This window comes from Pleurodeles waltl, chromosome 1_2, assembly GCF_031143425.1.
Source record: "Pleurodeles waltl isolate 20211129_DDA chromosome 1_2, aPleWal1.hap1.20221129, whole genome shotgun sequence".
Taxonomy (NCBI): domain Eukaryota; kingdom Metazoa; phylum Chordata; class Amphibia; order Caudata; family Salamandridae; genus Pleurodeles; species Pleurodeles waltl.
This window is the reverse complement of record NC_090437.1, coordinates 30,925,151-30,997,239: the sequence shown is the minus strand read 5'-3', so window position 1 is coordinate 30,997,239 and position 72,089 is coordinate 30,925,151.

Below are 72,089 nucleotides of genomic sequence, written 5' to 3'. Positions count from 1 at the left end.
AGATGCATATGTATAAGGGGCACTTAGTCAATTAATTGATGACAAGCGCTATGAGCGTTTGCAAAGTACCAACTACACACACATTATAAAAGAATATTCTTTGAAGTTGGATGAATGGTTATGTATGGGACTTCTATAATACGACAAAGTTTATTTTTTTGAAACTGAAATATCCTACTGTACCAAACATTTACATTCCATCGAAAACGCATAAACAAAGAACTTAATCACCCGGGAGCCCTACTCTTTCTTCTAATGACAGTCTTCTGGAATCAACATCTCAGTATGGTGAATTTTTCATAGCACTCATTTTTTTTATTAAGCTGTCCTATTATGTTAGAGATATTATTATTCTTAGATACAGACGTTCCGACAGGAAAGAGAAGTCCTCATGCTCACTATTGACGTAACATCATTACATACAAGCATTTGGCGTGTGTGTAAGCCTCAAGACCTGTTTCCACTTTTTTAGATTTAGCTCAATGCTATTGAAGAAAAGTATTGGGCCATACTAACATGGTAATGAAAATAATAAAGTAATGCTTGAGGAGGATCACATTTGTATTTCAGGACCCTCATTTGTGTGGTCCTTCCCCTGCAGTGCTGCAAGATTTTTTTGGTTCAGGAAAGTGTTCCAGGTAGGATAGGACTGTAGGGCCTCCATATTCTTTGCTCTCCATGTCTCCTTCTTTGCTGGCTATGTGGGTGACCACCATTTTGTGGTCGCTGTGTGCCTGTGCATATGTGTGTTTGTGAGTGTGTGTGAGAAATAGATGCCCATTGTGTTTTTGTTTTCCAGTCCATGCCACTTTCTTTGCTGGTATGTGGGGCACAACTGTTTTATTTAGTTTCACCATGGCTCCATCCTTGCTGGCCATGCAACACAGCCATTTGGTCTTTGATCTCTGTGCCTCCTTCCTTGTAGAGGTGAGCACAACCCTTTTATGTCCGTGTAGCATAATCACACAGACTGACCTAAAAATCAGCAGGATTACGCAGATTTATGTTAGAAGAGTAATTCTGCATTCAATGCTATTTTCTAAGTGTGGGTGGAACTCGCAGAGTTTCACTCTGAGAAATTCAATGGAGTTACATGAAAATTCCACAAGATTCTGTGGAGTTCCGTGAATGGGTGGAAATTGGCACGCTGTGCTGGTCGTGCTGATTTTTTGCACCAGAAGCTCGTTCCTTGCTCAAAAATCAGCATGAACGGCACCACATGGCGTGGACGAGGGTAATGTTGCTTGAGATGATTTTGCTGCTGCTCAAGTAGATTCTCTACTCGAGCTAAAGCTTTCTCACTGTGAATGGTCATGACTGCCTACAACCATTCACAGTGAGGAAGTCTCGCCGGGTGCCTCCCTAGTGCCCGAAAATAACTCTGGGTTTTCAAACTTTTTAATGCCCCCCCAAGCTGAAAAAAAACATTGACCCCACTCAGAATTCTTCACAATTGCTCTATTAATTTGGCAATGTTTAAATATGTCTAGAACTATTTAAAAAGTGCAAGAAATTATTTTCTGCTTAAAACAAAGCCATATGGCAAAAATTCAGCCAACTCCGCTGGTGCAGATAAATTCTTCACCCACTCCTATTCTTTTCCTTGTGCAAAAATGCCAACCACCTTCCAAAATAGACTAGAGAATGCATTTTGTACTAAACAAAAGCATTACATGCCACAGAACGAGAAGAGAGAGATTGCGCAGCTGATCATACTTGCCTAATGTGAGCTTGGTGCAGGATTTTCACCTAGCTTACTTATTGCATCCAGCTCCAATTTCTTAGCGCCAAACACACTTGTGTGTAAAAAATGGACATGGGGATGTATTTTGCACTCAGAAATTGGGCTAAATACAACAGAACATAAATGTTAGCATTAGCAGCTGCTCATGTTTATGAAATGTGTTCTTGCTGTAGGATTATGTCTCCAAAAATGACTATTAATTACACAAACTGGAGTACTTGTGTTGTTATCATGAATTACACACCAAAACGAAACATAGAATTACCAAAAATATTCTGATTACTCTAGCATAATTAAAATTACTCCCAGGTTTACTTTCTTGCTGGCCCATACCATGTGCTGAGCAAATGTCATTTTGTTGAGGCAGTGGGTGTTTCTGATCATTCATTTAATTCCGTTTTCTAGGAGCATTGCTATTGAATAGCCCACATCATTTTTGGTTCAGTTTTTGTTTTTCTTCTATTATACTTTTCCTGATATATTAGTGCTTGTCGATGATTGTAGTAGTCCATGGTACACTGTATTTGGTTCATTTAGCTGATTTATGCCTTCCTCTGCCTCTCATACAGGCTCCAGGGGTTCTGGAAGGACAGTGGCTATTATTAATTATTTAATTAATTTATTTGAATTTTGCTTACACGTCTCACTTAGGGGTCCCGTTGACCCTGGTAGAACATCAACTTAGCTTTTCCTGTGTAATGTCTAGCAGAAAATGAAGTTAGTTTATGCATGGATAAAATATTGTTGAGCATTTATCACAAGGATGACTTGCCTTACCTTGAACAGTGTACATTGTTAAAGTCTCACTGACTTCCTGCTTAATTTGTATTGCCTGTAGGTGTATAATACTGAGATGGAAAGAAGTCTCTGAGTTAGCTGACAGTGATGCCACTGTTCCCTGAGAAGTGTTTCTGCTGGTCCTGGGTGCAAGCCTATACAAGAAGTAAAGGAAATGACTCAACGAAGGAGGATCCTGGATAGAAAGTGGCCAGTGAGGAGAAAAATAAGTCTGTTGTCAGTGCCTCCGCTGGCATGAAGACTACATCCTATTTCGGGAACTGTGATGTACCTGTGCACCCTACTCTGTGCATGAGGAGGCTGGGAGGAGGATCACCTCTGGATTAATGGCATCACTTCCAAAACCAAAGCCCATGTATCTCAGCACTACTGTGACTTGAGACTTGGAGACAGGTGAGTCTGAAATCAAATTGTTCTAGCAGCAAACCAAACCTTCACAGGAAAATCAACAACAGGACCCACAGTCTGCAACACCTGATCATTCATCTTGAAAGAGAAGCATACCAGGACACTGAGCTTGCTGCAGAACAGACAGTTGTTTTGACTGTTCTTCTTTGGACACATCAGCTTCAAACTATCTTCCAAGGAAATTAAGGAGCACTCCTACATCTTCTCACAAGCCCCCTTCTGATGTTTTTGATATGAATTGGATTCTGACTCAGGCCTACCATGAGAGACAAGGGGAAAGCAAGGTTCATGAAAGCCTTAGAACCAATGAGGATAATGAACCTGTAATTGGTCATGAGGTAAGTGGCACAGAAGAAGTGCAGATCACTTCTATTCAACTTTCTCAGAGCCATAACGTTCCACCAAGATGCCTAATCTCCATCTTTTTGATACTCTGCAAACATGCAGTGACCACCTCCCCTACCACAGTCATATCTCACCCTAGTGAAAGACAAACAAATCTGCATAGGTCCACCTCAGCAAGTTCTTCAGGCTTAGCACACAAATAAAGCTCTCCCGAGGTTTGGGGCTACTTCACACTTAGGCCACATAAGGAGCACATCTCAGAATGCTCAATTTATCACAAAAAATGTCATAGTGGTAAGCCAGCTTGTCCCTGCGATACCAGAAGCAAATTTACCCATCTAAAGAATTAGCACACAAATGTGTAGGACAAAGACCTTAAAAGGTAGCTGCTATTAAGAGAGAAGAAGTTGAACTGATAGAATGAGGTTGTGGTGAGGAAGAAGATGATGCTGGTGTCACATGATGCAGCCCTGGGACTGTTGTTCATTCTGTACAGTCCAAATGGCATTAGGGGCTGAGGGATACGGTCACCCCAAAGCACCCAAATAGGCTACATGGTACTCGTAGGTCACTAGGGTAGGTATCAGGAAAAAAAAGTCACAACAACCAATGCTCTAGGTACACAAAAGATTCGCTGTACCATCAAACTTATGCTAAAATGAATTTATACAATGGGAAGCTGGCTAAAATGTCAGTGCTGGATCTGCTTCCTTTTTCGTTTGTGCAGGGAGTGGGGGTTACTGGATTTTATGGATACCCGCTGTCCAAAATGAAAGTTACCCAGCCAGATCCATTTTCCACTGTCAGCCCTGCTTCATCAAGTGTTGCCTTTGGTTGGTGAAGCTAATGAGAGTGCTGTTCAGTCCACCTACCTCACAGCAGGCATGTGGGCCAGTTACCAAGCAGCGGATTACATTTGCATCACTGCACACTGGATCTTCTTCAAAGTAGTGAACAGAGGCAAGTTGCGAGTCTCACCACTGATTTTGATTTTTGAGACATTTGATGGCATGCAACAGCTGATATGTTTGCTATGAGTAAATGGCATACAGCTGCCAACAACATCTACAAATTTAATACCAAACTGTATGCATCTCTTCAACCCAGAAATCTTTGCTTTGGATTAATTGACACTGATAATGGCAGCAATAGTGTCAAAATCATGGCTGACATAGGATACTTCAGTGTCTTCTGTTTAGAGCATTGCATAAACCTAATTGTGGAGAACTTCTTAAAAAAAGAACTAATCAACAAAAAACTTCATCCACCCTGGAATTAGTAGTTATTTTAGTGTCTGTTCAAAGTCCAGAAGCAGTGGAGATTCATTTAGTGTGCTGACAGAGTCCCTGTAAAAGCCTTCACACAGGAGGTGCCAACACATTGGAACTCCAACTGCTAAATGCTGCAACATCAATACAGTCCTATGAATAATTATTTACTACAAAGGAGAGTGTGTGCAACTGCCAACACTATGATGATAGAAATGGACAAATGGGGCCTAACGGAGTGCCTAATCCAAATGCTACTGTATTTGACATTATGACTTGGGAAGCCACCAAAAATCACAGTACCATGAGCCAAGTGGATCCTGTTGTTGCACCTGCTGCAGGAAAATTTGCAAACGGTGGAACAAATATTTAGTAATGTCAGTGAAGAAGCTTTAGTCAACAGCTTAACTCTAGACTTGAACACAAATCAAAGGCTGTAAAAAAGAGATTGCGTCCTCTCAAGAGTACATCTGTGCCACAGTGCTGAATCCATGGTACAAAAAAGCACAAGCCACTTTCATTTATTTCTCTGTATTTAATGGGTCAATTCACAAGATGTAGATTGTCAAGGCAATGAGTAATCTAAAAGATGAACTCTTGAAAAGGCCATTGGAGAACTGAAGTGTAGATTTTAACCTCCGGAGAGGGTGCTGTTGTTGCCTTGAGTCCTCCAGAAGCCTATCACAACTGCAGAAGCAGCACCCAACACTATTGCCTGTGATTACTAAACTGACAGCAAAAACAGCTTCACTTCCAACATTTCCAACTGGTTATGGTAATTTGACAGGGCTTAAATCGAGTGCATAGGTTCAGACAACGCAGACACAGCAATTGAGAAGATGATTCAAGACTGTCAGGATGTTTGGGCAGAGGTGTGCCTGGATGACGACTTATTGACATACTGGAATGGAAATAAGAACCAGTGGGCAGAGCTCAGCAGGCTGGCAGCATGGGTGATAGCCAGTGTGTGTTTAGAACATGTGTTCAGCAAGGCCGGGGAAGTTGTCCTGGTTAGAAGAAAAAAGTATTTCTCCACAAAATGGTGGGACACTAACAATGATTAAAATTAATAAATATTTCACCTCCAAAAATTATCAGCCTTCAGAAGACAAATCTGTGGATAAAGGCAAATGGTCGGACATCACAAGTGTGGTGAGTGATCATCCTCTGGACAGCCACCCTAAATTTACTTAAATTGACCAGTGTACACAAAAAACCACGGTCAGCCATGTTTTGACAGGACTAACTGAGCAATGAGAGGTGACAAACACTAATGCAACCTTTGGTTTATCCATACACTTTCCAATGTGGAATGGCAGCAATCTGAAAGGAAAGCCTCAATTTCATAAAATATAATAAGAAAATGCCTGTCATCCCTATCCTTTGTTTCATGCCCATGATAGGCTGCCAGTGAAGATTCAAAACACTACACTGCTTATAGCCATTGTATATCACTTCCATGGGAAAGAGAGACACATAGGTAAATGAACACCACACTTGCACTAATGAATACCAAATGATGATCATTCATGTGATGTTTAGGAGGGTCTTTACAGGTAAATTAAACTTGGTTGATCATTCTGGATCATCCATGCTTTGATGTGTCAGTGGGATTGTTACTTTACTTGATTGTCTTTTTGTTAACTTAAGTCCATCATCTCTAGGATTGTCTGAGACCACTTTGTTTACCTAGACTAAAATAAACTCAATTTCTTTTCATTTTCTTTTTCAACAGGTCCAAATCTTCTAGATGAAATAAAATTTGTAAGTACTGCTGACAACAGTCCGAAGGACTAATGTCTGTGCACTTCTATGGGAAATAAGAGTACTTAAAGAGACCTCCATTTTGGAGTGGAGGGAGGTGTCTTTATTCGGATAATGCAGATTAGTGAATCAAGGGGCATACTCTAATTAAGTGTTTGTTATCTAGACAGTTCACGTGATGGCCACAGTTACTTTTTTATTGCTTGGGTGAAGCCTCTGGGTACAAGCACCTAGTAGTCTTGTTGTCTGGGGTCAGTACAAGATTGATTTTCAATGGCATGCCACTGCACCGGCTTATCTCTGCCTTCAAACTCATCATGTACCATGTTTACATTGACTCTCGAATATTGTCTTGTATGATAAAGATTTGTTGAACTGTGAAGTACCTCCCTATTTTGCATTTTTCCAACCTAAATAATCAATAGCTAACATGAGAGGCTGGGAGCTGCCAAAGAGAAAGATTGTTTGAATTTAATAACTAAATAGTTCATCCTCAACAGACACCATGTGCTCATGAACTTGATGAATGTTGTGTTTGTCTATATCTCACCTTTTCCCAAGTCCCTCTCCCCATCCATTCATGACACTATAACCCTCTTCCACCAAGTTGTGCAATCTGTTGTGCTGTTATTTTCCACAATCCACAAATCTCACACTTAGCAAAGCTATGCCAACTGTTACTAGAGGAGGTTACCAAAAATTGCAAATTGGCCTCTGTCACCCCTTATAGTCACGCAAGAAAGGGACATCATAGAGCAGAGAATAATTGCTTTAGGGTTTTATTTTGAGTTCCTGTCTTCAATATTTTTATGTGAGGGTGTTGCACTTTCAGTGGGTTGCCATGTATGGTATTGGACTTATTACTGTTTCTTTTTGGCAGAAGTAACTTACACTCATAAACCTGCCTCCACTCCCTTATCATGATTTGGAGTTGAGTTAAGTGTACCCTTTTGAGTACCTTTACTATCTATAGCAGAACATAGTAAAGTTACTGAAAATAGTAAAATACACATATAAATTACTCATAAGTGTAAGCTACTTTCTCAAAAGGTCTGGTAGTGTTTTCATTTACACTAGTTGCCTCTGATGTAGAATGGCTGGTCCAGGTGAAAATAGAATAAATCACAATGCACCACTCGCAGTTATTTGTTTGCATTAGACTGGGGAAAGTGACAGGTTCAGGCCAACCACCATGGTGTGCTTGTCAGATGAGTGACCTGCTAAAAAGTCACCCTTACAAGACCAATGTAAAGAGTTACATTCTCATTGAAGGGGGGGCACAAGGAGGAGGCTTTCGGCATGAAGAGCAAGTTCTGCATCCTACACACAGTCGCTGGAGCTTCACTTTGGATGATCGTCATTGATTGTTGTGTAGCCATTTTAGTTATAGTTCCATGCACGTTATGTTAGCATACTAGGCCTGCCGCTGTGCACTTTAAACCTAGATATATTTTATTCAGCTTTGTTTATTATTCTTACAATAGCCACTTTTTGCGGTCTTGCTTTATTTCTTTCTATCTAGCTGTTTTTGCTTAGGCTAGCACTATGTTCTTAAACAAGACATTCTTGTTCACTTTCTGCTTCTTTCAAGGCTGCAGTAAGACAGGTTGTCGGTGAACGTGATAAAAGTTTTGTCTCTGACATACATAGAAAACACACATCCTTACGTAGGGACATTTTCTCAGAACATCTGCAGTTTTATTATAAAAACACTTCCTTGTCCCTTACATGTTAGAGGGAGATTCCAGCCAGAGAACCACGACTGTATGCTGATTGCTGAACGCTTTGCTACAGCTGCTTATGCAGACTTCAGGCTTTTGTTCAGGTATGGGGGATGATGTCTTCCCAGGGGAACCTAAAGGGCAGAATTAGAGCTTAATATGCTGTGCTCCATTATAGCCTAGGTAGGAATTAGTCTATTGACTCTAGTGACAATATGGTAGCGTTATTTCTATGCCTCACTCTCATTGTCACAATTTTAATCTTGTCATGCTGTATCGCCCTGGTTATTGCAGTACATGCTTTGCTATCTAAGATACAGTTGCTTCAATAAAACCTTGTTGAAACATAGACTGCCTCTGTTTGTCATTGTGTATGTGAGACTAATGTAACTGAGAGAAACGGATGAGACCTGAGTGACCACGATTTCCCTGAGAAATCCATTATGTCATGCGCTTGGCTGCCTAATCATCTCTACTCTTGGGTAGAGATGAGGCTCTGCTAGTTAGCCGGAGCAAAACCCTGATTAGGGCGACAGGCGTCACCTGTAGGGGGTAAGACTCTGTCTCCCACACTGCAGGCGATTCTGCCGCTCAAAATCCAGTAGTCTCAATAGAATAATGAGATCCTACGTAACACGGCTCTGCCAACATTTGGTCAGGCTCTAATTTTCGGGTCCTCCTGAGTATCTCTGTCTCACTAGAAACAAAGATATCTCAGTATTATATACGGAGACGTCCGTGGTATTGAGGATTTTCTCCTCAGCTAAGTAGGGAACACCAATCTGACGCTGGAGGTTGTTCAAGCTTGAACTCAAAAAGGATAATCTCCATTTGGCGTGCTTATCTCTGAACAAATTTACCATTTAATATGGTGAATCCACAACAGGTAGCAATTGCAGTTAATATGAGACAACCCTTTACCACACATTTATTGGCACATGGCCTAACGGCCCAAGAGGGTCCAGTCACTTTGTGGCGGATGCACATGCAGCTTATAGAAGAGAACTCTTCTATTCTTGGATCACATTTCCAGCAGTTGATGGGAACACAAACACATTTCATCACTATACACCTGCAAATGTACCTGGACAATACAGGGCATACACGTATTTAGAAATACCCTTATCAAGAACATAATAATTGACTTGATGGTGCCCTACCCCACATGATTTTACCTGTTAGGTAAGGTCCTCTAAGTAATGATGGTCCTACCTGGCCTTTATTGGCCACTTACACATCTCACCCTGCTGCAGCGAACCTAACTGTAGCTGAAGTCCGTCGCTTAAGTACTGATCTTACAGCAATATACAGACGATTAGTACAGTTTGTAATGCAAACAATAAACACAAACCTAGCACGTGGTGCTCCGGCGCACCCACATGCAGTAACGGCAGGTATTAATCCTGCGACTTTACATTCGATCATGGGTAAGGTACCCGCCAAATGAGAAGCAATTCCGTTCTGGTTAGCTAAAAAAATAAATGCACTGGAAGCAGTATTTCCCCATACGGGACCTCAGGATAAACACAGAATACTAACAATGTGCTTGCCATTTGGGATGGTTCCCACAATAGATAACTGTAATAAATGGGGCACAGTATTTGCCACACTCTATACTACCGCACACGGTACTCCGACACTTGCCAATTTACAGGAAGAGTTGAAACTAATTCAAGATGAATACGGGGCTGCCTACATGAAGTGGAGGTCTCATGTTGCCAGTGTGGAGGACGGTCACTGTGGGGTCAATGAGCAGGTTGAACTGGAGCTTATATTTGGCAGTTCTCTTTGGCAGTTGTCATTGATAGTCAAATAACGGTGTAAGCAAGTAACTCAGAGGTTGCAAATTGCCCAAACGTCAGGATGTTCACCTGTTCTTAAGAAGGAATTCACTTTGATACCAGCCAAAGGTCCAGAATCTGGGGGTTACCTCTTGGGGATTAGGAATGGCAGAGGACAGCAGCAGGTCTCAGGCAGGTCCAGGCGGGTCCAGTTAGTGCTGGCCAGCTGGGCAGTTGCAGAGAGGCTTCTGGGAGCTTGTTGTGTCCCTGTAGCTCACACTGTAGATCTGTCAACAATCTCTTGCAGTCACTCTTAGTAGCCTGGGCAAGCAGGTCCCCTCTTTCTTCTTCAGACACAAGCTAGTCCTTCCAGCACAAGGGCAGAACTTTTGGCAGCAGGGCTGTCCTTTCTGTGAATCTTCCATAAGTCCAGGAGGGCTCTCATGCCCCCTCTTTTATACCTGGTGCTGGTCTTTGTGTAGAGGAATTCCCTGACTACCCCAAAACAGTTTCTGGTTAGTTCTTTCCCTTCCCCAGGCCTTGGATCCAAACTGTCAAGGGTGACAAAAGCAAGGAATGGCCTGGTGTCAGGTTACTTTTTGTGTGCTACAGGCAGGCCCCTTTGAAATGTAACCAGATCAAGGCACAGCTGCTCCCAAGCCACCCTGTCCAAAAGACCCTCTCTCCTCAGAAATAGGCCTTATTTCTTTACATGTCTCGAAGCAATACACAAGCCTCAATTACAGAGCCATTCACAGTCATGCGATCCAGAATACTGGTAGAAAGGCACAATTAACTTGCACAAGAAAATGACAACTTTTTAAAAGTGATATTTTCAAAATTCTACCTTAAAATCGGACTTCACCATTAAATATGATTTTACACTACAATTCAGTTGAGTATAAACATCATTTCTCTATCTGCTCCAAATCTGAAGTTATCACTTACTAAATGTAATAAGGTAATCCAGTATTAGTCTATGGGAGAGATAGCCTTACAAGAGTGAAACACAACTTTAGGGGCTATTTATTACCAGGACTTGTAAAACTCAAACTTACATCCTACTTTTTAACTTTTTAAGTACCATGCACCCTGCCCTTGGGGATGACTTATAAGTAAAAAAAAGAAGCTTTAGGCCTGGCAGAAAGATAATTTTTCCAGGTCAAAATGGCTCAAAATTGCAGCTTAAAGTTGCACTACTGGTTGTGGTGGCAGGCCTGAGCCACATTTTACAGTGCTACTTTAACAGGTGGCACAATAAGTGCTGCTGCCCACTAGTACCTTTTAACTTACAGGCCCTGGGTACAGGTTGTACCATTTAATGGGGACTTACAAATAAATTAAATGTGCCAATTAGCTGTATTTCAATTTTACTGTGTTTTTAAGAATGCACAAGCATTGTAGAACTAGTTAGCAGGGGTAAACTGCGGAGTCCTAAGGTTAACAAAAATTAGTTCAGCAAAACTCTCCGTGGGAAGGCAAAAAGCCTAGGGGAATACCGCACTGTGTCCCCCTACTGGCACCTAACAACACCATGGTTGCACCATATTTATAATACATCGCACCATGTCAGTTGTTGGTACAACAGCATCAAATTCTTTGACACTATTGTGGTGCTTTGCTAAACTAGCGTAAAAAATGTTGACGCTAGTGTCGCAAAGTGCAAGGAGGCCCATAGGTTTCAAATGATGTGTCATTTTAAAGTCTGCTCTGAGCAGGCATTAAAAATGACACCAAAAATAGCTCAGTGAAATCTGTTAAATTTCACTGCACATTTTTGCGGGCCTCCTAGCACTGGAACACCCCCCTTGCATACTTTATGTCTGGCATAGGTATAATGTGGCTCAAGGGGTTACAAAGTGGCACAATGTATGCAATATGGCGCAGGGAAAAGGCCACCTTAGCATAAAAAAAGACACTAATGCAGCACTAAGGCAGCGCAAGAGGCTCTTAAATATGCTCCTAAGAGTGTAAGGCAGTGATACTCAAAGTACGGCCCGAGGGCCGCATGTGGCCCTCCTGACATTTACATGCGGCCCCCAGGTCATCAGCAGCAATTTGCTGTGCTGCTGTTTATTTGACTTGGCACTAGCACTAAAAATTGTTAAACGGGCAAGTATTTATTTGAAGGCTAAGTGAAAAGGGAGTAACTAGGGTGTCCTGGAACTCAACTTTAGAAACACCTTCATTATTAAAGATCTATTGCAGCAAAAATATAAAAGTATGATCTGTTTCAAATTCAAAAAGTGCATTTCATTAATCTGCAGAACCGTTTCACCTTAGTACACACGATTATTTCACTGCTTTGAGAAGTATTTTTTAAAGTGATATTTTCAAACAGAAATTTACAGACTTTCATTCCCTCTCCACCCCACTCACCCTGACAACAATGTGAACCGTGAACTAAGATGCAAGTCAGTTGTTATGTGAACTCTTTGGGAGGACTGGGTTTCTATTATACTTGAACAATATTATAGTTTCTTAAATCAGACCCAGAAGGTTTTATACAGCATACATCCTGAAGACGTATTTCAAGGTTCTTATATGTGATGATGAAGAAAAAGGAGGTACAGTGAAATAAAACATTTGCTTAGGATCACACAATTTGGTTAAGTGGAGAAGCCGGGATTTATACCCACGTTTCTGGTTTCACATTGTGCAATTCAGACACTAGATGTATATGCTTCATTTCCCCTACAACCACTTTACCACTACCCCTCCCCACCCCTCCGATCACCACCCTGCTGGCATCAATTCGGCCCTCGGTCACATCACAGACTAAACAGTGCAGCTCCTGGGAAAATATTTGTTAGTACTCATGGTGTGAGGCCTAACATGGGTTGGGTGTGTTCCAGTAAATAGAAGACATGGTTTGGCAGTTCAAATGGTTCCTTTTGGAACAGGACCAAGACTAATTGGCATATGACATGGTTTAGTCTGAGGTTGCATTATGGGCAAAAAAATAAATGATGGACTGAGATGCATCACTGCGTAATTACCAGTGACTGCGGCTAATTCAAGCATTCCATCAATCACATTTTTGTATCCATTGTGACACCCTAAGGACGCGAGTACTTTGCTCACTGAGCCACAGAAACCAATGAACAGGCTCAAATAGGACAAAGCCAGTCTTAGGTTGCTTGTGTTTTGGTGCAGAATAGACCTATCTTGACAGTTCGGGTGGGCTGTTCTTATTGGAGCAAGACCAAGACTAAGTTGCATGTGACAGGGTCTAATCTGGTTGGCCAAAAAACTATAGACAGAGATGCAGCCCAAATAATTACAAGTTGGTGAGATTAATTTTTTATATTTATTGTGACACGGGTATGCTCAGACATGGGTAACATGCACACTGAATCACTGGAAAAGCTACACCCAACTGAAGAGATCAAGATAGGCCAAAACCAGTCTTGGACTCTTTTTGTTTCAGTTCAGAGAAGACTTGGCTCTGCAGTTAGAGTTGAACTGTTCCTATTAGAGAAGGACCAGGGCTAATTTGCATGTGGCTGGGTCTAATCTGAGGTGGCATGGTGGGCAAAACGACAATAGATTGGGATGGGTATCTGAGTAATTACTATTTGCTGAGATCAATTCAATCATAGCATCCATCACTTTGTTATACTCTCCATAAAATGGAGTTGTGAGACCTGACATCCTTGATGTGGTGTCACCCCAAACTTTTTGCCTACTGTATGTTATAGGGCTATCTCTCCCTGACCTAATTACACTTTAAAGGGCCCTGCCTGCAGCACACTCAATGGAACCTAACACCAGGCCTGCCATTGTTATTTTCACCCTGCAAAGTTTGGATCGAGGAAGAGGGGAGCAGGGAAAACTGCCTTAACCCGTTTTGGAGGTAGGCCAGCCTTTGACCATGTGTGACAGGAGTTGGCTGCTGGGCCTAGCCTCCACCCAGTCCCTGTGGCCAATCCCCCTAACCATCTCACCCCATGCTGCACAGTGCACTTGGCCATGTTGCAGTGGGAGTTGGCTGCAGGGCCTGTCTCTCTGGGTGTGAGAATAGGTATGAGAGGGTGTCTCTGGGTGTGACAGTGGCTGTGAGAGTGTGCCTAGATGTGAGATTGGGTATGAGAGGGTCTATGTGGGTGTGAGAGTGGGTGTAACAGGGAGCACTTTCTACTGGTTAGTTAGTAAGTGCTACCATGCTGGGTAAATGGCCACTGGGGGAGGTGGACCAGTATGGCATCCTCCCATAGCCAATTTTAACCCCTTGGGACCCTGGCCCCCGGGACCCACTACAGTTCAATAGGAGGGGTACACTTTACCCTCCCTGGGCCAATCTCAGCCCCCTCCCCCCGCTGATTTCAGCCCCAGGGATCACATCCTTGGGGCCCAGCCTGATAAACAATTTTTCCCCGGATCAATCTCAGCCCTGTAGATCTCATCCCCCCAGGCCCAGCCTTAACCCTTTTTTGGGGGGAGAGTGGGCCACATGGCCCCCTCCGCAGGGCGATCTCAGCCCTGGGGATCCAATCAGGGCCAGCCATGGCTTCTCAAGAGGAACCGCACAGCCCCTTTCCTCAAGTTCATTTGCCCCAGGAAGGTGGTGGTACCCATGGCCAGGGGTCCGCAATAGGCCTTCTTCATTCTTTCATTTTAACCCCAGGGAGGTGGCAGTCCCTGGGGCTGCAGGGGGCTGTGCGGACCCCCGCATATAATTCAATGTTTGCCCCATGGAGGTAGTGGACCCCAGCCAAACAGCCCCAGGGAGGTGGCAGTCTGTGGGGAACAGGGGGTTCGCAGGACACCTCCCTATTTCAATTAAACCATTTAGCCCTGAGGTGGTGGTGGCCCCAGGGGCATAGTGGAGCTGCGCGACCCCCCGCATTCAATGTAAATTAAGCCCTAGGGAGGTGGCGGTCCCCAGGGCTTCAGTAAGCTCTAGGAGGTGGGCCCTGTGCACACCCCTCCTTTATTTTTAACATGCCCCAGGCCTGGCCCAACCGGGGGCTTTATAAAAAAAAGCATAGGGGACCATGCTTGCTATTTTAATTTTTGTAGCGGATTCACAACCTCGTCATGAATTTGTGGCAACAATTTTTTAGAAAAATGCTTTTTTGCCCTGGGGGGTCCCTCTGGGACCCCAGCATCAGAGCCAAGGGGTCAGGGTGTCCCTACCCTGGCCCCTTTACTTATTTGTTATCCTTTTTTCTGGGACTCGGATAAAGCCGAGTCCCAGATAGCTGCCAACACTTCCCCCGTGAACTGTCAGCAGCCAATCAGATCTCAGCACAAGATTGGGGGTGATTGTCAAGCAAGGTAAAAAAAGTTGTGTTTCCCATGTTAATTCCTATAGGACCTTTAGACACGACTGCAGCCCGAAACCACTGGAGGGAATTACACCAAATTTGACAAAAAGCTAGCTTTCTGCACGCAGATTATGCTTTTGCTTATTTGGTGTAAATCCGTTTAGCAGTTTTTGAGATATTAAAGGAAATTCGAATTTGCATATCTGGGCTCATTAACAATTTGCGAATATTCGTGAATTTTTGCAAATGCGCGTGCGAAAAGAGGCGCTGTAATTGACTGACTGCAACTTGACTAGCAGCCGTCAATTTTTTTCACAGGCAATGACCCCCAGGGATGAAAATCCTAATTGAAAGTGGCGTAAGGGGTCAGGTTGGAGGTACCCTGACCCCGGGTGTGTGATGTATGTGTGTTTAGGGGCAACGTATGGGTTTAAAATAATTTTGCATCACCATGCGTGATATTCCTGAATATTTAATAATTATTCACAAAATATTTGCGAATATGAAAAAAATTGGAAGAGAAGCCACAGATTCATTCGTATAGTAATTAATTCACTTAAACATGCACTCAGAGACTCAGGTGCCCACTTACACATCCACTCAGACTCTTATGCACCCACTCAGACCCTCATGCACCCACTCACCAACCCACTCAGACACTGATGCACCCATTCACAGACCCAGTAAGACACTGATGCAACCACACACAGACCCACTGCGACACTCATACACCCATTCACAGACCCACTGAGACACTGATGCACCCACACACAGATGAACTGAGACACTCATACAGCCACTCACAGACCACTCAGAGCCTCATGCACTCACACACAGACACACTCATACACTGACACACCCATTCACCGTCCAACTCAGATCCTCACACACCCACTCACAGACCCACTCTGACCCTCACACACATACTCATAGACTCACTAAGACATGCACGCTCCCACTCACAGACTCACTCAGACACTGAGGCACTCACTCACCAACCCACTCAGACAGAGACACATCCACTCACAGACCCACCCAGACACTGACACACATACCCACTGACCCACTCAGACCTTCATGCACCCACTCACAAACCCACACAAACAATGACACAACCACTCTCAGACCCACTCAGCCACTGATGCACTCACTCACAGACCCACGCAGACCCCGATGCACCCGCTCACAGACCCACACAGTCCCTCATGCACCCACTCACATACCCATTAAGAACCTCACTCACCCACTCACAAGTCCACTCAGACCATCATGCACCCACTCACAGACCCACTCAGACACTGTTGCACCCCCTCACAGACCCAGTCAGACACTGACGCACCCTCTCACAGACCCACTCAGACGCTCATGCACCCACTCACAAAGCACTCAGACCCTCAGGCACCCACTTTCGCACCCAGACAGACACTCTCACACCCAGAGACACCTTGTAACACCTAATCCCACACGAAGAGAGACAGAATGTTCGGCTGTGTGCAGCACAGGGTTGGGTGGTTATAGAAGTTGGCCTTCACTGGCCAGGCCACCGTCCAGGCCCTGCTGCGAACTCTTGCTGTGCACAGTCAAAGGCTGTGCGCAGTGTGGGTTTCAGTTGTTAAAGGGGTTGGCTGTAAGGCCTGGCTGTAGGCCAGGCCCTGTGGCCTACCGCAGCAGTGCATGGTCGAAAGCTGTGCATGGCGGTGATTGGATTAACGTATAACAATGAAAATTACTTTACGTTAAAAAAAGTGGAAATTCACTGAACAAAACAAAGGTTACAGGGACGTTATAGTTAGGAAATAGAATTCAAAAATCCTTAGACATTTACCTAAAAAAACTAAGGTTTCAAGGATGTTATAGCTAGGTTCTGAATTCACTCGTACAAAACCATAGAAATTCAGCAGTTATGTTGAAGTTCTTTCAAGTAACTATAACTTTTGCCCTAAGGTAACTATAGCTCGCGCCCTCACAATGCACTGCTAATTATCCCTCAAATTTCGGCACTCATGACATCTTTGATAACATCATTGATAATGACACTGTAACATTTGCAGTAAACATTTTCACAAAAAAGTGTTCAGTGAATATATGTTTGGCCCCTAGGCCATAGAAGGTTTATGTTGATGTCAGAGACAAAGCTGTCTTGGCCGTCGACATAATGAAGGTCTGCCTGTCACAAGGAAGTACCTTCCCTGGCAACCTCTAAATCACCCCTATTGTGAAAGTAAAATATTCAACCATGACGAACCTAGTTGTTGTATCTGTACTGTGCTCCATCGCAGTCAGCCTCAAAATGCACTTCTGTCCCAGTCTACGGCAGCCCTTGACTATCATAGCCGCTTTGTGTCTTTAGTTGCTTCATCTACTTTAAAACTTTGAAAACCTCATATCACCAGTTACCACTATTGGATTATTGTCATTCTGATTTATTTTTGTTGATCCCATTTTACTATATTTTCTAATTTGATATGGGATTTTTATTGTTTAGTAGTTTTATTGTATTACTGTTTTGATACCGCAAAATACTTTAGATATTACTTTCAAGTTAAGCATTTCTGCTCTGTGCCATGGCTATCAGGAGGTGAGCACAGGTTAATTTAGTGACTTTAAAAGTTCACCTTGACAAAAATTGTAAGTGTTACTTGAAGTAGGTACTTACTCTCTTCAACTAACAACCCACTTTCATACAGATACCTATTCTCTTCTGATAATGCAGACCTTATGTAACAAGGTCTCGGTCTTGCTCAATAGCGGCCAGTACAAATTAAAAGTGGTGGGGCAGGTGGAGGGGGAGTAGGGGGATCATGGGAAGTGAGCACATGGGGGAGCACACAGGGGGGTTTAATAATAAAAAATACAATAAAACACTTACCTGGTGCTGCCGGCCAGCTCATGCTCCTCTGCTTCCTGCTCCCAGCAGTCAATGGGACAGCATCAGAGACTCCCTGTGCAATCATGCACTGCTCTCATGCTATTACCAAGCATGAGAGCAGCGCAGGATTGGCCTGAGAGGGCTGGTTAACGGCTCACTCAGACACAGGGAGTCTGTGCTGTTTCTCCATCCCGGCTGTGCAATACAGCCGGGTTGGAGACACCTAACTGCACATGTCTGTTTGGCCAGTCTAGAACAGCCAGTCAAACTTACTTGCAAACTTAAGTGCACACCACTACTCCACTCTTCCTCCTCCCTCCAATGGCCTGGTCCACCCTTCCCTCCACGCACTGGCTCAACCATCAGCTGAAAAATAAAACAATAATACAATATTGTTTTATTTTTCAGCTGCTGGCTCTGAGCCAGTGGGGCTACGCTCATTCACCATTGCAGAGGAGCCACCGCTGATCTTGCTTGCCTCATTAGATTGGTCCACCTGCTTGTCCAACCCCAAGATCTCCAGGGCCTTCATTAGGGGCTTCTTATCCATTGCTTCTCCTGCTAGGTGAAGAGGATCCTCAGTGGACGAGCTCATCAATATTTCCCTTCTAGTGAGATCAAAAAAGCCACCACTGGTAGAAGGTTCTCCTCTTTTGCAGTGGAATCCTGTGAGTTTCACTGGAAGAGGAGGATTCATTGAATGAGATATCTCAACTACCACCTATCTCTGCCATAATCCGTTCGCTATCTTCAAAATTATAAATGTGAGTTAGCATTTCTGATGGTGTTGTTCTCTTATTAGACCAGGCTGCCATCCGGTATGCTCTGTCATTGACATCTAGAGTATTACCTACCCTTTCTAGAAAGGCTTTGAAGAGGTCCTACACATACATTCTGCCATCAACTTCTTTCTGACATCTGTCATTCAGATGATATTTCTTTGTGAGCAATGTCCTAAGTCTTCTTGTTTCTACTGCTGGAAAATGTTCTTTTCTTTGTCGAGCAACACATGAGCTCTGACCTCTTCTTCACCAAGGTTTTTTTTCTTTTAATGTCTACTCCAGCAAGTGTACTCAAGTTCCCAAGTCCACGATACCTTTATAAATCTCATTCAGTCTCCTAAAGCTCTTGGCCCCTGCTGCAAGGTCCCCACGCGAGATCAATGGGACCACCCATTGCTGCTGCTTAGAGAATGATTTTGTAGGATGTCTTATATGTAAAACCCTGGGCCTATGCTCCAGATCGTGCAGGCAGAAGTGTCCACCAAAGTCTGAAGTCATTCAGGATCATGCCAGATATGCACCTTGTTCCATACGGCAGACACATGGGCCAACACTATTCCAACTAAAGTACCCAGAACCAGAGGGAGTCTAGGGACTCTCCTATGTCCTCGATCACGCACTGATTTACTCAGCCCTTGAGGCATAGTTAGTTGCCAGTTTGTCCCACGGTTCGTGACCACCCCTCACTGTAATCAATGTACAAAGCATTCATAGGGCTAGCCAGGTATTTTTGACCATGTACCATGCTTTGTGCCCTCGGGCATGTTGGGGTCTGGATCATCTACCCACGGCAGGCCTGCATACCTAGGTATATGCGTCCACCACCATCTTGCACTAACTGAAAAGTCTTGAAAAAGATTTAAAGTGTTATGGCCAAACATATCAACGTGGCATCACCATGTCAACCTGTCCTCAGTTTCAGGAACAACTGGTTGAGGAAATGGATAAACATGACCTCTTCTGCTCCAACCTTCCATACGATGAAGCAGCCTACTTTGGCATAGGAAACTCAATTGCCTTAGATAAATCAATGCCATTAGGATGTGGCATTTGACTATAGATGTGAAATGTGCTGATGCTTTTAAAGCGAAGAATAAGGGTTATGATGAAGACTCAAAATGTGAAGTTACTTTTATTATTAGACATAATCTGGTTTGATTAGTTGGTCGAGAAAATATTGTAAACCGCCTGTTAATATTGTTTAAAGCAATTTATATTAACATCTAGAGCAATACCCTGGAAACGCTCTCCTGAAACATCTCTTAGTAAAAATCAGCGAACTGTCTTCCAGTTCCCTTTTTGTGGGCTACAACAGTATCAGCAAGCTAGGTGCAGGGGCGTGGCTTGTTCTGTAAAATTGGGCGGTGGGAGGGGTGAGCTTCAGATTTCCCAGTAATTCGGCTGGCCCATAATGTTGAAGTACATGACGGGCATAGGGGCAGCAGTTAGGAAGAGGAATGCAGAATGGTTGGTGCATTAAGTGAGAGAAAGCACATCGGTTTGTGAAATAACCAACATTTTTGAAGTATTCCCAAACAGATTGAGGGCAGAGTGTGTGAGTGTTTTCGTTTGTGTGTGTAAAATTCATGGTGAAATCCGACAGGACACCTCACCATACCCGACTAAAAGCACCGGTACCCAACTATTCATCACAAGATACATTTGTTAGGGGGCTGAAACTACGCCATTGGGTGTAGTGATTTAAGCCTAACCCGTAATAAGCAAAAAGCAAAAATTAACATTATAAAGTATTTTCTATTTGATTTATCCTCTCTCGATATTGTGCTCTGTTTTCTGTCGTGCGAAAGGACTTTCATTGATGCATTTAATCTCTGCGCTGCGCCAACATCCTCAAACCAGTAATCCCCCATCATTGCTTTATTTTCACATTCTACCCAACAACGTTAAAAATATGTACAATTATAATTTATGGATAACGGACATATGGACATCTTTTCTGCAGAGCTGCTCCAGATTGTGTGCTTTAAAAAGCAAGCTCATGTAAGTGTGAAAAGTAGACTTGTGTTTGCCAGGAAATTTTTGAGGAGCCGGCAACTTGTTTTGACAGCACTGTCACGTGCCACAGTAGCATCTGAGCTGTCCTTCTGGCCCTGTAATTGCTCAGAAAGCAGTATACTTATGCTTTGTGTTAGAGGGTCTTAACGGAATTTTAACATATTGATGACAGAGAGCAGACACATGATTTGCAATCAGGAAACGAACTCAGACAAGAGCCGAGATCACGCTGGCACTTCCTGCGCGCAAAACAGAATTACAACTGGGGCTCACATGGTGACTGTTAACTCCCAAGATATGTAGAAGGCGAAACCTGCCACAAATTGATCGTGGAAACAGAGCAATGGGATATGGATTACTATGTTCTGTTAGTGTTCCATTCTAACTCCTCATTCTAAGGAACCCGACTCATTATCGAGCACATTTTGCACCTGATTTTGTAGATGCATTATGGTCAGGCCATAAGGAGGCTATAATCGGTGTTCCCTACAATTCAGCAGTGGATAGCACCAAAGGCAGAAAATGAACTATGTTGTTCTTCATTGCCTTCCTCCTTTGTTCATGTTACGAATGTTGTGACTGGTCTTATAATTTATTTAGAAAATTGAACATAGAGATCATGTGCATCAGTAAAGCATAAACATGTAGTGAGAAGGGCCGAGTGGTATATTCTGACCACCTAGTTACCCACGCCTCTCTGCATTAACCATCCAGAGGCCCATGGCTCCCTGCATTACCCAACCAGTGGCCCACGCCTCCCTGCATTTCCCAATAGGTGGCCCATGGCTCCCTGCAATACCCAACCAGTGGCCCACTTCTCCCAGCATTACCAACCCAATGGCCCACGCCTCCCTGTATTGTCTATTACTTCTCCCACGGGCCTTTCTCAATTGCCATCCCATTGATTCATTTCATGATATTGAATAGCCTTTTCCTTTACTCACTTCCCCCTGAGCACTGAGTTTTGGCTACTCTGCTTGTATAAACCCAGCAGCCCTTACTTACAATCTCTGCCCAGTTTCCTGTTCTACTTCCTGCAGGTCCAGCACCAAGGGATCCCAAACACCTCGCATCTCCACCAAGGACCATTCTGTCTCAGAAAATGCCTTTCAGAAATCCTTTTGGGTGCCCAAATGACCTGAGCAGTCCTTGATCCCTCCTACATGTGCATTCTCCTTCCTCTGTTAAAACTAAGCCAGTTACACTCCGCTCATCAACCAGAAAAGGGTTATGGCAGCTATATGAGCACAGCAGTCACTCTCATTAGGCCACAGAATGGTGAGAACGCGTCCCTTACTAGATAATTTATTCACTCTGGGACTCGTTTTAGGCCGATGAATCTTTTGACCCTGATTGAAGACACCTTAAGACGGGATATCTAATCCACATGCCAATCAATAAGTCAATAACATCATCAATATTCACCATAACAAATCAATTAGATTAATCAACAACTTTAATAAGACTCGGAAACCACCATGACCTTTCAGTCATGAATAACCACACCAGTTTAGTACGATTTTATGATGTTTATTCCCTATTGATTACAATTTTACTAGTAAGTTTATTAGTCTCAAAACCATGAAACACATCAGCATTGTCATAATATGGCAACTCGAATAAGATTTCATCAAAGCAAAGATCACGAACATTAGAACATAACACGACATCAACATAGGTTAACCTTCGCAGAGTATCATTAGCGAATTATTCAACAAAGCATTGATTCAGTCATTTGTCTATTTGCGTCTGATAACGCGTCCTTCTATGTCAATTTTATACACATTAGGACTCGTTTTAGGCCGATGAATCTTTTGACCCAGTGGTGAGACACCACAAGACGAGATAACTGATCAATATGTCAAGCAATATGTCAATGATGTCACCAATATTTATCACCACAATACACTTTACTTTGGATAAAGACATTGATTAAACTGTCGGCGCAACCATGACCTTTCAGTCATGAATAACCACATCTGTTGATAGAATTGTATGAGTTTTATTTCCCTATTTATTACAATCTACGAGCGGCAAGATTAATCTCAATATCAAGAAAAATAGAATCACCATATAACGACTATGATAAGATTTCATTAATGCAAGGGTTATGAACATGAGATATAACACAAAATGAGCATAGATAAAACATAATAAGTGTCAGCTTCATCAAGTTCAGCAAAACGTATCGTCAGTCATTTGTCTAATGCGTCAGTCCGTGTGTAAACCTAATCCGAACCCCTAATTGGCATTAGCATGTTGGGCTTCATGCAAAACAATTTGAACACCAATTTAGAAAACATCTAGCTATGGCCTCTATTAAAAAATACACAGCAGTTGGTACCTAGAAAGAAAAGGCAAACAGACAAATTGTAATTTTCATTGTCATAGTTACCCTCCAGCAATAGGTCAGCACTCAGGATCAGTCTTCGTCTTCAGGACATCAGTCAGCTCGCCTTCAGTATAGCTTCATCTAAAGGACAGGGGACACTTCCCTCATAAGGAGGAAATGTGCGAAGGCAGTCTATGGGCAAAGGCAATTTTATTAAGTCTCCAATCACCAAACAGAGTGACAGAGTTTCTGGATAAAATCGATATCATTCCCTACCTAGTTCTAACGTCTCCTCTGTGACATGTGTTTTTATCCCTTTTCGTAACCCCTTCCCCCAAAATCTTATTGGTCATTTACTATACCCCACTATCTTTAACCTATCAAATTATACATTAGGTAATCCCAATTGTCATTTCATGATAATTTACAACACTTTGATTGGTCTTCATAATTGACGTCTTCGTAGGTGGCACATCTGGAGGGTTTCATCATCTTGGCACGTTTCTCAGGTCAAAAGTTCTCTTTCCATGGTCAAATGTCCTTGAATATTTCTACTTTTGTTGCAAATTGTATAAAGTCCATTGCAAAAGCAGCTAACATGCGGATGGGAACAAAATCATTATGGTTACATGAAACGAAGAAAAGAACAAATGCAGGGTCATGGCCCTTTGTGAGTTGGCACACTGTAAAACAGAGAAAAATGCTTTAATAGGAGAGCTAGGCAGCTAAATCCGCAGCTCACGCTAACTTAAGGCCTATGGTTTAATGCAATATTGTAAACGCCAATATAAGCTTGATTAATTATGATGCAAGCAATCATTTTTATAACTAACATTTGTTTGTATACACAATTGTATTTTCACGTTTCATTGACATAATTCAAAGACACATTAAGCAAATTACTATTCATTGTCATTTTCTATGCAGTATTTGTTAGGCATTTATATAAGCATTATACTTTTAATAATTGATATATTTAAACTACACTCTCTCACGTCCATCTAGTAAACCCCTTAACTAACCTCGAATTAGCATTGGCATGTTGGGCTTCATGCAAAACAGTTTTGGTTACACAAATTTAGAAAACATCTACCTAGAAAGGAGAGGTAAACAGACATTTACAATTTCATCATCATATAGTTACCCTCCGTAATGGGTCAGCATACAGAGTCAGTCTTCGTCCTGAGGACTTCAGTTGAATCGCCATCAGCCAGGAAACACAGCAAAGTTCAGCAAGATGGGGTAAGTAGGGACACTTCCCTCATAAGGAGGAGAAGTATAGAATGGGCAAGGTAAGGATGGTTTGAAAAGTCACACAGCAAAGTCTTTAGGCCAAGTGACAAAGTGTCTTGGTAATAGCAAGAATAATTTGCAATGGCATCTCCTAATGGCTCCTTGTGTCAAAGGTTTTTATCCCTTTTCTGTTGTACAGTCCCCTAATTCCCAATTGGACAGGTTTGGCACACCACTATCTCCGTCCAATGGTTTTCCAGTCGTACCATCAAAATTGTCACCTCATAACAGTTCTCTTGTGATTGACATCTCCACCGGGTAGAATGTCCGATATGATTTCATATTCTCGTGGTCCTCTCGCATCCCCAGTCAGCGGTTCCATTGACTATACCGGTTTAGGCGACCTTGTACCTGTTGCTAGTCTACACTGTTGCATTCAGCAAGAATGTTTCCTTGAGCAAGTCGAGTTTCATGAGAACGGATCTACTACAGTTACACTCATCTTCTATCTTCTGGAAGAATACGATTACATGTCCTTCAGCAAGTCAGCACACTACACGTACGAAAAACACATTGTTAGAAATGGGGTTTCTGGTTGGCTAGGGTATGCACCTCAGCCAGGCAGAACTTACCCACTCTAGTCAGGGCAAGGGAGTTACACGTCCAAGATAACCCCTGCTCACCCCCTTGGTAGCTTGGCACGAGCAGTCAGGCTTAACCAGGAGGCAATGTGTAAAGCATTTGCACAACACAAACAACACATGTGACGCAATATCCCCACCACAAAGGAAACACAACACCAGATTATATGAAAATAAACTGTATTGTACACAATGCAATTATCAGACCGAACATCACATATCAGTACTATCCTGCTACCTTAGCAGTTGTCAGAACGTTACACATTAGTTACTCTGCAAATTAGCAGTAGTCACACATAACACACAGGTTACTCAGTATTCTGCAACATCAGCAGTAGTCAGGAAACACGTTATCACATTAGAACACTTGTCATAAGAATATCATAAAACGCCCATAGTAGGAACATTAGAAAACATATGGCAAGTTAGACAAACATATTAGCAAGTCATGCCCACAAAAGGAACATTTGCCATATATGTAAAAACATCAGCACACATCATAAAACAGGTAGGCAATATATATTAATTTGCAAAGTCTTTAGAAAGAACTTTAGATTAGGAACATATTGGCCCTCTTAAGGAATACCTGGGAATGATGAAGCAGACACCTTCCATACCTCGAAGACAAAGAAAAAAGGGGCCCCCAGCACTCCTCTGCGCAACGAGGGGGCCTCCTTAAAGTCCTGGGAAAGAGGGGGGCGGCACGCACCCCCTCTGCACTACTGACGGGCCCCTTCCTGGGGCCCACGATGACTGGGGGCCCCCCTGGGCCTCCACCGGCCCTCACGAGGGGGGCCAAGGTCACCCAATACTGGCATGGAGGAAGGGGGCTCCACGCACCCCCTCCCCTGAAGGACGGGCCCCTCCTGGGGCCTGCCAAGTGCCAAAAAAGGGCCCAGCGGCGCGGGGAGCCTCCGACGAGGCCTCCACCCCACCCGCTCAGAACTGTGGCCTAATAAGGAGGGAGGGGGGGCCCAGCGAGCCTCGATCCTCTTCCGACGAAGCCACTTGGGCCTCAAGAAATGAATCGTGCTCCTCCGGGAGCGAGGGCTGAGCCTGCCGGGGCTCCTTAAGCCAAAAAAAGGAGCACTTTCGGAGGCGGGACAACCTTGCTGGTTCCTGGAGCCGCGCCCAGGCTGTCCTGCCCGACCGGCAGGCAAATTCACCTTCCCCTGGGCCGCGGCGGTGGAAATAAAGGAGGATTCTGATTGGTGCCCCCGGGGCACTATCAGGAGCACGCTGGCTCCTATCTTCGTCAGGTGGTGCCCCGGGGGTCTGATGCAGCGCGTTTCACTCGCGCTGGGTGGAAGCAGCCTTCCCGGGCTGCGGCGGTGATCTTGGCCACCACGACATGCTCTCTGAGGGCAAACCATAGATAACACTCTGAAAAAGGGGAAGCGCTTCCAAGCGCTAGCAGAATCCCCAAAGGAGCGCTTTCCTAAGCGCTAGCTTGGACATCAAGTGAAGCACCCCCGTGCTTCAGGGTTACTGCAGGGGTCAGGGGCCACAGCACCCTGCCCCTGGGGAGAAAAGTTGAGGAAAAGGCCCACAGGTGGAGGGGCCCTAGCAACAGGCCAGCACAAGGGAAAGGCAGCAAGTGGCAAGTCCTTTACAGTGACCAAGCAGGTCAAAGGTCAGCACAGCAGCAGCAGTCCATGGCTGTCCCTGGTAAGTCCTTCCAGCATTTCTGTGTCCAGTTCCATGATGTTCAAAGAGTCTCCAAATTGTGGGGAAAATTCCCCTGTACTTATAGTCAGTTCTTACAGTGTTTTACAATGGTAGGGAGCGGAGGTTCCAGCCAGTTACAACTGGTTCTGGGAGTGCCCCCTCTCTCCTTTCAGCACAGGCTCCAAACATCAGTGGGGTGTTAACGACCCTATTGTGTGAGGCCAGGGCACAGCATTTACAAATGTAGGTGTGCCCCGCCTCTCCCTTCTCTCAGCCCAGGAAGACTATTCAGTATGCAGATGCACCTCTGTGACACCTCCACCCTCCCTGTGTACAGGCTGTCTGAAAAGTATGCACAAAGCCCCAACTGTCACTCTGCCCAGACGTGGATTGGAGTCAAGCTTCAAAACACCAGAGTCATAAGCACAGATAAATGCGCACTTTCTAGAAGTGGCATTTCTGTGATAGTAATAAAAAATACACCCACACCAGTAAGCAGTATTTATTATCACCATCACAACTATACCAAACACGCCTACGCTACCCCTCATAAATCAGACAATACCCTTTACACATAAGGCAGGGCATTTCTAATGCAATCCTATGAGAAGGCAGCACTCACAGCAGTGAGACACCAAGTTAGGCTGTTTGTCACTACAGGCCACACAACTTGGCACATGTCCTGCCTTTCTACATACATGGCACCCTGTCCATAGGGCTACCTAGGGCATACCTTAGGGGTGACTTACATGTAGCAAAAGGGGAGTTCTGGGCCTGGCAATTAAATTTAGATGCCAGGTCCTTGTGGCAGAAAACTGCTCACACAGGCCCTGCGCTAGCAGGTCTGAGACAGGTTTAAAAGTCTACTTCAGTGGGTGGCACAAGCAGCGCTGCAGGCCCACTAGTAGTATTTAATTTACAGGCCCTGGGTATAGAGATACCACTGTACAAGGGACTTATAGGTAAATTAAATATGCCAATTTGGTATAAGCCAATCATACCAACTTTAGATGGGAGAGAACCTGCACTTTAGCACTGGTCAGCAGTGATAAAGTGCTCAGAGTCCTAGAGCCAACAGCGAGAGGTCAGAAAAACCAGGAGGAAGGAGGCAAAAAGACTGTGGATGACCCTGCGTAAGGCACAAAGTCCAACACACATTTAATATGAAACCGTGCAGCTAGGCCCGATTCATGCTAACTAAGGCCTAGTGAATTAATTAGCAAAACCTTAATGTATAGCTCTTAATGCTAATACAAAATCATACATTAGTGCATTAATAACTCACTATTAGTCAATTTTATTAGTTCCCATATATTTTGGCGGCCACTCCCATACATTTTCTATGCGGCATTATTATGCATTAGTTCATAAACATTTTCATATTAATTTTGATTATAAGAGCTACGCTCCAACAATGGCACTTGAGTAAAAACACAAAAGTAAAAACATCAACATCAATGAAGAGCTCACCTCTGTGTTGGACTAGGGAACTGTTAATTTCTCTGAACACCACATATCATAATGGGTGATGACATAAATATATATACAGCTAATATAAAGTTATTCTAGAGCTTATGTGTTAAAAAGACAAGTGCGAGAAAAGTAGAAACGAAGTTTAATAGGCACCACTCCGATGAAGCGTCCAACTCCTGGATCAACAGGAAATAAACTGCAAATCCAAGAGTAGAACCCTTCATGAATACAAATCAGAACAATGCACGCTTTGCCATGAAACCATGGAAGCAAGCGCATGCAAAACACAACACATTCCCCTTTCCTAATAAACAAAACACTCAAACACAAAAAAACACAACAAAAAACAAAGATAATACAGATCTAAACAACATAGTTGGCAAGCCATTTCGGTTTGCATCTATTTCTTTTACACTTGGTAACAGAGTTATTATCTGGAATCTCCGACAATGAAGTCTTTGCTCCAGACACCCAAAGCTCCCTGAATTTCTGGCTTTTGTTCAAAGGATTATTTTCATCATATGGTCCATGTGACTCAGAATCCAGTCCATCTTGTTCCACCACAAAATCTTGTACCTCATGACCATCTTGATTATTCTCCTCTTGCTCTTTGACATTCCAGATTCAATTATGAGATCAAAATCCTGAGGAGTCTTGTGCTCACCAGGTAGACTGTGATTATTAAAATACACCCATTCATTTCCCTTTAGTAAGGCAATGCGTTTGAAATTCCAGACCCTACCATCCGATAATCTGACAGTATTCTTCAATACTTCAATTACATTGAAAGCTTTGGAAAACTGGCTTTCACCTTTCTTAACTTTTCAAGGTTTCTTAACGTTGACTAACATTCCTACCTTGACATTAATACTAGACTTGTTACCTCTGTATTGCTCGAATTCTGTTTGATAACGCTTATGAGTGACACTTAGTTTACACCTTACATCATCTAAATCCATGGTAACCACAGGATTCTCAAACAACCATGAGGGATTGATTGCTTTTAGTTCTTGCAACTCTCCCTCTCATAATCTCAAAAGGGGTACCACCAGTCATCTCATTCAACGTAGTATGATACATCCACACAGTTTTACGGACCTGTAATTCCCAATCATCATTGGCAATACCTTCAGATTGAATTGCTCCCTTAAGCACTCTGTTAAATTGTTCAATAAAACCATTACCACTGGGATTGTACAAAGAGGTAATACAAAGTTTAACGCCTACTCTACTGAAATAATCCTTAGCTTTTTTTTTACATAAATTGTACACCATTGTCGGTGACCAGCTTGGAGGGAATACCTTCAGAATCTACCTTATCCACAATTTAAATGACTGGTCACTTTGAAAAAACATCTATGGCAGCAATAATATGTTTGATTTTAACACCAATGGGGTCCATAACATCCAGAGCAATGATCTCCCAAGGGCTCAGGGGGTTACAAGAGAAGTATGTGTCGGGTTTTAACGTTCTTAAGGATTTGTCAGCATTAGCACACTTTATGCAGTCTCTTACACATCTTTCAATGAAAATATCATAACCAGGCCACCAAGATTTTAACAGCTTGTTAGGTCCTAACAATTCCCACATGACCCTCATGACACTGCAATGTGATAGATTTCCTTAGGTTAGCCGGTGGAATAGCTCTATCACCTCTCCATAATATACCTTTGAAATGGGACAATTCATTTCTAACCTCCCAAAAGGTCTTCAAATTAGGTTCTAAAACTTTCTTCTCTGGCCATCCCTTGACAATGCACTTCAAAACATCCTGAACAATAACATCTTTGGAATACTCCTCATCCCATGATTTCTTGTCAATTAAAGGAATATCTTCATCATGTACCCAGGCAATATGATAATTATCCCACTCAGACTTAGTTTCATCCTTACCCCGCAACGGCATCCTGGAAAGGAAATCAGCAGACACATTATCCTTACCAGGAACATAAGTCACGTTGTAAAGAAAATCTTGGAGTCTCATAGATAACCTGGCAATGCATGCAGAAGCCTTGACCATACCTTTCGTAGTGAGTAATTTAACTAAAGGTTTGTGATCACTACGAACCTCACAAGGTCTGCCCCATACAAAGGCTCTAAAGTGCTCCAAAGCCCACACACACACTGACGTCTCTCTTTCTATAACAGGATATTTCACCTCTGAGTCAGTGAGAGATCTGGATGCATAGCAATTAAAGATTCACTGCCATCACCCTTCCTCTGAGATAACATTGCACCTAACCCTTTCAAACTGGCATCAGTAGTGACAATGCTGGGCAAATTAGGATCAAAACCCGACAAAGGGGCAGCATTAGCAATAGCTGACTTTATGTTTCTGAACTCACAATCACACTCCTTATGCCAATAAAATTTGTTACAGTTCTTGAGCAACTGTCTTATGTGGTAAGTTTTGCAATATAAATTTATTATATATTTAGAATAAAACTCTGTGAGACCGACGAAAGATCTCACATCATCTTTACAACTAGGTTCCGGTGCCAAATGTATTACATCAATCAAATCCAGTTTGGGCTTAATTCCCTCCTCACTCAAACCATGGCCCAAATACACAACACTTTTAACTGCAAGTTTGCACTTTGAAAGCTTGACTGTTAGAGCTCTTTCACCTAGAGTACTCAAAACACGATCTAACAGTTGATCATGTTCAATTTTATCCTTGCCGTGAATTAAAATATAATCTTGAAAGCAGTGTACGTTGGGCATTTTACCAAATGAGGAATGCATATCTCTGAAAAACAGCAGCAACAGAAGCCAACCCGAAAGGCATTCTCTTGTATTGGTATCATCCAAAAGGAGTAATGAATGCTGCATAGTTTTTTTAATCTTGATGTAACACGATTCGGTGATAAGCAGCTGAAAGATCTATGGTGGAGAAAAACTTTGCACCTTTAATGGTAGAAAGCATTTCTGAAATGTGTGGTAAAGGTAACTGGTCAATGAGAATATTGCCATTCAGATAACGCAAATCAATACATAATCTAATCTTGCCATCTGAATGTCTAGCAACTACTATTGGAAAAATCCACTCAGATGATTTAATTTTTTCTACTATATCTGCATTCAACAATGCATTTAATTCCTTCTCAACTTCACTCCTAACTATTAAGGGTATATTCCTCACTTTGAAAATCTTAGGTATGGCATTATCTTTGAGCACAATTCTATGTTCGAAATCAGTTAACTTACCAATGCAGTCGTTAAAAACCTTAGGACATTTTTCTGAACTAAGCTACTTATAGATTTGCATACGTCAACTATCATCACATGTTCAGGACTATTGGGGTCTAAAATAATGGCCAAACTACCCTGTTCCTGCTAGCCTAATATTACAGGACCTTTCTTCACAACATACAATTTACATAAGCTATATCTATCCTTGAATTCAAATAAAAATGTGGTAAAACCTACTAAATCAATTTTCTCACCCGAAAAACCTTTTGGAGAAATATACAGAATAACCAAAATATTCCCCATTTTGTTTTTAAATTTATCAAACCACAATCGTTCATCAATAATAGTATATGATGAGCCTGAATCCGCATATATTTGAACCTCAACACCTCCAATAGTCACCGTACAATTTCAATTCTTCTTGACCTTCCCTGAGTCAACATTTAGAATTATGTTATCATTACCTCTGATGTTTAACACAAACTTATCATCATCATTTTTGTCCCACGAAGAACCATCATCTCTATCACTTTCTTCTTCAACAAATTTGACATCATTGTGGAATTTGTTCCTACACACTTTAGAGAATTGTCCTAATACCCCACACGAAGAACATTTCTGTTTTAATGCAGGGTATGATTTGTTATTTGCCAAATGTGAACTGCTGCCACAACGAAAACATTTAAGGAGTTCCTTTGAAGTGCCCTTATTCACTTCTGGTTTCCTACCTGTCTTCTGCCCTCGATTCTTAGAATGAACTTTACTCACACACTCATTAAGTTTGGAGTCTTTCTGAATGACCTTAGCACTCCTAGAAGACATTTCAGCTTTCCTGACTATATCAAGGATTTGCTGTAGAATAGAATCCCCATTCACCCACAACCTCTCTTTATTAGAAGAATCATTAACATGCATAACAATTTGATCTCTAATTAATTCTTCCTGTAACTGTCCAAAATTGCAATCCAATGATAATGTTCTAAGAGCAGCAAGATAGTCATCAATATTTTCATCAGATTCCTGTTTCCTGTGGAAACATTTGTATCTTAAAATACCAATACACACTTTCAGGGAAAAATATTGGTGAAACGCACTGATAACATTATCGAACACATTTTGATCCCCTTCTCCACCCCCACAGTTAACCATTTGATTGTAACTCTTCAAACCCTCTGGTCCAACACAATGTAAGAAAATCCTTTTTTTCTGTTGAGAAGGCATTTCACCTTGGGTATCAATAGTGTCAATGTAATTCAGAAAAAATGCTTTCCACTCTTGCCATTTCATACATGGAACTCCACCTGCTGGCCAGAATACTTGTGGGAGAGGAAGAGAAAAACTCTGAGCACACATAATGGCCAAAAAGATTAAAACAGACCAAATGTTTCACAATGTGGAGGAAAAGGTAGCAATGAAAAACAGTACCTCTTGGAAAAATCCACCAATGAAGGAGAAGAACGTGAAGAAGATCAAACGTCACACCAGAACTGTAGAAAACAGACCAAAAGTTTCACAATGAAGAGGAAAACAGGAAAGAAAACAGTACTTCCTGGAAATGTCAACCAATGAGGGAGAAGAACGTGACGATGCCACACCAAAATAGTAGGAGTGGCCACACGACAAACACTACAAATCCTAAGTAGTGCTTGCACCTGCACACAACAACTTTTGCGGGCTCCCAACAGTGCATCGAAGCAGAAATTGACAGAGTGTCCTTCATTGCCAGGTAACGTGCGCATAAACACGTCACAAGGTACACGTAACCACGTATCTCAGCAACAAGAGAGGACGCGGTAAGCACACGGGGCATCCACCAACGAGCTCACTCACAAGACACACAAGACAGGAAGGTGTCTCGAGCTAAGCAACAAGCAAATTTTGTAATGCTGCTCCCAAATAACAACGCCGGGAAAACCACCAAACAGCAGAGCGCTGAGACGAAATGCGCTCCACAAGGTGACCTGTAGTATCCGTAAAACAGCCACCGGGAACACCAAGGTATCCAGCCAGAAACCGTAAAAAAAAAACATCGGCAGCAGGAATGATGAGGCAAGCAGAATGCGGGTCCGAGGAGTGGTGCTGCTCGTAGCCACTTGTAAAATAAGACAAGTGCGAGAAAAGTAGAAACAAAGTTTAATAGGCACCACTCCGATGAAGTGTCCAACTCCTGGATCAACAGGAAACAAATTGCCAGTCCAAGAGTAGAACCCTTCATGACTACAAATCGGAACAATGCACACGTTGCAATGAAACCATGGAAGCAAGCATGCGCAAAATACAACATTATCGAAGTTTCTTCTGGTTTTAGAGTCCCAAGCTAGAGATGGTATTGTGAAGTCTTTGGTGGCCCTGAGACGTCATGAACAGGGGGCAAGTCAAGAATCCCTTAGAGTTGCTTAGGGTTTAAAAGGTTGTAGAGTAGGTTCAGTCCTTCTCAGGCAAGAAGCAGCAGGCATCTGGCCAACACAGCAGATGAAGTTGCAAAATAGCAGTCCCTGCTGGCATCACAGCAACAGCAGGTAGCAGGCCAACACAGCAGAGCAGCTAGCAAAGTGGCAGCCCCTTCTGGCAGCACAGCTCTTCTTCTTGGCAAAGTCTCCTCAGGACCCAATCGTGAACTGATTTGGGTGTGTGAGGAGTCCAGTACCTATAATCAAATGTGCCTTTGAAGTGGGGTAGACATCAAAGAGAACTTTAAAGGTCACAAGGTTCCTGCCTTGCAGTGAGACAGGTGAAAGTTACCACCTTTGTGCCCAATACCTTCTTGAAATTGGTTTATATTGGAGTCAAAATAGTAAATGTCACACCTTAAGTGTCCAACACCTTCCCTGAGTTGGTTTATATTGGAGTGAGAATAGTAAATTTCACTCCTTTAGTGTCCAATGCCTTCTGCAAATTGGTATAGATTGGAGTGGGAATAGTAAATATCACCCCTATAATGCCCAACACCTTCCCCAAACTATTTTAGATAGGAGTGGGAATAGTAGATGACACCCCTTTAGTGACCAACACTGTTCAAAAGTTATTAAGATTGGCATGGGAATAGTAAATGTCCCCCCTTTAGTGCCCAAAACTTCCTTCACAATAGTTTACTTTGGAGTGTGATGATTTAATTTAACAATTTTAGTGTGGAATACTTTTTTTAAACTGATGTTTCACATAGTAGGAGTACTTTAGGTCACTTCCTTACTATTGTTGGTCTTTAGAAAGATTACTAATAAAGTAGTTGTATATTTGTATTAAATAACATTATTTACATATTTTCATAGAATAAAGACATTGAGCACCCTTTTCAATTTTTATTTAGTTTTTAAAGTCTATTCAAGGTATATTTTTACATTTTTAAACATATATATTTGTAGTTAAAATAAAACATTTATATATAAACGAAACGTTTTAAAAACATTTTTATTATTCAATAAACAATGTAAATCATATTTAAATAGTATTGTATGTTGAACATTTCCCAGTATTTTTCTATTGTTTTGTATTTTTGACATTTCTTATATATTTTTAACATCATTTTAACACAAATTTGTCAATGTATATTAAACAATTATATATTTTTATACTATTATTTAATTTATACTTCACTATTATTTAACATTTGTTACAACATATTTTGACATGTTTTGCATGTTTAATAGCTTTTTCCATTTTTAATACATGGATTCAGCATTTTCAACTTATTTTCCCACACATTTCTATGAACATATTCTTCATTTGTTTTCATTTAGCGACAATTTTCTTTACCCTTACCTTCTATTTTATAGTCTGTGTCTTTTTCAGTCTATTTTCTGGGATCGAGGCCATAGTAAGGTGCTGCTGTTCGTTGAAACATTTACGTTGTTTTTAAAGGATTGTTTACGGTTTTGAGTGTGGGGGGTGTAGGATGGAGGTCTAAAGGTTAATTTTAGTGTTGTTTTTAGGGTTTTGTACATTTAGTTGTATTATTTGTATTTTTTCATTAATGTGTAGATATGGGATTTAATCTACTGCTTTCATAAATGATTGATATGTAATGTTATTTGCTTGAAGATGATTAAGTGTAATGTATATATACTTTTGGGAATGTAATGTTTTCCGTCAGTAGATTTTCCATTTTACTATGAATGTTTTTCTTTACAAAATGCCCTATGGGCATTTGGATTTACTGTTATTTTTTTTTAAAAGAGATCTCTTTTGGTTTATAAGAAACCAATATTTTTAACTTTGAATTCCTTTTTTTTTTTTTTTTTTTAAATAGCATTTCAGATTTCTTAAAGTTCAAAGATGCATTGGAATGCTTCAAGGGATCTCTATTGAACTGGTTTATTTTTTCATTTGTTTGGACTTTTTGAAAAATATTTTTCTTGATCTGCAGCTACAGAACTGTAAGTCATATTTAATTTCATTGTTTTGGAAGGGAAATATATAGTTTTTTATTTTTGCAGCTATTATGTGATTCATGTTTAAAAATGTGTATTTTATGTGTTGTAATTATTTTAAGTAACAGATTGAGTTTGTACTTTGAGGTTTTTGGTTGACGAAGTTTTGCTTTTTCAAAAATAAATAATATATATTATTTTATTATGTCAGTCTTATTTAAGGTTGGAGTTTCATTTACTGCTTTGACTAATGTAAAAATATAATTATCATTTTGATAAAAATGATTTGTCATCTTGGTTAAGACAGTGTTATAGTTTTTGGGAATTTTCATAGGTTAGTATTTATTTATACGCTTTTGGCTGTTATTCCTATGTAATCTACTCCTTTGTTGTTTATGAAGAGTTTACTTTAAATTGTAGCATGCTGTACATTCCTTTGGTTTCTTTGCTAAGTTTAGGGGCAATTTGGCTAACAGATTGCTCAATGGTGATTGTGGTAGCTTTGCTCTTTTTTGTAGTGCCTCTATACATTTATAGATTATAGATTGGGTTCTGCCTAGGATAGCGAAAGCATTGTTCCATCCTTCCATTACATTGGTTGTTTTGGTTTCCTGTGCCAAGTTGCACAAATAGACATTCCATAATGCTATTTGGAAATTGGATTGGTACCTAGAAAGTGGCGGCAGCATTGTCACAATGCTGCCACACGCAGAGCGTACCAGAATCCTCTCAGTGCTCACTGTCTGCATAGGGAGGGTCCTGGGAAGGGGATCAAGTGCATGGGCAGTGCAGGGGACCCCCTGAGGCAGCCTGCACCTGTTCTCTGCCAGCCTTTTCATGGCAGTGAAACTGCCATGAAAAGTCTGGCCGAGAACCAGGTCGTAATCAGCAGTGCCGCCCCAGACTGATTGTGACCTGCATCTGCCGACAACCCATCAGGATCCCCAATCCCGGTGGAGACGGCAGTACCCTGGCAGTCTGACCACCAGGGTTGTAATGTGGCAGTTGGACTGCCACAGCAGCGGCGGTCCTGAACACTAGTGACCGCCAGACTCGTAATCAGGCCCTTAGTGCAGATTGTTGGAGGTGTCTCCATATGCTTTGATTGAGACAGTAGTAACAGATTGTATAGATGTGTGGGGGTAATTTTTCTAATGGTTTGAATCATCACTTGTGGAAAGTCTATGATTATTTTAGTGGGTAGTAGTTATTTGCTTTATGTTAAATGTGGTTTAAGAATTCATAGTAGGTGCTACTTTGTTTGTTTGGTAGTAGGGCATATATAAAAAAAGAAATTTGTGTTTTGATATTTGCCATGTATGGTGTATATCTGAGTGAACAGTGTGGGACACATTTTAAAGGTCCCATTCATCATCCAGGTTTGACAATGGCTTAGTTTTAGGAGATTATCTGCTGTAGAAAATATTAGGATTGTCTATCATTATTTGTCATTGTTTATCATTGTGTATCATTGTTTTAACTGTCAGATAAAAGGAAGGGTTCCTCATTATGTGTAATTTTTAAGTGTTCAGGTATTTCTATATCTTGGTACATTCTGGGGCGGGAGGAGTATTGCTGGTGGCTTTTTTTGTTAATGAAAGCAAACATTTGAAAGTGGGTATTATTAGTAGTTGGCCTGTGATGTATCCAGGAACTTTAGGGAATATACATTTTAGGATTTTGGTTATGGGCTTCTGGGAGCTAGTTGCTGCATTTATTATATCATTCAATACATTCCTTACTTCTATTGCTGTCACATTTTGTGGATGGTTGTGTTTCCTTACATTAGTTGCACGGAGTTGCAACATCAACTTTAGTAGTGGCCCTTCCATAGAATGCATTTAAATAATAGTTGGTACATTTCCAATTCACATTTTCCATCAATGTACTTTCTTGGTTGTAGTTGTAGCTCATGTGACATATTAATGGCTTTCCTTAGGATATTATGCATCTTGCTCTGCCTGCCATTGTACCTAAAAGTAGTATAATAGATTAATACGTATATAAATTAAAAAATAAGCACATTTTAAAATGTTTGTGCATTTGTAATTACATATAAAAGTATGCAGCTACCTTTATTATTTCTACTTACATGTATGTTCGTCTTAGATGTTTCACATTGATTTGCAGATTCTTCGTTGGGGCCGTGGTAATGTGGAGGTGTGCTTTCTAAGTTTGTGTAGGTGGAGGTTGTTAGGTTTTATCTTAATCACTTTTGGGGTGAGTTTCTATTTTTTATATTTTATAAATACTGCCTTTTTATGTATTTTATCTGGTTTGTGATTGGGTTTGTGTTTCTGCAGGTTAGCACTTGTTGAAGTTGTAGTGTTTTCCTTTAGTAAGTACATGTAAAGAGATAGCGATTGGAGAGTGTTTTGATAATTATTCGCTATAAGTTTTACTTATTTTGAAAGGTAGTTGTTGAGATGTGTATACTTCTTTTTAAGTTTATGGTCAGTGAATCTGACAGGGTTTCCTTGTCTTGCAGCTTTTGCCATTTTTAAAGTATTCTGTTGATAATATTTTAGAGTTAGTGTGATTTTTTTTTTCAGTTATGCCCTTGTAGTGGGAGGGTTTTGTCTAAATCAGATGGTATGGGAGCGCTAGAGTGGAATCAGATCATGACCATGGTCAGGATTGAGCTGAATTTAGCTTGGAGAGAGACACCAGGGTTGACATATAGCACACCTCTAGTGACATTGAATCTGGCATTGTTCAGAAATGGAACAGCACTGGTCTTGCTGCCAGAATAGAAGTGAGAACAGCAGATAGTGCGGAACCCAGTGCGGGTTCTAGATGTTCAGAAATCACCAATAACAAATCTACTGGTGATATCCCCGCCGGAGGGCTGTGAAAATCTTTGGGCTTGAAGGTTTGCCAGAGGTAAATGGAAGAATGCCGTAATAAACAGTATAGTTTTTCTACAGCCCTACACTTGTTGCAAGTTCCTTGATGATCCAGTAAACTCAGGTGCATTAGAGCCAATTGTGGTTTTTGCTCTGCAATCAGAGATCAGAAGTAAGATCAAGTGGCACTTTAGCTCCCTCACAACTTTTCTTTAGGCTTAGAATAGTGGCATGAGAATTGAGTGCCACTTCGCCTTCTTCTGTTTCGGCTTCGACTTAAACTCGACCTAAGGGATGACCTTGCTCGCTAAGAGGACTAGTCATGAGATCTGCTTGGAGAGCGGGGACTGCTTTGCACCCTCAATGTGGAGTGGATGCATGACTTTTGTGGATTCTTTTGATGTTTGGTGATGTACTGCTACACTTCATGGTCTTGGATCACCTTCAGGTTCATAAGGGCACATAATTCATGCAACTCTGAGCCCAAATACCAGATGCCCACATTGTGTGGAACCATCACCAACATCTGTTTATGGCAGTCCTGCCATGGCTTGAACCTGGTAGTATTGGCTGGGGCACTCTTTGTTTGCATACTGGAACTGAGGCCCACATTTAAGAGGGCCTAGTGCCATTCCAACGTCACATTAGTGTCATTTTGTTACACTAGTGTGACGCTGGAAGGTCAAAAATGCCACGTCATATTTACAAAGTGGCACAATGCATGCATTGCACCACTTTGCAACCCCTTGCACCACATTATGCCTGCGACAGGCATAAAGTATGCAAGGAGGGCGTTCTGGCACTAGGCTGCCTAGGAAAATGGCACAAAGAAACCTAAACTATTTCTTTGTGTCATTTTTGGGGGATATTTAACGCCTGCTCTGAGGCTTTAAAAGGAGGCTCTCATTGGTTTCAATGGGCCTCTGGGTGCTTTGCAGGATTAGCATCATAATTTTGATGCTAGTCCTGCAAAGCACTGAACTACCGTAAACAATTATGACACTAGTTCCCTAACTACCTCCATGGTGTGCCGTATTTTAAATATGGCACACACATGGTGGCATTAGGGAGGTGCTAAGGGGCACAAGAAAAGTGGCGCTGCACTATGTCCCTTAGTTTGAAAAACTAGACAAATTTATGAAAAGGGAACAGAGCTCCAGGTCCACATTTGCAACGCAGAAGGAAAGAAACTGATGTTGACATTCAGGGGTAAGGGTTATACACAGCTCTGCTCCATCAGAGGAGGAAAGCCAGTGGGTAGCCACATGGGGCAACCTGCAGCACGCAGGGGCATTGCTTTTAAACATTTCAGTTCTAGCTAGCATCTGGGGGAATATTCTAAATTCTAAATTTAGGAATCCGTGGTTAGAAGTATCCATCAGAATGGAAAGTTTAATCCTAATCTGTCCCAAGAAGACAGAAACCCAACTAGATGCCAGGAAAGTTCCCCTTAATTTACTTGAAAGTGCCTAGTAAAGTGCACTATATGTGACCAGGGCCTATAAATGAAATGCTACTATTGGACCTGCAAAATTGATTGTGCCACCCACTACAGTAGCCTTTCAAACATGTCTCAGGCCTGCCACTGCTTGAGATTGTGTGTACAGTTTTAAACTGCCATTTTGACCTGGCAGGTGTACCCACTTGCCAGGCTCAAACCTTCCTTTTCATTACATGTAAGTCACCCTTAGATAGGCCCTAGTTAGCCCCAGGTGCAAGGTGCTGTGTATTTAAAAAGTTTAACATGTCCAGATCATGAAAAACTCTTGTTTAATGCTAGGCCCCAACTCTCCCACAGGATAGAAGTGGGAGTACCTTAAAATTGGTTTGCTGCTCTTAAAATGTTTAGGTCTAATACCCAGGGCATGGTGGCTTTTGCCTTAGCCAGCTACTTAGATGAAATTTGGCGTGCTAGAACAAAAATTTTAAAGTCATTTCATAAATAGGAGCCTATAATGGGAATGCTTTGTACTTTTATTCTATTTATCGTTTTTAGCTAGGAATACATTTGATCTATGATATTTATTATGAACATTTTTACACTATTCTATAATATGGCACGATTTTTAAAGGGAAAATTATTTATATTCTAGGACTTTTATACATAGTTTATTTTTGTAAAATTGTGAATTTGTGATCCGCTTTTATGGTACTTTTGTTTTACCGAAATAAAGCTAACAATGATGATGAATTCAGCAATGCAAGACATGAAAAATAACTAAGCTATAAAAATTTCACAACACAGTACACATCCTCCTATGCCATCAAATATTACCACACATCATATACACTTTTTGCAACAAAAAAATGAAATGAGAACAATAGCTCTAAATGAATTTTAAAAAACATACATACCACTGAAACATTTTTTTTCATGCACTGATGGCTACTAGTACTGGGCGTACTGGGTAGATGGCCCTTTGGAACTCTAGGCCACATATGTTACAAACATGTAGAAAAGGATAGGTTCTGCGCTGTGCAGCAATTTTCCTTTACAAAAGATGAAAAATCAGTGAAATGTAAAATAAATAACTAGGCCCATACTTAAACTCCAGGCCACCCACCACTATACCTTTTTAAAATCAAATTAGAATACAAAGAAATGCTGGTGCATGCCCAAGAAAACAAACAACACCCTTATTCAAGAATTTTGGAGCTTACTTGTTTGCTCTCACAAAAGCAAAGTCCTTAAATCGAAAGGTATATCCAGGAGACAAAGAGAGTGATCGTTCCACCTCGAAGTCCAAGTGGAAAGTAACCATGAGATGGACAAATAATTGGGAGGAGCCTGCTGGACAGGAACAGGAAGCTGTAGCCTCTGGGGCACTTGCTTCCTGTTTGAAAAACAAAGGCTTCTTAAAATAAAAAACAACTTGAAGGGTCCACTGGAGAAGAAAATCCAGTCAAAAACACGTTTTGACTGGGTTTAGATGTATCTCTTGTAGAAAATGTACTGCAGGTGCAATTGCACTTACAAGGGGGACTGTTTTAGCCACTGTTGTGGCCAGAAGCAGCCCAGGTAAATGCAAAGTCTTGCGTGTGCAGTTGGAAACATCATAAGCAAATGTAACATCTCACATGTGGTTGCTAGTGGCCCTGGAGTATCCTGATACTCGCAAGAGAGCACCAAAACCAAACCTTGCATGTGCGAACAAACTCTGCTCCGTGACAGATTGCAGAATTTGGGAACTCCGCGCTACTCCACGTAACGCAAACTGCCTGAATTCCACAAAAGCCACTGGCAGAGCGGAGTTCTACACCTTGGTCACATTTTAGAAATGCTCACTTTTCATCCATTAAATTTCACTGCATGAATTGCTGCACGGTTGGTACATAATCAAATATAATTATAAACTGCAGCTTTGTGCATTTTGGAAAATAAACAAGCACTGTATATCTCTGGAAACAGAAGAATCTGGAGAATGTAATGTAACATTTCTTTTGTAAGTTAGCCATCGGAGCAAAACGTACAAAAGAAAACTTTGAACCTGATTTAGATGTTGACTGTCGCACCGGCAAGCCACATCGGGTTCAGACTGAAAAAGACCATCAAGTCGACGGTCTGCCACCTGCCATATTTAGATTATAGCGACTGAGCCGATACCTGCCATGACAGAGTCTACTACGTCATGCAATCTGCATCCCGCTGCCGACGCAGCGGACTCCAATTCCGACAAGCAGGCCCTCCATTGCCATCCTGACAATGGGATTCTGCAGAGCTTGTTTAGATCACACGGTCATGCTGGCAGTGTTTCAGCGCTGGGCTGATGATGGCTGAAGTCCGTCACGAAACTCCTTCAGTGTAGTACTATGCCTATAGCCATTGATTGGATGCTAGAAGCCAACACCTGTTATATTTTGGACAATTCTGAACACCTGCAAAACACACTACAAAACACACTCCATTTCAGACCCATTACAATTCTTTCCTTGGGAGGAAAAGGTCTTGCAGATCCTACATCCTGAAGGCTTGACTGGAATCCCTGGTGGATTCTGGTAAGTTACACTTAGCAATGTCTCAACAATCACATATGGAGTCCAGTGCTTAGGTTTGACATTAAGAATGCTACAACACCCTTAGCAAAACAGATATATCTAAACTTGATGCTACAAAATAAATTGTGTCATACCAATTACTATCATCATGGTTTTAGCTCTCTTTTTAACAATGTGCAATATGTATAGTCACATTGTGTGTAGTTCCCCATAGATCATCGCTTGCATTGACTCTGCCTTTTGCTTTCTGTCAATCTATGTTGTTGTTCTTCCAAAAACAGGTTCAAAACTATATCCATTTGCACATTAAAGTACAATGTTTCTAAGTGGTATTTTCTCTTATTCACATCATACCTATATGTGTGCACAAGTTGTAAATGTGTGTTCATCTCTAATACAGTCATTAAACGTGATATCTTTAACTCACTTTTCAAAGTATTGACTATGGTGTCAACAGTTGACTACAATTGCCATGATGCTCTGTTTTTGGATCTGATAACAATAGTGCAAAGTAATGTTGTTCCACTGTCCTTTACTTCCATATGTCCACACATTTAAAAAAAACTAGTGCATTGACAGTCCTGCTATGGATTTAAATGTCACTTCTTGTGTATCTCAACCATGTTGACACCTGTTAATAGCTATATTGAATTGATGAAAATACTTACATGCTTCATTGCCGTTTAAATTCAATATTTCCCCCAAAAAAGTGTTGAGGCCTGCTGAATAGAAGTAGTCGCAATGCAAAAGTTATTTTGCACTGTCCATATGATGACCAATTACAGTTTTATTTGTTATATTTGATTCTAAGGTATTGCGGCCTTGAAATGATCCAGTATTCTAATCTAATCAGCACTGAGTTGAGTTGAATGTCTGTCTCCCGTAAACTGCAAATCTAAAATAACACTTTTGCATTCCTGGACATGTCTACAGGGTCAGCACTGGAGTCGTTCTCTGAAGAAATCTGGGTATGAGTGTAAAATAATGAAAATCGCACAAAGGCCTAAACTAGAAAGAGTTTTTCGGATGACCCTTTTGTAGACAAAGACACATAAAATGCACAAACTATATATTAATTACATATTCTCTGCAACCTTCACAGGTCCAACCACCTGGCCCAGTGGACCACTGTCTGCCAGCCAAAACACCTCCAGGAGCAAAACCTCAGTGAGGGCTACACAGTTGTATGTTCAGATGATCAGGAGCCAGCTGGTCCATCTGGTCTGTCTGGCCAGATAGCTCCAGTGAGTCGAACTCGGTCCACATCCACACCTCCCGTCTCAGTTGTAACAACACCTCAGCATGAGGACATTTCCACTCCCTGTGTACCAAGGAGATACACACCAACCCTGTGCCCCCCTGTCCTGGCTGCTATTGAGACATCAACATTGTCCTCAGTTATGCCCGGACCCAGTAGGATGGGACACACTTCTTCAAGGACACAGGCTATGGTTAGGGGTCATGGAAGGGAATCTGTGGGCCAGCCAAGTGAGGCCACTGGAGTCTTTGTCAGCCAGAGCACCATTGACCAAGACGTAGGAGCAGTACAACATTCGCAAGACGTGATTGGTCAGGTTGCAACTGAGATCCAGGCAATCAAGGATGTGCAGAAGGAGCACAACTTGGAACTAGACAATCACAATGAAAGAATTAGGTCCCTGACTGGGGTGCTTTTTGAATTCTATTGCAATATTTGAAGGACTTTTCCCAGTCCATCTGCCCCTCTCTGTGGTCCCTCCACATCTGGGCCAAGTACACCACTGCCAGCCCCAGACCGGGAGGCCCTGCCACATGAGGAGCCTGCTCCTCCCATCCCAGTCCCTACACCTGTGTCCCCCCTTCTCCCCAGAGGGGATGGTCATCCAGAACAGCAGGAGAAGATAGCAAGACAATACCACCAACTCCAAGAGACACAGATCCTACTTTCCTCAGTTGTGTGTCTACCAATCACTCTGTGGAATATTTCATGGACACATTTACCTTTTCTGAGGATGGATGAATTTTGGACATTGGACACCAAACTTTTTTTTTACTCTACTACCATATTTCCATCCACCATGATAGACTTCATTTGTTCATTTCATCATTTTTTGATTCAGCTTTCTGTTTTTTTGTGTCATGCAAATAAACGGTATGGACAAAGACTACAAGACTATTGTTGGATTATTTATGGCCTTTTCATCTGTCATGTCCGTCTTCCACAATCATGTTGTCTATTCTTCTGAACAATCATTTGCCAAAAAAATGTAGAAATGACAAAAAGGTAACATATTATCCTATTTATTCAAAGCAAACAAACTCAAATCAGAATATATGTGCAACTTTCATATGTTGCCAGCAAGTCCTTGTAGAAATGAAATCTGGGTTCCAATAACTAGGCTTAATCCCACAAAGTTCTATACGCTCTGAGGAGACATATCAGGAGCTAACTCCACTGTCCACAAACTGAAGAATTAGCCAATGTGAAGCCAGGGTTTGACATGCACATGTGGTTTGAGCAAGTCAAGTGGCACATACTGCCTTGATGGCAGCATCACACAGAAAATAGTTCTGATACAATATTATGAACGTCCATACTATCAGAGTGCAAGTTGTCTGTGTAAAAGATTTGTCTATCCCAAGTGAGTGTCTGTCCCAAGATCAACACATGTTCCCTTTGTACTTTCAAACACCATCATGTCACTGCAAATGTCACAAGTCTGGAATTGTCCAAATGAAGATTACATGTTGAAGGACCCTGAAGCAGAATAACAAGGGGAATTAATTTTGTCATATATTAAATCTAACGCAAATTACAGGTTATGAGGGCACACATACTTAGCACAAGCACAGTCAATCTGTGTAAATGACCACAGTGCTCGATGTAAGAAAACTGTGATTCACCAACATCTTTGCCTTTGGCTATTCTGCACTGACCATTCCTAACAAATTACCATAGCAGACTGATATGTTCCCTATATCACAAGTTGTTCTGACATTGGAGGTTACAGTTTGTAATTGTAAGCTTAAACTCACTTTAGAAGAGTCAATTACATCTTGAGTCAACTCCTTCTTTTTTACCACGTCATCTTCATTGGGCATTTCCAAATCCTCACCCGGGGGCTCATCATGGTCTTCCTCTTTTGCAATTACAGGGATATTCCTCCACAGAGAGATGCTATGGAGAATACAGCAGGCAACCGTAATCAGGCAAGTAGAGGAAGGCTCAACCAGTCTTGTCAAGACACCCAAACCTGGCCTTCAGGAGTCTGAAAGCCTACTCCACTGGCCTCCGTGTTCTTACATGGAAGCAACACATCAACAGATTACTCACATATCAAGCCATTGTCCCTTCCTAAACTAAGATTCAGGCAGTGGATCATCAAGTCATATTGTACCTACCAACAAACCAGGCCCTCTCCTGTCCAAGTTGTGACATCTCTATGGGTATGGTGCTGTTCTGTAGTATGAATGAATCATGTGTGACCCAAGAAAGTGGGCACACACACTTGAGATGTATAAGTCTGGTAAGCAGACAACTTGCACGTTGATGAAATGGAAGGTCTCCCAAATGCGATAGACCTGTTCCCTTGCATGTGGTGGCACCAAGGCAATATGAATGCCATTTGTTGCTCCAACCACATGTGGTAGTCCACCAAAAGCATAAAATACTCCCTTCACAGTGGTCAAATCCTGCTGTTGTGGGAATTGGATGCAGCCTTTGATGTGTCTCATTCAGGAAGTAAGAACTTTCTGTATCACACCACTGAAAGGTGGCTGGGACATGCCCCCAGCTACTGATACAGTGTATTTTGAAGTGCCAGTGGCAACAAAATGGAGTACTGCCATGAGTTTCAATATTGATCTTATGGCTGTTGGATTCATATTGTTAAGAAGGAGATCAGGATCCAACTGCTGACACAAATCCAAGATAGTTTGCCCATTTAGCCAAAATTTCTTGATGATGTTCCTTTCCTCCGTGGAGGCAAGGTCTGGAAAGGGATCGAACACTTGAGGCCATCACCTGCTACCTGTGGCTGGATTTAGACGTCTGTATGTATGGAAAAGAAAATTTCAGCTGAAATAGTCCCACCAAAGTTTTAATGTGAACACACATCTGAATTCTTAATAACATTTGAATTGTCATTGAGTAATACATGTACACACATTAACATCAACATTTTGGTCCTCAAAAATTATTTTCAAATGTTTTCTTTTTTTTCGTTATGTGCAAATAATATATTTGTAATCTATTGTTTGCAAAAAAACTAATATATCTATCTATCTATCTATCTATCTATCTATCTATCTATCTATCTATCTATCTATCTATCTATCTATCTATCTATCTATCTATATATATTTTTTTTTTATTTCTTAAAAATACTGTCAATTGATGTAGTATAAGTGTCAAACACAGTCACAGTTCACATTTTATTGTGTCATATCTTGTCAAGAACAGTGTTGTTTGTTTCTGACATTTAGAAATATACTACCCTCCACTTTGAGTGTTGGTGATGCACTAACAATTGAAAAATGCACAGCTTCACACTCTAAAGTGGTGACTGCCTGACATTGCCTGAGGACATTGGTTAACTAACGTCCATTGAGGGAGGTTGACCGCGTAGTAGGTGGTACCCGCACAACGGTGTGTGTCATAGGCTAACGTATGTGACTGCTACACATGAAAGTTAATGGCTGTGTCCCTCTCCATAACGTATTGCATCTGCCATGTACTTGTACACCTCATTGTGAAAAAAGTTAACTTCCCTCCTAACCCTGCAGCCAACAAGACCTCCTCAATTTTTTGCAGCTGTTACTGACCTCTGAGACTCAGGATGCCGGGCACAACAGGTGACAGGGCCCCTGCCTTCAACACGGATGAGCTAGAGTTCCTTGCCATGGAGGCCCTGTCCCTGTACAGCCAGCTGTATGGGACCTCAGAGGAACACGTATATGTCTGATTGGGAAATGCCTGACTGAGTAACCTCTTCCTTTTTTATCCACAGGCTATTTTGTTCCTTTCTGTTAATGGGGGAAGTGTTGTGATTTGAGTTGACAGAATGATGTAGCTGGGACAGATTGTTTTTGCCACTGTCTGACATGTCTGTGCATGGTAATGTTAAGTCAACTGAAAGCAGAAGCTGTAATGTGTTTCCATGTAACTCACAAATCCTATTTCATCACACAAACTGCAGACCACTCACTACTAGTTACCCTTAGACAGTGTACCAGTAGTATGACTGATAACATACAACCAATGTTGAAATAATAATAATGTTGAGGAAAAAATGTAAAGGGTCTGAGGTTCTCTGATGCTGTACTGTCAAGTGTGATTACAACACATAGGCCCTCATTTCTAACTCAGTGGTCTTTTTCAAAGACCGCCGTGCTGAAGACCGCCAGTGCAGGTGGTTTTCCGCGCAGCGTATTATGACTGCTGGCAGCCAGACTGGCGGTCGGCGGGGAAGTGGAGGCTGCTCCACCTCCACCGCCCTGTCATCAGAACACCACCCACGGAATCACGTTCCATGATTCGGTGTGGGGGTGTACTGGTGATGGGGAGCTGGTGGCGGAGCAGCCCCCATGGATCCCATCCCCTCCCGGAGGATCCATGGACAAGGTAAGTTAATCATCTGTTAGGGGAGGGGGGGGGGTCATTGTGTGTTGTGTGCATGCATGGGGGTGTGCGAGTGAGTATGTAGAGGAGGTGTGTGAGTGCGTGTATGCATGCAGGGGGTGTGTTGTGTGTATGGGAAATGTGTGCGGGTTGGTCTCTGTGCATGACTGTATGTGTGCTGGTTTGGGTTGTTGTAGTATATGTTTGCATGTAGGGGTGTGTGTCTGTGCATGTTGGTGGTAGGGTTGGGGAGGGGGTGTGTGTCTGTGCATGTTGGGGGTAGGGGTGGGGAGGGAGGTCCTGCCACCTTTGGGGTGTGGCAGGGGTGTGGGGGGAGGACTCGGGGTGAGGGAGGGTGGTGGTTTGAGACCCCTATCAGTGCCAGGGAAGGAATTCCCTGGCACTGATAGTGCCTACCGCCATGGAATTTGTGGCGGTTCCAAACCACCCGAAATCCATGGCGGTATGTAGGGTCCTGATACCGCCGGCGGTCTGGTGATGGCCGCTGGGCTGGAGACCGAAGTATCCAACCCAGCGGTCGTCACCGCCCTGGCGGTCGGAGTGGAGAAGTGGCAGATGACCATGGCGGTAACCGCCATGGTCATAATTCAATTTTTTTTTCTTCTGGCCTATTGGCGGTTTTACTGCCACTTCTCCCCGTCCGCCAGGGTCATAAAGAGGGCCATAATGTGTATGAGGCTATTCTGCATAGTTTAAACCTGTCATGGGGCTGCATATAGGTAAAATTAATTTATATGCAGCACGTTCAGATGACATTGGCTCACAATCATCCATCCCAGTTTGTCCCATTCCAACACACGGTAGTTCATACATCCCACAAATCCCTGCTCTCACTGACACATAGCAGCCCTTCTATCTTGTCCTTAGTCTCTGTATGTGATGCAGACTATGAGGTCTGACTGTTGGGAGATTAGGAAGGAAGCCAATGTAGCTGTGCATGGGATTATGTGCCAGGATTGCACAGCTGGTTTGGCATTTAGTAGCTCACAATGATTGTGAGTAATCAGGGTGGCTCTCACAACAGGATCGGATGCATAGTTCTGGCCAAGATGATGTTGTAGGTCTGATAAGGTAACGAGGTACAGAAAAGCATTGATATTGCTTATGTGATCACTACAAATTAATATTTCCTGGCTACCTTTAAAAAATTTTGGGGAAAATATGTATGTACTGTTTGGTGAATTTATGTGCGAATATCCAAAATGTGTTGTCACAGCAGTACTGCCAAACAGAAACACTCAAATTTCTTTTTGAGTTCTTTTCTGTCATCGATACAGTTGAATGCCCATCAGAAGTGAGGGAGTTGGAAGGCCATTGCAAAGAAGGTGCGGACCCTGGGGGTCCAGAAGCAGTGCAGTCAGCACTGTAGGAAGAGGTGGGAGGACCTGCATTGTACAATGCAAAAGTCTGCTGAGGGCCAAGTCGGACAGTCCTCCGAATAAAAACGTGGGTGTGCCGCACCCTGGCCCCACTAATGGCCAGCATCCTTGTGGTGGCTTACCCACAGCTTGATTGGCAGCTGAGGGCCCAATAGCAGCAATAAGGGGGTAAGTCATGGTCTGTAGATATTTGTTGGACCTGGCCCCTTTTTGCAAGGTTATCCACAAATTATTTTGCTTTCTACCTTCTATTTTTTCTGACCTGTTTTTCTTGACTATGGGACTCTGGGCACTTCACCACTGCCAACCAGTGCTAAAGTACATATGTTCTCTGTGTAAAATGTATTGATGATTGGTCTCTCCATGACTGGCATATTTGATCTACTAGTAAGCCCCTACTACAGTGCAAGGTGTGCGCCCAGGGCCTGTAAATCAAATGCTACGAGTGGGCCTACAGCACTGATTGTGCCACCCATATGAGTAGCCCTACAAACATGTTTCAGGCCTGCCATTGTAGTGCCTGTGTGTGCAGTTTTAAACTACCATGTCGACCTGGCAAGTGTACCCCCATGCCAGCCCCAAACCTTCCCTTTCATTACCTGTAAGTCACTCCTTATAATAGGCCCAAGCCAGCCCCATGGGCAGGGTGCAGTGTGTTTAAAAGGTAGGACATGTACTGGTATGTTTTACATGTCCTGGTAGTGAAATACATTTGTTTGTCACTATTGCAAGACTTATCTCTCACATAGGGTACCATGTGGATTGCCTTGAAATATCTTTTAAGTATAATTTTCCATTATGAGCAGATAGAGATGTGGAGTTTGGAGTCTCTAAGCTCGCAATTTGAACATACATCTTTTGGTGAATTTGTTTTTTGAACTGCAAGTTTGAAAACACCACTTTTAGAAAGTGGGTTTTTACTTCCTTAACCATTCTGTGCCTCTGCCTATCTATTGAATGCATGTCTGGGTCAGTAGGACAGTTAGACTGTTTGAGCGTTCACTCTAGACCAGGGATACTCAAAGTACGGCCCGCAGGCCTCATGCGGCCTGTCTAACCTTTACATGCGGCCCCTGGGGCAACAGGAGCACTGGGCAGCTGTTTGCTCGACTCCACACTAACGAAAATATTAAATACCAACACAATAATTTATTTCAAACGTAATTAGTGTTAAAGAAAGAAAGTAATTAGGGACTCCTGCACTTAACTTTAGAAACACCTTTATTTTTAAAGACATCTTGCAGCATAAGTGTAAAACTAAGGCAGTCTCTTCAATATTAATTAAGTGTATTTAGTTAGCATGCAGAACCTTTTCGCCTTAGTACAATTTATTTTATCAGTGCATTGAGATGTATTCATTTTAAAGTGATAGTTTTCAAACATAAATTTGGAATCATTCATTATTTCCCTTACCCTGAGAACATCACCAATAGTAAATTAAAGAGGCACGTCACTTGGTATGTGCACTTTATGGGTGGCCTAGGTTCCTATCATACATAAACAACATAATAGTTTATTAAATCAAACATAAAAGCAGGTTTTGTGCAGCACACACCATGAATCATGTATTTCGAGGTCATCTTAAATGTGATAATGCAGAAAAAGGCAGGAAAGTGACACTAAACAATTGCCTAGGATCACAAAATTTTGAAAAATGGGTAAGCAGGTTTTCTGGTTTCCTACTGTTCATTTCACCCACTAGATGTATATCCTTTGCTTTCCCTACACCTACCTTGCCACCAATCCCCCTAGTCACCCCACCCGACCACTACCGCCCTGGCATCAATGCGGTCCCCAGGCACGTCACAGACCAAACTTTTTGGCCCCTGGGAAAATGTTTGTGAGCACTCATGCTCTAGACAGTCACACAAAGGGAGCTGAGGTCTGTGCTGCATATCCTGTTGAGTCTTCCTGAGCAAGAGTGGTGGGAGGAGCTGACACTTGAACCTGTATGGGGCTATGCCTGTCCTCACAAAAGCAGTCTCCCCATGGAATGTGTCTGGGGCCAAAGCAGGGTATGGCAAGGTCTTGTGAACTACAAAGACTTCTCTTTGAAGTTTGCCTACTTAAAAGATAGAAATGGGAATACGTACTGGACCTCTGACACCATATAATTGGGATCCTTCTGGACTGAAGAGAAAGGAGAGCTGGATGCTGTAGATGGTACTGCCACTCTGCCTGTTACTTGGTTGTGCTGGCCTGGACTTGCTGCTTCTGTCCTGGGAGTGAAAGGAGTGGATGTGACTTTCTACATCCTGCTTCCAAAGGTTCTCCAAGGGCTGGGACTGAGCTTGCCCCTTGTTAAAAAGTCTCAGGGACATCAAAGACTTCATCTGTCAGTGCCTGGGCTCCTCTGCTGTGAGTCCTAACATGCCAATCGGGGCCAACTCAAGTCCCTGGGTTCTTGGAACTGCAAGCTGGTAATCTGAAGGAAAAAAATCCACACATCAAAGTGCTGTGCCAGAAGAATCAATGCATAGTCTACCCCGTGCCTGGAGAAACTATGAGGCACATGTCTTGCGCCTGCAGAATCAACCCAGCACTTGTTTCACTTTGGTTCCATCAACATCTGAATTTTCCACGCATCATCCCAGGGTGTCAATTTTTCATCGACACCACACCACAGTAAGGAACCAAGGAGTGTGTCCAGAAATCAACTCATCACCGTTCCTGCGAGAAAAGAATTGATGCATCATATCCCCTACCAGTAAGGAACTGATGCATTGTCTCACCTGCGAGGAAAGAATCGAGGCATCACATCCCTGCACACTAAGGAACCTAAGCAATGGTTTGCTTTTCTGGCACCTCACCTCCCCTGTGGCCCACATTGTCTTTGATTTTGACACACCCCAGGTACTTTGTGCTAAAGAGATACATCCAGTGATTTCTGTGGATTAAGCCTTGCTTAAACATTTGATAAGAGATATTTTGACTTGTGTATGTTGGATTTTTGAAGTTTTGGTCTTGTTTTACTCAGATAAATATTGGCTATATATCTAAAATGATGTGAAGTCCTTTTGTAGCATTGTCACTGTGTTATTGTGTGTGTGTACACAAATAGTTTACACACTGCCTCTGAGATAGGCTGGACTGCTCGTGCCAAGCTGCCAAGGGCGTGAGCAGAGGTCTTCTTAGCTGTGAGACTCCTTTACCCTGACTAGAGTGAGGGTTCCTACTTGGACAGGGTGCAAACCACTGCCAACTAGAGACTCCATTTCTAACAATATTGTTGTGTTTTAACCTTTTTACTTTCCAACTATGTTGCATGCCATCAACATTGAGGTTGACGCACATCTGAAGTCCATGAGGATTTCTGGAGATGTAAGTTAATCTAACAGTGTCTGAAGCTGTGTGTGGTGTATTATTTTATGCTGAAGGTTGCCACTAGATTCCTCCTCTCAAGGCAAGTACTGTTTTGGGCAGACACATGACCTCATGCAAGCAAAAGGATTTCCAGCATTTTCTCAATGACGTGAGCAACAGTTTCACAAAACATGCCCCATGCCATGATTGGGTCTGGTGGAATTGCACGTCAGAAATGTGTGTAGTGAATGTAGACGTTATTACTGGTAACTGTGGCAAACTGGGCAATTATGATGCAGTTGATATATCACAGTTGACATTGGTAAGTCCCAGCTATATCATTCTGTGTACAGTGTCATCTTTCCTTATCTGACATGTTGAAGCCAGTTTGCCCAACAAACTTCTAGTAAGTTCATGTGGGAAGTAGCAGGTAGACCTGAGTCTTTGGTCCTTCACAAATGTGCATGTAAGCCAGTCTGTGTCAACCAACATGAATTTGTCTGCCAAACTGTATTGATTGCAACAAACAGGAATGTGTCCATGTTGGGGAGAGAGTTGTATGTCCCACATACAACATTTTGGTGTCCTTAATTCTGCTCGTAGGAAAGATTTATGATGGAGAGTAATGTGATACTGAAAGGGGCATTTGCATATGAAAGGTTACATCGCACAGGTGCTGTGGTGTCCGATCTTGAGCAGTCATTTTCCGTCCCAGGATCTTGCACCTTTGGAAATGGTGAATCAATTTTAGCTATGTACTTCGATGGTTCAGAGGTATCTCCAGTCCTATGTGTTTACTTACACTTTTGGAACCCTTTGTCATAGAGTGAACTAAAAGTGTATCAGTGACAAAGGATACATGATATGGGAGCTGGGATGGAGGATTACTGAACTTAGCACACATTTTGTGTGACATACATTGATGTCCAATTGTACTCTCACAGATACCCTAAAACTGCTGTATCTGTATTTTCAGCATCAACTGGTCAAGGCAAAGGTGACAGCGGCCACATCGGAGGGGATGAAGTGACCACTGGAGATCCTGCGTGGGCACCACCAACACTGAGGGACCCAGTGACACAGAGGGTGAGGGGCCAGGTGTCAGGCCACTCACCTGAAGGGTAGGACATCTGCAAGGATGATGAATGCACCCCTCACCTCCAGGAACACCTCTCGATACTACCAGAAGGTCACAGGTGTTTCAGCAGGTGTAGGAAAGGAGACGTAGGAAAAGAAAAGAAAAAACAACACTGGTACATCTCCACCACCTGGTGCAGCCGGGAACCCTTTCTTGGGACTATAGGGGGTGGTCAATGTTTCATCAGGGATGGTGTCTTGGAGTAGAAAAGAGAGACCTGCAATTAGCATTGCTCGTACTGGGAAACTCTAGGGCTAAGAGAAGGCTAAAACACAGGTAGGTTACCTAGGAGTCAAATCACCTTTACTCTCTGATAGGACACCACAGAATCTACTTCTCTTGTGTCAGTTCTCAGGTATGTCTATAAAAAAGGATGACTGACATACAGGACTCAGGGTCAATGTCCATCGAACTTACACATGAAGGACAACAGTTGAAAAGTGACTCTATCCTATAGTCTCTACTATGTCATCCAAAGTGATTTAGATCAGTTATATACACTATGGTAAATAATGGGGTTCTCAGCTGTGACACATTGACCAGTTAACAGCACTAGTACATTCATCACACACAGAGAAAACAAATATTAGTCAATGATACATAAAATACAAGCACAATGCACCTTAAATGAGCACAATAAGGACTATTGGTGAAAGTTCAAACACAGAAGGTTTCAAAGAACAAAAGTGTCGCAGCACGAAGAACACACCTCCAGATGCTCTGTTCTCATGTTCCAAAGTACCAGGGAATCTAATAATAGATTGGTGTAGCAATAGGCACTTCATTCAGTTCAAAAGAAGTGTTAATGTCAGTTAGTAGCCAGTGTTAAATCCACAAAATGAACTAGGGCACATTGTGCTCCAGTTGGAGCTTCCTAGAGATTCTCAGCAAGCACAACTTAGCTGCCCCGGGGTAGGGTGGAATACATCTTTAATCATGAACTGAGTGCAGTCTCCTGATAGGCAGCTGAGTCTTGAAGCCATCTGGAATCCAATGAGTCACCGTATTCAACATCTGAGCACAGGAGAGAGGCAGTAAAGAAACAAGAGACAAAGCAACGCACCAGAACAACATGGATGTGGCTATTTATAGAAGTAGCCTGTCTGCTGTCAAGCAAATGGCCTAGTGATTAGATCCATGTGGGGTGTCTAGCAACATGAGTCAGTCGGGTGCATGAGTCATGAGTATTGATTGTAAATGTCAACAAACAAGCATTGGTGCACAAGTCATAAGCACTGGTTACAAATGTCAACAAACAAGCACTGGCAACAAATTGGCAACAAACAAGCATTGGTACTATGTCAACAAGTGAACAGATGATGTAGCCAACAAGCATTGGTATAGATACCAGCAGAGTACATACTAGGTATATAACTCACAAACTCAACAATCATTGGTATGGGCAACAAGGACATGGTTAATCTGAGATACCCTGGGGTGCTGGCAAATTATACAGAGCACAACCCGTGGGTTCCTGACAACTGGCCAGGAGACCATGAGTGATTCAACATCTTCCTTGAAGGGCTCCAATGAAGACCAGTCCCTAGTGGGGAGGACCCGGGAGGGACTGTAACACCCCATTCCAAACTCTACCCTCCTTAAAAGTGACAGCATCACCTGTGCTGCAGGCACCACTGCCCCTGCCCCAGAGTCCCAGGCTATACTCAGTCAGGAGGCTGTATACATTTTTTATGGACAATCGCTGTAACTCATACCGCACTTCTGAATGACATCCAGGGGTTGACTGGCCAGAACACCCAGATGCTGGCTTACCTGGATGGCATTCATGGTACCCTGTCTGGCCTACAGCAGTAATTCCAGGCTGTGGCCTCCTCATTGGGCACAGCCTCCTACCCACCCAAACTTCGCACCTGCACTCCAACTCCCACCCATTCCCCATCCCAAATCTCTCAATCCAGCCCTATTTAAAGTACACGCATACATATGCATTCACTGACTACAATAGCCACAAGCAGCACATCCTCACACTAACACAGCAAACAAACACAAATACAGACATACATGCAGGACCCACCGCACAACCACCACACCAGCATGCACACAGGCATAACCAACACCCACAACTACACCCAAACAACCAGCACACCTCCAGTTTCCCCACCCACCGCTACAGCAACACCCACAGACACCACCAACACAATCAGTATACCCGCCATGGCACCATCAGCCACACATCACAGGCACACCCACAGTTAGCACACTCACCACTTCAGCAGCACCCACAGACATCACCAACACATCCCCAATCAGTGCACCAAACATGACACAAGCACCCACATACACCACAGGCACATCCCCAATCAGCACACCCACCACCACACATGCATGCACCAGCACACCCACAGATATCACAGCGACAGGCACCACAACCAAAACACACACATCACACACATACATACTTAATCTAAATGCCCATATTCACCCACCCAACAGACAATCAGTAAGTGACACAAATCAAAACATACAGCACATACACCACACCCTCAGACACTCACACCTTCAACAGACATGCTAAACAGCCACAGCCACTCCCTCTACATCCCAATCCAAACACCCTCCAGTTCATCCTGCCTTTTTCCCAAAGGAGGATGTCATGTTAGCCCTGACCCTAATCCCTACCACCTTCCAGACCACATCCCAAAACGTCGTACCGCATCCAAATCCCAAGCTACCCTGTACAAATCCAAAACTACCTCTTTCACATCTTCCAAATTCAAACCTACCCCTATCAAAACAAAACCCGCCGCTCCCAAACCCAAATGCACCTTCCCAAATCCACCCCTCCCAAAGCCAACGACACCCCCCAGTGACATAATTGAGGTGCCTCCTCTCTCTGCCCCATAGAGGCCCCTTCCAGAGGAGGCTCCTTTCTGACAAGGATTGTAGGAGGTAAGTGTGGCCTGACAGCCATTGTGGCCCACATGTTTTGTACATATGTACACAGTTATTATTTGTTGAACATTCACACTTTATTGAGCTATTTTGAGAGAATTATCTCATTTGTGCATAAAACATATTTTATTTTTGAACCTACCTTTGTCTTGGCCTTCTTTATGAGTGTTACTGTTTGTTTACTGATGATGTTATTTCTACTAATGTGTGAGCCATGCACTTCCTCTTATTTGTGAGAGGGACAAACACATGTTAAATCTTTGACTATTTTCAAAATGCATACATAGGTGCTATGCACTAATGATGGACATGATAGCTTTGGTACAAGCATTCACCATTTTACTGGACACTTACACCAAACTTATGTGTCCTTCTAAATATTGTGACTGGAGAATGCACATGTGCTGTGTCAATAATATGCACCTGTGCATTACCCGGAGCACATGACACTTTGGATTTCAATATCATCTACTGTTTGACATCAATTGTGCATGCCAAGGGAACATGTGAGCTTCCAAGATCTCTGACATGGTTGCAGTTTAGAGGTAAATTTTTTGTAAATGATGTGTACAATCCCTTGTAGCTTTCTGTATTGCAATTACTACAGTGTCATGGTGTAGAGATTTCCTACAGGCAATACTATTTATATTTGGGTCTAGAGTTTGGGGAGATTATTACACACAACTGAATGATCACAATTTTATTTGGGATTGCTGTGCCTTATTGTATAGCTGTTGAGTGCCATGAAGGCAGTTAGTGCCAGATTGATGGGTACTACAGACATCTTGGGTGTGTTTTAAAACGTTTCATTAGGAACTCTGCAGTCATATACATTGCATGTCATTATACTGTTGTCTGGGGCCCCTGGGTAAAGGAAGTTGAGTCCTGTGCTGTTGTACTGCATCAAACCCATGGTTGGCAGGTAATATGGAGACTTACCTCTGGTTCTGGCTAAAATGGCTTTCATCTTGGTCCAGCAGCAGGGGTATAATTGCCACTATTGAGTTCATGTTAGCAGGAAAGAGTAAAAAAAGGTGAGTTTTGTGTTTATATAGCTCCCAATCCTCCAACTCAGGTGTGGAGGTTTCGCTGCCACAATTACGTCAGTGGGACTGCACATCGTGATTGGCTTGGCTTTAAAAAGGGCTCTCATCACACCTCCATCTGCTTTTACCTATGGCATCATCAACGCAGTTGAAGATTCTTGGTGGTGACGTCAGACTATCAGCAGTCTTTTGCCTGTTCTTCCACTACCATCTTAATAGGATGGGTGGGTTGACCATCACGGCAGGGGACGGGCTTCAGCTGAAAAATCAATGGCAGGATCAATCTTGCCAACATCTAAATCAGGCCCTTTGTCTCCTATTTGTAGTTTTTTCTACCTAGTACATCATTTTGCTTTATTTCAATGATTAGTTTCTTTGGGAGAACCATGAGCGACCTTTACAAATGTCCACTTGATGAATTTGAAATTATTTCTACTTTTCAGTATAGCTTTCTGAGACACCAATGGGTTTCAGACCTGTTTCCCCCACAAGCAGGAAGTAGAGAGAAACGACAAAAATATGGCAAGTAAGCTAGTACTTAGAAAAATTAAAAGAACTGTGGTAAATAGAAGGACTTTTCCACAACCCTGTTTATGTCTCAAAGCTAGGAAGGTGGTAGTCTTAGCATCTTTAGTAACACAAAAGGATGATGGATGGAGTGCTGAACAATGCAAACACTCACCCCCAGTCACAGATCTGGGTTTAATACACCGTTCTTTTGCTCACCAGTTTGGACCCAGCCATATACAAATCTGTCTTGACCCTGTTCAAAAAGAACGATGGATTAAACCCAGATCTGTGACTGGGGGTGAGTGTTTGCTAAAGTTGCCCTAAGTGGGAAGGGTATGCCCAGACGTGGGTCCCTTGCTCACTGTGCCACTGGATTCAAGCTAGCCTGGCTGATGAAGTGTGATACCCAGAAACCGGTCCCAAGATGCTTGTTTCCGATCCAGGGAGGACCTGGCCTGGCAGTTCAGGCTGGACTGTTCCCATGAGGAACAGGGTCAAGACTGATTTGCATATGGCTGGGTCCAAATTGGGGTGGCATGGTGAGCAAAACAACAATGGATTAAACCCAGATATGTGACTGGGGAGTGAGTGTTTGCATTGTTCAGCACTCCGTCCGTCATCCTTTTGGGTTGCTAAAGTTTCCCTAAGTGAGAAGGGTATGCCCAGACGTGGGTCCCTTGCTCACTGTGCCACTGAATTCAAGCTAGCCTGGCTGATGAAGGGTGATACCCAGAAACCGGTTCCAGGATGCTTATTTCCAGTCCAGGGAGGACCTGGCCTGGCAGTTTGGGCTGGACTGTTCCCATGAGGAACAGGGTCAAGACTGATTTGCATATGGCTGGGTCCAAACTGGGGTGGCATGGTGAGCAAAAGAATGATGGATTAAACCCAGATCTGTGACTGGGGGTGAGTGTTTGCATTGTTCAGCACTCCGTCCATCATCCTTTTGTGTTGCGGTAGTCTTAGCATCACAAATGTGTTGTTGATTATAATAAAAAATAAAAAAAAACACACACACTTTCTTGCACAGCACTTTTCCCTGTTAAAACAGAAAACATAAGTTTACCATAGTTTGGCTATTTTCTGAGATCCCTCCAAGAGAATCCATCCCAATCCACCCCACAAATTCTCAGAACATTTTAAACTCCCAAGTGGTTGGGGCGGGGGTGGAATGACACAAATTTGACCTGGATACCCTTTGTGGAAAAAGGATATGAAGCAGCTAAAGGATTATTAATCTCTGGTAGTCCAATGAAGATTTCTTTCTTGAAAAATCACATCCGAATTATGATCACTGTGTTAAATGGTGCTTTTTTCTGAGTGGATGCATCAGGACTGATGTCTGAGGCACTTAAATTGCATGTGCTAATTAGCATTGGGCGTCTGCACAAATATAATTTTAAAAAGGGATTTTCTTGCCTGCAGGCTGTAAATAAAGAAGTCAGTTTTCAGAATTCAGGGGCAAATTTATCATTCCTGATGCAATGCTTCATTGCACAGTGTTGCATCAGAATGAATTGTGCTGCGTTGCAGCATTTTTCTGCTCAGCAGATGCACCATATTTATCATGTGGTGTACCATGTGTAACCATTGCACAGGGTTGGGATGCATTATGCATTGTGACGCAAAGTAGTTGATAATGGCACAAACTGCTGCAACACAGCTACTGCTTATGTGAAGCAAAGTCAATTTGTGTGTTGTAAAACACCTTTACATGCCACAAGTCACCATTATGTCATGCTAGACTGCATTGCATCAAGGGGATTCTTGAAAAAGCAGTCAAAGCAACACAATTTACACTACCAAAAGCCCCCAATATCTAGAAGCATGGAAGGAGCCTCAGGAAGCTAGAATGGCAACAATCCTAACCCTGAAGTAATGCCAACATCCCAGGAGAAAAAGAAGGGGAAGTCAAACTTTAATCAGAAGGAGAACCAAGTGCTCATCAGTGAGGTGAATGAAAATGAGCATCTGTTATTTGTCACCTCGAACTAGCCATTAGCAAAGAAGGATGTTATCTGACAATCCATTAGAGACAGGATCAAGTGCATTACACAAACAAGAAGGACTGTGGTGGAGTAAAAGAAGAGGCAGCACTACTACAGACGTAAGACCAGAGAAAAACTAGCCAAGAACCTAAAGGCAGCCATTAGGATGGGAGGAGGACCTGATGTCCAGGAGAAGCTGAACCCATTGGAGGAGCAGGTAACATCCCTCATTCCAACAGAGTTGGTAGCTGTAGTGGAAGGCCAAGACAGTCCTGATGTAGAGAACTAGCAAGAAGTACAGGGTGAGTGAAAACAAGGAGGTATATTTATCAAACTTTTAGGCAGTACAGCATAGCAAGACACCTTGCTGCGGTGGGCTGCATGAAAGAGAAAGAGAGGGAATGACCCATATTTAACATTATCTATCCATTATTGTCCTTTCCTAGGGCTGCTTCAATTTTTGCAGGCTAGTGCCAATGGAGACTCCCTTGCACCATGATGCATGTGTGCCTTCATTGGGGCTAAAGAGTAATATAATGTTAAACAATGTGGCTTTTTAAAGTATGAACTTATCTGCTGAAAGGGTATCCAGGAACTAGGTAGGTACCTTCTGTACAAGTAGGATCAGTTGAAGAGCGAGGTTTTCAGTTTCTTGCAGAAATCCATAAGCGATGCATCAGTTCTGATGTGCTGGGGGAGGTTCTTCCAAGTTGTGACTGCCAAGTAAGATAACTCCTTCCTTCTGTCTTGCTTCTATGGATACGGGGGTGGTGGGCAAGCGCAAGTGATGTAGAGTGGAGGTTCCTGGTTGGTAGGTGAAATTGTAGAAGGTTGTTGAGGTAGATAGGACCCCGGTAGTAAAGTGCCTTGTAGGCATGGGTGAGCATCTTGAACTGGCATAATTTCAGAATGGGGAGCCAGTGTCATTTTCTGAGGTGAGGTGTGATGTGCGTATGGCAAGGAAGGTTTTGTACTAGTCTTATGGAGGTGTTTTGGATGGTTTGCATCTTGTGTAGCAGGTGTGCAGGGGTGCCTTAGTAGAGGATGTTGCTCTAGTCCAATCTGCTTGTAATGAGGGCCTGGGTGATGGTCTTTCTGGTTTCAGGAGGGAACCATATGATGATTTTCTGAGTATGAAAAAAATTTGAAAACAGGCAGAGGTGACAATGTTGATTTGATGTCTCATGGTGAGATTGGTGTCCAGGATAAGGCCCATGTTTCTGGGGTGGTACCAAGGTGAGGCAGTGGGACCCAATTATGTAGGCCACCATATGGAGTCCCAGGACGAGTTATTTTTGCAGAATATCAGAACTTCTGTCTTGGCAGGCTGAACATGCACATTTTGAATGTACTATTGGTGGTGTTGATATCTGCTGGGAGGGATGGGAGGATTTGGGAGTCATCGGTGTAAGGGATTGTAACTGGACGTCTCCGGACGCCGGTTTCCAGGACATTGTGCGGGACGGACGCGAGCCTGTGACGTCAGACGCCTTCGGCGTCTGGACGACAACCAAAAGAAAAGACGGACCAAAAGAGGACAAAAAGGGAGAGGAGACGGAAGTGGGATCTAGACGTGCGCGGCCGGAGGAGAAGGAGACCGGGACGCCGACGACAGAGAGGAAGGAACCCGCCGAAGGAACCGAGACCCCGAAAGAGAGAGGAGAGCCCCGGGGCTCTCCCGCCCCCGTCGGAGAGAAGCCGGGAGGCTGCCAAAGTGCCGGCCACGTCCCAGGAGAGGCGTGGCCACCTCAGGTACGTTCGTACCGCAGCTGGGGGTTTGCTAGAGGGTGGTTGTTAGGAAAAAGGGGAGCCAAGGGAAAGGAAGGGAGGTCCTGCCAGGAAGGGGAGGCCATATAACAAAGACCCCTAAAGTAAACCTAACCTCACAAAAACCAACCACCAGAGGATTTCTACAAGGAGGAGAAGGTCTGAGAAAACCCAAAGGGGGGAACCACAACCAAAGGACAGTTAAACCCTCACTTCCCTTCACTTATACCTACCCCCCCCTCACCGCCCTACTAACCCTATATACTTACCTTATATATATATATCCCACTTACCTGTTTTGTTATCCTCCTTTCTATTTCTTTGGAGAGCCTGGCCCCCTGACGAAGAGGAGGACCGGAGACCTTCCCAAGGCTGGACCGCGTTACTCACGGACTACCACCAAAACCCTGAAAGAGAAAAAAAGAAGGGGAACTTTTGTTAATTATTTCTGGATTGCAAGTGCGTTATCCGTGTGAACAAAACAAGGGATAAAAAGCCATCCTTAAAACCGAAACACGAATAAACTAACTAAACCCTACCTTCTGCGCCTGTTATCTTATTCCAATATCCCTTTTATTTGCTTCAGCGATAAAGAACCCATTACAGGGATGATGTTGAATCTGTGGGTCTGAATGATGCTTGCTAGAGAATGCATGTCTACGTTGAAGAGAGTGGGACTGAGTGAAGAGCCTTGCTGGACTCCGCAGATGAGATCCTTGGATTCTGAGGTGAATGGAGGGAGATTGTGGACTTTAATTGAAAGGGACTTTGTTTGTGCTAGGAAAATACATAATTGCCTTGTAAAATGTGAAATATGGCACATACATGCCCTTCCCCTATCACTCAGTACAGCAAGGTGGCTTGCTGTGTAGTGTTGGGTGCATGTTTTAGAAATAGGATCCATAGGGTGCTAATATGTACAAATGGCATACAAGACTGCACAGCAAGGCAGTTGGGTGTGTTGTACTGCATGAACAAATGAGTGCAGGTATGTGTGCTCTTTAAGAATATATGGTGCATTACATCACTCATCTAGTGCTGGGGCACAAACTGATGCCTATAGCAAATGCAGGCACCCTTGCAACATGGTGCAAGGGTTCCTGGGGTGGTGCTAGGCAGCACATTTTGTGTCAGTGTAGGCAGAGAGCAGAAATACGCCATATAATGTTAAATGTGACCCATGTCCTGCCCTCTCCCTGTCAGGCTGGGCAGTACAGCAAGTTGTCTAGCTGCATTGTGTTGCATGAAAATAGCAGAAATATTCCCCTGGCAAATAATGTGGGTGTGAGATCAATGTACATGTATTGCCATGTGACAAGTAACAACTGTATAACATGGGCATATTCACTTGTAGAAACATAGGTTCTACATATCTGTGTGTTCTTGAACGTTAAGGAAAATAATGTCCAAATGGAACAGACATCCCTTATGTTATATCCAATCAGGGAATCTGTGTAACATATTCCTATTTCTTTCCTTTACAGAGGAACAAACAATATCTCTTGGAGATTGAACTGTCTGTGATTCAACCTGTTAATGACACCATCCTGCCCCACCCCCATGTATATAGACACCTTTCAACTGCTCGTGGACATATTGAAAGCATCTCTTCTGATTTCAGCAAAGGAAGATGATGTTGTTGGGTCTCCAGATGAGCAAACCTGGAATCAATCAATCAATCAATCAACATATTTATAGAGCGCACTACATACCCGTTAGGGTTTCAAGGTGCTGGGGGGGTTAGCTGCTACTGGTCAAGGAGTCTTCTGAAGGTGAGTAGGTCCTGGGTCTGTTGTAGATTGGTTGGGAGAGTGCTCCATGTCTTGGCGGCGAGGTAGGAGAAGGATCTGCTGCCGGATGTCTTTCGATGGATGCAGGGGACGGTGGCGAGGGCGAAGTCTGCGGAGCGGAGCTGTCGGGTGGGGTTTAGAAGCTGAGTCTGTTGTTGAGGTAAGCAGGTCCGGTGTTGTGGAGTGCTTTTTGTGCGTGGGTAAGGAGCTTGAATGTGATTCTCTTGTCAACTGGGAGCCAATGGAGGTCTCTCAAGTGGGGTGTGATGTGGTTGCGGGGTACGTTGAGGATCAGTCGGGCGGAGGCGTTTTGGATGCGTTGGAGGAGTCGCAGGTGTTTGGTCGGATGCCTGTGTAGAGTGCGTTGCCGTAGTCTAACCTGCTGCTGACGAGGGCCTGTGTCACTGTTTTTCTTGTTTCTGTCGGGATCCACTTGTAGATCCTGCGGAGCATGCGGAGAGTGTTGTAGCAGGAGGAGGAGATTGCGTTGACCTGTTTTGACATGGAGAGGGAGGAGTTGAGGATGAAGCCCAGATTGCGTGCGTGGTCGGTCGGTGTTGGTGGGGTTCCTAGAGATGTTGGCCACCAGGAGTCGTCCCAGCCGGAGGGGTTGAGTCCGAGGATGAGGACCTCCGTTTTGTCTGAGTTCAGTTTCAGACGGCTGTTTCTCATCCATTCGGAGACGGCCTTCATTCCCTCGTGGAGGTTGGACTTGGTGGTGTGCGGGTCCTTGGTGAGGGAGAGGAAGAGCTGGGTGTCGTCGGCGTAGGAGATGATGTTAAGATTGGTTTGGCAGGCTACTTGTGCGAGGGGGGCCATGTAGATGTTGAATAATGTTGGGCTGAGGGATGAGCCCTGTGGTACGCCACAGATGATGTTGGTGGCTTTGGAGCGGAAGGGAGGGAGGCGGACTCTCTGGGTTCTGTCGGAGAGGAAGGATGTAGTCCATTCAAGGGCTTTCTCTTGTATTTCGGCTTCGAAGAGGGGTGTTCTCAGAGTGCAATGGCATACCGTGTCGAAGGCAGCTGATAGGTCCAGGAGGATGAGGGCTGATGTTTTGCCATTTTCCATTTGGCGTCTGATGTCGTCTGTGGTGGCGACGAGCGCGGTCTCGGTGCTGTGGTTTTGTCTGAAGCCAGACTGGGAGGGGTCCAGGATGTCGTTGTCTTCGAGGTGGCGAGTCAGTTGTGTGTTGACGATTTTCTCAATGACCTTCGCAGGGAACGGGAGTAGGGAGATGGGTCAGAAGTTCTTGAGGTCCTGTGGGTCTGTTTTGGACTTCTTAAGGAAGGCGTTGATTTCGGCGTGTTTCCAGCTTTCCGGGAATGTTGCTGTTTCGAAGGAGATGTTGATGACCTTCCATAGTTGGGAAGCGATGGTTGCGTCTGCTTTGTTGTACACGTGGTGAGGGCATGGGTCTGACGGTGATCCGGAGTGGATGGAGTTCATGAATTTGCATGTCTCGGTGTCACTGACGTTGGCCCAGGAGATCAGGCGATTGGAGCGGGTGGTGTTAGCGGGGGTGGTGTCTGGCATGGTGGGGGCGGCTGTGGTGTTGAAGCTGTCATGGATGTCGGTGATCTTTCAGTGGAAGAAGGTGGCCAGAGAGTCGCAGAGCTCTTGAGAGGGTGGGATGTCATTGACGTTGGCGCTGGGGTTTGAGAGTTCTTTCACGATGCTGAAGAGCTCTTTGCTGTCGTGTGCTTTGTTATCTAGGCAGTCTTTGACGGAGGATCTCTTGGCTAGTCTGATTAGTTGGTGGTGTCTGCGGGTGGTGTCTTTGTGGGCAGTGAGGCTGTCGGGAGTGTGTTCGGTGAGCCATTTATTCTTAAGTTTCCGGCAGATGCGCTTGGAGGTCTGGAGCTCTTCGGTGAACCAGGTGGCTTTCTTGGTGGCTTGGTTGTTGGTGGTCTTCATGAGTGGTGCGAGGGAGTTGGCACAGTCGTTGATCCACTGTCTGAGGTTGTGGGCGGCGGTGTCTGGGTCGGTGGGGTCGTTAGGCGGGTTCTGGGCAAGGGCACTGGTCAGCTGGTCTTTGGTGACTTTGTTCCAGTGGCGGCGGGGTGGCTGTAGGGTGCGGTGGTGCTTGACCTGTTTCTGGAAGGTGAAGTGGATGCAGTGGTGGTCGATCCAGTGGAGTTCGGTGGTGTGGTTGAAGGTGACGTGGGCGCTTTTGGAGAAGATGGGGTCAAGCGTGTGGCCGGCTGCGTGGGTGGGTGTGGTGACGAGTTGCCTGAGGCCGAGGTTGGCGAGGTTGTCGATCAGGGTGGTGGAGTTGGTGTTGATGTTGTTCTCGAGGTGGAAGTTAAGGACCCGAGGAGGATGTGGTCTGTAGAGGCGAGTTCGTGGGTGCTGGCGAGGTCAGAGATGGAGTCGCTGAAAGGTGCCCGTGGTCCAGGTGGTCTGTAGACGAGCGTTCCTCTGAGGGTGGTGTTGGGGTCCGTGTGTATTTGGAAGTGCAGATGTTCGGCGGTCTTGAGGGTGTCGTCCGTGTGGGTTTGGACCTTGAGGGTGGACTTGTGGGCGATGGCTATTCCTCCTCCGATTCAGTTTGTGCGATTCTTGCGGGTAAGCTTGTAGCCCTCCGGGATGGCTATGGCGATGTCGGGTGCCGAGGAGTCCTTCCACCAGGTTTCGGTAAGGAAGGCCATGTCCGGGGCTGAGGTGTCGAGCAAGTCCCAGAGCTCAATGGCGTGCCTGCGTGCGGAGCTGGTGTTAAGGAGTGTGCAGTGGAGGTGGTTGGTTCTGGTCTTTGGAGGTTTGGTGGTTCTGTCGCAGGTCAATCTGCAGTTGTGGCAGGAGAAGGGTCCATGGGTATTCCTTGGTGAGGACTGGAAGCATGCTGTGGAGCGGCCAGGGTTGAGGGCGTTGAGGTCGCTGGCAGTGTAGTGGCGTCTGGGGGTGCGGGGGTTCCGTGGACCGGGGGGGTGGCGCTGGGCGCGGTCCAGACGCGGACGGGCGAAGACCGGCTTGCCTCTGGCGCGCCAGCGGCGCGACCCCCATTAAGAAGGGGAGGAGGGAGGGAGGAGCAGATGGGAGGTGGGAGGCGTGAACGAATGGGGGCTCGAAGGGGGCGGGGCCGCAGGGACACAGCGGTGGGAAAAGGAGACGGCTTGGGGGAGCCGAGGCGCTGGGGTGGGCAGGGGGTCACACAGGGCGGCGAAAAAGAGAAGGAACAGGCGCAGCAGGAACGGTAAACAAGGTAAAAACAAGGCAACAGACAGATGCAGACAAGACCAGGCAAATGCGGCTATTACAGATAAGACAAGGCAAACGCGGCTATCACGGACAGGACAAGGCAAAACGTGGAAATTACAGATAAGACAGGGCAAACACAGCAATCACGGACAGGACACGGCAAAACGCGGAAATTACAGATAAGACAAGGCGAACGCGGCAATAACAGATAAGACAAGGCAAACACAGCAATTACAGTCAGGACAAGGTAAACACACACAGCGATTACAAAGAAGGCGCTTACCACTAGACACCAGGGATGGCCAGCAGGGAGCAGCGAGGGCAGGGAGGACACGGGGACAGCTGGGTGTCGCTGTACGCGTAGGGAGTGATCCAGTGGCCACAAAGGTCAAAGGTCACTCCTGGAATGGAATGGACATGGATCATCAACATATCACAAGTAAGGACTCTGAGTTCAGCTGCGAATGGTTGATGAATACAGCGAATGGTTGATGACCCCATTACCACCTGAAGCTACATTGCCGTTGAGCTCTATGCCCTGGTTCCAGGACTCACCTTTCCCCATCCATGGTAGGACCTTTTGCCTGCCAGCACTGCCTCTTCTCCTGCAACACTGAAGCCACCAGCACACATGGCAACCACTACCATGCCTACCATGACCACCCCTGACTATCTCCACTGCCTCCTTCTCAATGCACGATCTCCACTGATATTTGGGACACCATCTTTTCCTTCACCCCAATGTAATCTTCCTCACCGAGACCTGGCTTAACTCAAGAGTTGAACGTGACATCTCCTCAGCTACACCTAAAGGCTGCAAGATAGCACATTGAGACCACATTAACAAGAACGAAGGTGGAATTGCCATCATCCATACGGAAACCATTCACTGTACCATCACTGCAGATAATGTCACCCTGATCATGGAGTACCTCAACTTCTCACTCTGAACCGAAAGCAAAGCCACCATCAGAGGCTCTCTTGCCCACAGACCACTAGGACCTCAGCCCAGTTTCTGCAATGCCATTCCTGAATTCAATGCTCCACTCGCCAATGGCTCAAAAAAAGATCTTCCTCAGCAACCTCAGTTTTCATCTTAATGACCCTAATGATGGTCTCACCAACTTATCACCCACCCCAAACACATTGCAGGACACACACTCAATGCCATTTTCATGGCCAGCGACAGATTCAAGTACAGTCATGTCACTGAACTCACCTAGATAGACTACACCATCACCTACTTCACCATCTAAGGATCCCCCAGTACCCCCTCCATGCTGTCCAGCACTTCACACTGCATAAGGAACAAAGTTTCTGAGCGCCAATAGACCAACTACCCACACACCGAAACCAAGCACCGCAACCAAGCTAGAACAGGCAGTAAAGATCTTTTCCACCTGGATCACAGACTGAACTGACAAAGTTGACTGCTAAGCAAGCCAGTTTGGAACTAAGAATCATGAAACACACCTTCAAACAACTTAAAAGGAAATGGTGCAATAGCATGGAGTCCACAGACCGAGCCACATTGTAAACAGCCCCAAGCCAATACCATCAACTCCTGAAAAAGCCAAAGAGAAGCACCCTGGACGACCACATCAAAGCAAGCTCCAACCACAGCAAATAACTTTTCAACATCATCAGAGAGCTCTCCAGCCATCACCCCTTCCCAGGAACTCTGTGACACCTTGGCAGTTTTCTTCCACAAAAACATCTCCACCATCTACAGAAACTTTGAACGCAACCCGCCAAATTCTCAGTCATTTCACTCCCACAAATGAGGAACGCTACACTAGCTCACCATATAAGACACAATAAACTCTGTCCAATCAAGTACAGCCACGGACCCCTGCCCCCAACACATCTTCAACCTCAGGAGTAAGATATTCAGCAGTGAGCTCACCACCATATTCAATGCATCCATCACCACGGATATCTTCCCTGAAGAATAGAAACACGCGAGAGTCAAGCCCCTATTCAAGAAACCATCCGCCGACCCAAACAAAGTCAAGAACTACTGCCCCATCTCTCTGCTGCTATGTCACCCCCCAAGAAGCTCCACTGACTCCCCATTCAGAAGAGATGCCAGTTCAAGATGTTGATCCACACCTTCAAAGACCTCCACAACCAGCATATATCAACCAAAGACTGAACTTCCACCTTTCCTTCAGACACCTGTGCTCTTCCTCCCTCTGCTTCACCCACACTCCCAACATCCACTGCAGCAACAATAGGGGATGCTCCATCTTCTACCTCACTGCGAAGCCCTGGAACAACCTCCCACTTCAGCTCTGGACCTCATCTTCTCAGCTGAAATTCAGAAAAAGACTCAAGTCCTGGCGGTTCAACTGAGTCTCCCTGCAGCAGAACTCTGAGCACCCAGATACCCTCATGGGCGACTAGCTGTGATATATAAATCCAGATTGATTGATCCACGGCTTATAAAAGGGACTGGAAGCTTTAGGTAATCGTTTGGAGGCCAAGATGGATTCCTTCATGGCATTAACAAGTAACCCCCAAAATCAACGTCATAGCTGTGTTGTCCAACCAGCAAGCCCTTTTCAGGGAATACCATGCTGCCTTACAGGCATTCATAAATTTAATTGGGAACATCTACTGCCTCTAATGTTTGTGTTTCAGAGGCAAGTGCCATCATTCATCTGCCTACATTGCAACACCACAACTTCCTGCAGAAGCAGAACACTCATCAGGGGATAATGTACAATTCCCAAGTTTCTGAACCAGGACTTCCTGTTAAGCATTTGTGTATGTCTCCTGGCCAGTTTTATCATTTGCCCTGTGTAGGACATAATGCAACCTACTTTGCAGCCCACCTCGGTACTCTATGTCTGTGAAGTATTTGATCTTGTCCACCTGTTCTCATCAACTAACATCCATAATTGCTAATGCAATTTGTTCCTCCACACTTTTCATAAGTAACACAGGTAAATGCGAGGTCCCATTTCGAGCTACATGTATTTGGAAACACTAAACATTGATATTTGGCACTATGGCCCTCATTACAACCCGGGCGGTCGGTGTTAAAGCGGCGGTAATACCACCAACAGTCCGGCGGTAACAAATATGGAATCATGACCATGGCGGAAACCGCCAACACAGGCAGCCACTTTAACACTCTAACCGCCACGGCGGTAGCAACAAACACCGCAGCAGTAACCGCCAACAGCCAGGCGGAAGACAATGTACCACCCACAGAATTACAACCCGCCCATCCGCCAGCTTTTCCGGGGTGGTACCAACGCCATCAAAAGCACAGCGGAAACAGTACTTTGAAGGGAAACCACTCACCTCTCGACACTCAAGGAAGAACCAGGACACCACGGAGCCTGAGCTGCAGGTCCTGCCCACTATAGGTCATACCTATGTATACATGACTGTACAGTTGAATTGCAATGTTTACAGCTTATTAAACGAATACATATTTGAATCAATTGACAGACTCCATACTTGTATTAGTTCCAAGGGTGTTTATTTTTGTGCAAATAAGTAGAGGGGGTATTGCAATAGGCTGGATTGCTGATGGAGGAAAGTCCAGGGTAGTGTCCAGTCTATTGGTATCACAGGTGCATTATCCAATGGGGCATAGGAAGGGGAGCAATAGCAGTTCAAGGTGGACAGGGTAACAGAGTGGGACAGAAGGGTGACAATCAGGAGAGTCTTATTTCCTGGCGGGGTCTTGGCAGTGTTCTCTGGCTTCTGCCTGGATCACAGGGACAGTTTGCGGGGTGGTTCTCCTTCTGCAGGGTGTGAAGTGCTGGTGGCCGGTTGGTCCTGTGGTGGGGCCTCCTGTCCACTAGCGCTGGCGGAGGGGGAGGGCTGTTCATCCGTGTGGCTAGTATCAGGGGCCCATTGGTGTGCCACTGAATCCCTCATGGTTTTGGCCATCTCAGCCAGCACCCCTGCAATGGTGACCAGGATGGTGTGGATGTGTTTGAGGTCCTCCCTGATCCCCAGGTACTGTCCCTCCTGCATCCGCTGGGTCTCCTGAAACTTGTACAATATCTGGCCCAGGGTCTCCTGGGAATGTTGGTATGCTCCCAGGAACCCTGCAAGTGCCTCGTGAAGAGTGGGTTCCCTGGGCTTGTCCTCCCCCTGTCGCACAGCAGTCCTCCCAGCTTCCCTGTTGTCCTGTGCCTCTGTCCCCTGAACCGTTTGCCCACTGCCACTGACCCCAGGTCTCTGATAGTGTTATGTTTGTGGGGTGGCCGGGGTCCCTGTAGTGGTGAACACACTGCTGATTGACGTGTCCTGGGGACAGAGGTATGGGCCCGCTGGGTGAGTGCTGTGGTGGTGTTTCCTGAGAGGGGAGGCTCTGTGGTGGTATGGGACTGTGGCAGGGTAACTGACTGTCCAGAGGTCCAGATTGGTCATCGTGATCCAGGCGTGCAGAGCTGCTGTCGTCACTGTGGGACTCTTCTGTGGGGGGACTGGACGTTGGTGGCACCTCCTCTCCGGTGACGTTGAGTGGGGGTCCTGTGGGGATGTAAATGCAGTGTTCTTGTATCTGCATGTGCCATCTTGTGCATGGGTGTGTTTCACTGTATGGTTGTGATTGCCCTGTCAGCTTTGTCTTATGTGAGTGGTGAATTTGTGGGCTAGGTTATTTTCTCTAATGTGCATGCTTTAGTGATGGGTGTCCATGCAGGTCTGTGATGGGTGTCCATGCATTGGTGTGGCATGCAGGGCTTGGTTTTGGGATGGGTGGGTTGTGATAGTGGGGTATATGTGAGGTGGTGAAGTGATGGGTGTGAGGGTAGGGGTAGGAGTTTGTGATGGCATGCAGGTAGGGTGGACAATATAATAGTAAAGATTTGACTTACCAGAGTCCAGTCCTCCTGCTATTCCTGTGAGGCCCTCAGGATGCATTATTGCCAAGATTTGCTCCTCCCATGTTGTTA